The sequence below is a fragment of the Neopsephotus bourkii genome, unplaced genomic scaffold (genome assembly GCF_033783945.1).
Source record: "Neopsephotus bourkii isolate Nb327-2 ecotype Australia unplaced genomic scaffold, CSIRO-AGI_Nbou_v1 NB_53, whole genome shotgun sequence".
Taxonomy (NCBI): Eukaryota; Metazoa; Chordata; class Aves; order Psittaciformes; family Psittacidae; genus Neopsephotus; species Neopsephotus bourkii.
The window spans coordinates 10,418,375-10,490,463 of record NW_026900570.1 but is presented as its reverse complement, the minus strand read 5'-3'; the positions used below and the strand labels follow the sequence as shown (position 1 = coordinate 10,490,463).

Here is a 72,089-nt window from a genome sequence, read left to right as displayed (position 1 = left end):
GGTAGCTGTAGACTTAGGAAGGTGCATGACAAAGAATAGAGGAAAATTGTTTTAGTTTGGGTAAGACAGGATTGGCAGACTCAAGGTGAGGCAGAGAAGAAAGAGGATGCAGAAACAGGTTGCATTAAACTGGATCACTGGTAACATGCCATAGGAAATTATTCGAGCTGTGCATTTCTTTATATCTTTTTTACAGTTCTATGCCAAACATGCCATATAAGTATCTTAACCTTGCTAGGGGTGAGAGCTTATTTTCCTGGTTATCTCTATTGGCTCTGCATCATTATAGTTAAAGGGTTCTGCTCTTTCCACAGCATGAGCTCAATACCAAGTGCAAATTGTTAAAGATGAACCAATGTGCAAGCACATGCCAGGGGGACCTGACAACTCATGGTGCAGCTCAGCCACTGGCACCACACCAGCAGTCAGCTGAGCAGTGAGCATGCAAGCCTTTTCTCTGATTATATTAGCTCTTTGAAATAAAAATGTCTCTAGAAGAAAAGCATTAATGTGATGCTGACGGGACATATTTACCCCTGATCTCAAAGCACACCCTACAGGTGATGACATCTAGTCACACTTAGAACCGGAGGCTGAGAAATTCAACAGTGTCTGTGCATCCAGACCTGGATCACTGCAAACTTCTCAGGATTGTTAGCTGGGAAGAGGAGGAGATCACTAATGCTCATAGCATCTGCCGACCAATGTGCTTCTTGCATCAGCCTCCCATCTGAGAAACCACATTATTGCCTGAATTCTGCCTCATTGCATTGTGCAAAGCATTTCTAAGATTTAATTTCACACATTATCCAGATTCATATCACTAACCCGCAATTGTGCTGGTGAAGAAGTTCTTTGGTTCTGATGTTAACGTTCCAATATCCCACTAATTGACTCTCAAGAGAATCAGTGCTCACTTTAGTGGAGCACTGCAGAACTGCAGCTACTTCAGTCTTTTAAAATCAAGATCACTTTTAAAAATAAAATGTTTTTAAGGAGGTGAGATAAAGTACAGGATTAAAAGAACAGACAAACAATATTATTATAGGCAGCATCTCTGTTTTCATTCTGAACCGTACTTTGCAATCAAACACACCACCTTGCCTGTTAGGACTAACATTTGTTTTAAAGCTGCACTGGGCAGGTAAGAACTACACTGAATTAAAAGGTACCTTTTTGTTTCCTATAAAATTTAAAATGAATAACCTAGGGAAAATAACTGCCTGACTGCTGAGAAATGATACATAAAGCACAGCCATAAACACGTGGTATAATCTGTGTACGTATTTAAACGTTCCCTAGTTGCCCCGATTACAGCTTGCCACATCAACGAAACATCTGGTCTGGTATTTTTCTTACATTGGAACCTCTTGGCCAAGCAGGAATTTTTATCTTGAAAGCAGCTGAAGCCTTTGTTCACCATCTCACAGGACATGCTGTTAGGCTGTTGTGCTGAAGATCTTTTTTAATGACGTGCTTGATAGGACTGAACGGTGGATGTTCACCAGCTTTCACCTTCACTGTTAATAACAGTACAGTTCCTATCTGAAATGTCTTCTGTAACTGTGTAATTACACACCTCATTTATCCAATTGTTAAGCCAAGAGTCTGATTAAATATTAACAACTCCTTCGTTCTCCTAGTGTCATTAGTTGGAAAGCAACCCTGTAATCTCACGTAACACATGATGGTAATTATCCTTCACAGTCCCCCTTAGCTGAAAACCCAGCGTAATCAGAGCAGATAAGGTTGCCCAGCAGAAAATACATTACCTCTCTGTTCCTTAATGCTGCCCAAGCCACGCTCTGTGTGTGTGGACTGTCCACGACAAGAAAAGCAAGCAGGTAGAGAGTACTGCAGAGGAGGGCACTGGCTGGGTTTGCTCCTCTAATCCCATGCTGCATGTTAAGAAACTGCAGCCTGGCTTCTGAAGTTGCAGGTCAGTTTTTACTTCAAGTAGAAGGTCAGTTTGGTTTTGCCCAACCATTTGTTCCCATAGAAAGCAAGGGACAGAGCAGAGCAGCTTGGCTTGTGACCGGCAACATGAGAGCTGGAAACAATGCTTTTGTGCCTGGCCTTGCATCAGAGGGGAGCATGCTCTGTGAACTTCACAAGTTATTAGGCAACCTCAGCTGAAATGCATAAACCAGGAGCAAGCTGCACTTCTGTTGCACTCTGCATGGGAGTATCACCAGGCTGCTTAAAATAAAATGTTGCAGAAGAGAGCATCAAAATGCCGTAAGTGACCCAAAGTGATGGCAAACAGATGTTTTGTTCCGCCTTCTGAGGAGTGCTGTGTGCTGCTGCCCACAGCCCTCACTGAAGACCTTGGGGATCCTGAGCTGTCCCTGTCCCAGGGACCAGGACCATGCCAGGGGGATGCGTGAACTGGAGACTCTGAGCCACAGACCGGGGGAGACACATGGGGGTGGGCATTGTGGAAACTGATCCAGCAGATGCCCCTTTCCCAGCTGCTGAGGCAGCATTAATAGAAGACTGCCTGGAGCAGCGGGGCTTTTCCCCCATTAACATCTTATTACGATGAAAGGAGCAGTTTATACCTCCCAGAGTTATTGCTTCCAGGCTGTCTGTAAACTCAGGTGAAACCGTGCATCTGGTTCAGGTTTTCAGGATTTCCGTTGCAGTGGAGGGGACGGGACCGTAATTCGTGTGTGAAGAAAGAAAGGCTGGAGGTGGGCTGGGACAGGGGCTTGCCACCCACTGAGCTGGGGCCACCAACCCCGATGTTGGCTGCGCACAGCTCCTGTCTCCCCTCTTCCACATTGCAGTGCAGCGCGGCGCGGCCAGTGCTGGCACTCCACAGTGTTGGGCACAGCCATGCATGGGGGCTGTGGGAGGGGAAGGGGTCAAGGTTTGATCCGAGACCTCGCAGAGCATCAGGGTGGGCTGCTCCAGAGCAGGGGCTTTGCAGCTGGTGGCACTAGAAAGCCCATAGGAGAGCTCCCCCCATCCGTAACAAGCTGCAGTGAAGCTCAAGCTCCCAGAACGGCCCTGGCAGGTGATGAATTTGAAATAAGATTTGCAAGATCAGAGGGAGAAATCAATAAAGTCCATCAGCCAGGATCTAGCAGCTGTCTGAAACAAGAGGCTACAGCAGCTGATGAATACTCTAAGGTGGGGGAAATGAATTAAAAATAAGACCAAAATATGATCAGAAAGGATGCTCTCCAGCTGCTACCCATATAGGAGAGCAAAACTCAAGAGAAATAACTACATTCAGGTATAACCCTTAAAACACAGGTAGAGCAGCCTCTTTGAGGATGGGTAATACCTTTGTATGGTGGGCAGGTTATGTGACAAGTTACCGAATAGCCCATTGTTCAAGTTGTAGCTGCCTGGTTTGCAGTTCATAAAGCTGAATTATGAATTCCTGTATTCTTTCTGAAATCCACTTTAAACAACCCTCATCCACGCCTCTGCATAAGCTTGCCATGATACTCACACCAGTTGTGTAAATAACAGCTTCAGTGAAATACTATTGATACTCATGACTCTCAGCTCCAGCAGGGATTCTTTGAAAGCTGAGTAAATGCTTGAGCTTACCTCAGCAGCATACATCTTGCAGGTGGGACAGGCAAGAGGACACGCTCTAGCCTGGGAAGCATTGGGGAACCCCTATGCTGTCTCTCGCATGTGGCAGAAGCCTCCCTCTGCATCGTTTTCCTTTCCAGCCAAAGCCATAAGAAATGGGATTTAAGCCAAAAGATGTTAAATAAGGGTAAGAAAGTCAGCAGGACACCAACGTGTCTGGGAGGCAGGGTGGCCACTGGGGCAAGCCTGGGGAAATGGGAGGAGTTTCCCAACTTCACCACCACAGCTGGGACACAGCACTGGGACCTGCTGCTGCCAAGCCAGGCTGTGTGGGGAAACCACAGACCCTGCTGTCACTGGAAGCATTGGCTCAAAGCCTGCCATGGGGTAGACCTGTCTGTCCTGAACTTGTGCCACCAGCCAGGTACCCGTGTGGCTGCATCTCTCCCCACATTGCCCAGGCCACCCATGGGAGAAGAACCCTTCAGTCACCAGTGGACAGCAAGCCTGGAGCTGCAAACTCGTGTGCCTACCAGGCACAGAGTGAATCAGGGTGTATGAAGCTTTTGTGTCAATGGATGAAAGGCGTATGAAGTATTAGCTTGGACACCTGTTTCCAGCTGTGTTCAACAGCTTTAGTGGGCTCCTAATGAACTAGAAACATAATCTCAGGGAAGGAGGCACTGTCATGACCACTGCTCCTGGAGATGTTTCTGGCTCATTACAGTCTTTGTGCATTGCACTAAATAAACCACCCAAAATGACGTTGTTGCTATTTAAAAGGATTATAACAATTGACCATGAGAAAGCATCTAATAGACCTCTGGTGAAAAGTCAAAGGGAATATACTTAAACCTAGATTTCTGCAGCACATCACACTATCTTCTGTATTGTTGCAAGGCATCTTATTAAAAAATAAAACCACCTGGAGGAATAACTTTGTTCAGTTAAGGATGACCTGAATACAAGGCTTTTTTCCCTCTGAACAGACAATTTAAAAACAATTTTTGTTTTAATTTTGTTTTAAAAAACAGTATCTTGATCCTCAGTGATTACTGATACTGGTGCTACATGTCAGGAGCCTGCCCATCCTCCTGGTGATGCAGAGGATCCAAGAACACAATCACTGCTCTGCAGCAAAACTGCCCATTTCCCCAGAAAGAGCTGTTCAGAAAGCCAAAGCAGCACCAGTTCCAGCAACACGGCGGTCCCAGCAAACAGAGACGTATGATCTCAGGGAGCCACCTGCAAAAGCCCACACAAAAGTGCTCCCCAGAAAGCTTCCGGCCTCATAAACCTCTCACAGGCCCCCGAAGGCCATAAATTCTGCACAGCCTCTCACAACTGTTTCAAAACACTTAATGTTTTCCTTCTGCTCTGCGGTTCCCTGCCCACAGTGGAGATCTCTGCACCCACCTGAAACTGAGCCCGGCCAAGTACTGGTCCATATGCCAAAACTGCTATGGAATTGAGCTGAATTGTCTTTGCTGTTGTCTGTCGAGGTAAAACATTTGATGCTCTTCCTTACGACTTGATTTATTTTAAATAAAAAAAGGGGGGAAATACCCAACTGATGTAAGTATTTGAGTCAGATTTTCAATATCTAATGTCAAGCTCTAAGAAACCAGTGAAACAGGTTAGTGACATCAGCTGAACTGAAGAATTTGAGTGTGGGACAAGCATGACATTTCTCTCCATAAACATAAAATGTTATTAAAAAAACAGCATCCCAAACAAGGAGAAAAACCTTGTAAAGAAGATGCCTTATCCTGTCACTGCAGAAAGGGTAGCAGGAGCAATCACTGAATGAGTTACTTAAAACTGATCAGCAAAGAAAAGTTAACTCTTAAAGATATAGGAAGGTATAGGGATGTGGACAAACACAGTTAGACCCTGGAAAGGAAATTAAATGAGAATGTGAATGTGAAACTGGAAGTGCCCATATCCCACCTGAGAAAGACTGCTGCACAGAAACTAGGAATGGTGAGCCTGTCTCGCTGCAAAACATCCACCAAACAAAGAGCATCACTAGGTGAGCCTAAAATATATCATGAAGAGGAAAAAAAAAAGCTACCTCAATAATTGTAGCCATTTTGGTCCATCCTTCACATTGAACTATAACTTTGAAACATTTATGAAGCCAATAGATAATGAAAGACATGAAGGTCTGCATAGACTCCCTGAATTGTCTACCGCCAACCTTATATCCTACCATTCTTCAGTAAGATGAGCAACCTTTTGCACTGTGGAATGCAGTGGGTGTAAGCTACCAGCACTTCAGCAAAGAAGTGCCATATAGAAACCAGTTATTTAGCCAAGTATTTTTGTCATGGTCAGAAGCTGGCCAAGAGGAAGATGACTGTGGGCTGTGCCGAGATGGGAGCCATCCGGTAAAGATGGGCACCACCATTTTTGAAGGCTCAGCATTTCAAGTTATTTTATTTGTTTTTATTAACCAGGTAAGAGAATCCGAATGAAACCTGTAGATCTGTCAGCAGTTGGTATTGTGAAGGTCATGGCAATACCAAAATATTATGTATGAGACTTAGATGACTTTGTAGGTTGGAATATTAGAAATGGATTAAATTTGATTGTGCCAACTCCACATCATGCACCTGGAGGCACCAAAGTGTAGCTGTAGGTTTCACACGGGGACTTATTTGGCTTCCACAGCTGAAGAGGAGGACTATTAGCTCACAAGATGATTACGAGCTACCAGAGCAATGAGGCAGTAAGGAAGGAGATCAAACTTTACGACCTGAGGAGCTCATTCCTATTGCTCTCACACAGCCTCACCCACGGTCACTCTGGCTTTTTTCCCCAACGCACTGAAACAGCCCCGTTTTTCCCTGCTGCCTGCAGCACCCATGGGAGCTGCTGTACCCACACACACCCCAGCAGCAGAACAGTTCTCAGTGCTGTTTGCAGGGGCCTAATGCAGAGAGACCACAAAACAAAGCCATAAGAGCCTCTGTAGTGTCTTTGGAGCTCGGCTGAGTCTGGAAGCCATCCTTGCGGCTGGACAGTGAAAGCGATGTTGCTCTTCCCACCTGCCACCATCTCTGATATCCTGTCCCCATGAAGGGACAAAGGAGAGGGCCGCATGCTCCCCACTCTCACTCATTGACCAAAGCACTGAGTGTTGAAGTATCAAAGCCCATCAAACCAAACTTTACACTGGTTATTTTAACATGCAGCCTGTACCAGATTTCACCAGCAAAGCATTTCATAAGGGATAAAAAGTATTCTGTTCCCAGCAACAAGTCATATTTTTCTTACTCAGACAGTGATGGAGCTTGTAAACAGCTCCCATGGTGGTAACAACGTGCCTGAAAAGGGAAAGGCTGAAATAATAGTGATAGGCTCAGTGTGCTTGAACCTGTCCTCTTCCCTGGACACACATCTCCCCAGAGGAAAAGGGATTCTACACACATTGAATGACTAAAAGGGATTTTGCTGGAAAGGCCTGATGCATACACACAGCTAGGGCAACAGAACATACTGTTTGCCACGGCACACCTGAAAACCAAACTGCTATTTTACATTTTCATGGCTGCTATTTTACATTTTCAATGAAACTTCGATCAATAACCAAGGCTACAGGCAGGACAACTCTGGCAGCTATATAAAAAAAACCCACACACCTTTTCAGCTACCTTTATTTGCCTTCATTCCTACCAAATCTCCAGCTCTGAAAGTACTTCTGCATTTCTTCAGCTCCTCCCCATCTTTTATTGTTCTGGACCGGTACTTTCTGCAAACTGCAGTTTGGGGGGTGACTTTAAGCCAGTTTAATCCAACTTGCATTGTAACTAATAGAGCAATTAACCTCTTTGTAACTAGCTAAGTAAAAATACTCCTTGGTTTTATCCTGTTTCGGTTTAGTCTTCTTCACTCCTCATCCATACGAACACTCACAGGCTAATAACCTATCAGTGAGTACATTCACTGAGGTCCAAGTAAGGTCCTTGTGCTGAGATTTCTTCTCTTGTTCAGATCACTGTAATCAGCACAAGGAACCGGATTTTTCTTGTTACACACTCAATTTTCTCATTAATTAATTAGAAGAGATAAGATATGCTGCTTTGTAATTCAAATTAATCCTGCCTTTTTATCATATGCTCGTGAATACTTGCCCAGTGCCACGCTCTTGGATAATGAGCAACTACCACATGCCAGAAGAGGCTGGTTGTCACAGATGTCACATCACGGACATCAGTCCTGCAAAGGTTTGCAATGAGTACTACAAACTGCCACAGAAATACCCAAAGCATCCAAAAATGAAGTCTCTGCAGGATCAGCTCTAGTTGCCTGATAGGCACCAGCGGCAGTGTGTCCCTCCATAGGCAGCTCTTCCTGGAGGGTCTCCTGGCTGGATGCAGCAACCACAGCTTCTGCCGGTCCTGCAACCCAGCACCGTCTGGACAGCAGAGTAAACTGAGTCCTGAGCAGCTACAGCACTCTGTTATCGGGGACACACAGAGCCTGGCACAGGGGACACAAAGCACAGGACTCAACACGCCTGGCTCTGCGCTTGGCTTACCTGGGAACAGGTGAGCCCAGATGCATGGCAAAACCTTGGCCCCTTCTGACCGAACCTCGCTCCTGAGACACATTAGCCTTTTGCGGTCTATGAGAATGTTTCCAATATACAACATTGATATTCCACCAGTTGAAATATGGAGCAGCTCAAAGTTCTCCCATCCGATTACAATTCTGGCCATTAGCACAGCAAGCTATTAAAACCAAGTTAAAGAAGGAAGGTGGCTGCATTTACCATGCTGCTTTATTTCTCAGAAGCGTGGCATTTAGAAATAAACTAATCACTTCCGTTTGAGAGCTTGCAAAGCACTATTTGCTGTGATGTCTGAAAGCCTTGGGAAGGACTTTGATACATTTAAAGGTTTTATTAGAATAGCTATGGGGTTTGCCTGTACAGAGCAAGAATTCTGAATGGCTGCGCTGAATTGATACTGACGCACATCAAATCTAACAGTGATATAATGAGGGGCAGGAAAATTGAAAGGTGAAAAGGTGAATGGCAAGAGAGTTAAGACTTCATTATAATGGCTCTTTTTATTATTATTATTATTTTAAACTGGAGCCTTCTGTCACTGTAAACTGAAGATTCGACTGCTTTGCAGACTTAGCAATGATTGAAGTTCCAGCATCTATTCTCCATAGCAAAGCCACTATTATGGCATTACAGCAAAGAAAAGAGTATTGCAAAGAAATGCTGCACAGAGAACTGAGCAAGGACTCCAAGTGGCTGACTTTGTACCTGCACCTCTTCCCAACGTCAGGGAGAACTTCTCAGTCCTCCAAAGCTGAATGTTCTACTGTTATCTTCTGGTTCAGAAGTTCTTCTTCATTATATTGCAGTTTCACCAGAGCAGTTGCACACAGAGTTATTCTACCATGAGTTTTGTCTCAAAGAAGCTAGTTGCACGCAGATAGCCTGCACATGTTGCAGACGTATTGTTGGTTTTGTTTCAGGCTTCATTACGCTGTGTTTACAGTTCACTCTCTTTTTGCCTTTTCACCTTACTCAGCTTGGTGTATTCCAAAACCACCACCACATTTTAGGTACTCTGAAGAGACCTTGGCTAACAAACTCCTGAATTTTCTTCTAAGAATGAATCCTAACTAATCCAGAAAGCTTTATAACAAAGAATGCTTTCCCATGCCTCACAGCAGCCGTATCTTCTAAAACAAAACCCCATTCAATGCTGAGTAAACATTAATGCACTTCCCCCCCTCTTCAATCTAACTTGTGGATTTATCATCTTACTTTCCTTGGACACAACAGCAAAAGGGGAATTATTTTTCACAGCTGACAGTGGGAATGTGGAGCCCAGGAGGCAGAGAGCCCGGGAGACCTGACAGTCTGCTTGAACTGTGCCTGAAAATGCGATTCATCTGAACACTGCAGAGAGAAGGGGTGGGGGGGAAGGATGAGCTTAATTGGTTCTGACTATAAAAGTCAGATCTCGGTTTTCTCTGGAGATGCGCACTGCAGAAAACACTGTTAGGGAGCCTGGATCCCTTCTAAAAGGGCTAATTTAATCAAGCGTTACAATAATTTAGGAATGTGACATTTAGGAATGTGTGAGGAAATTCACATATAATCCTCAACAGTCAAACTTATGTTTGTCATTAAGCAACACTGAATGAATGACTTGGAATAAAGAGGATATGCACCAGTGGTAGCCAAAGGGAGTGGTCTCGCATACAATGAAGCTTCAGCATGGACAATTTGTTGAGCATTAATTCAAAGCCAGATCCTGTCTCTTATGCACAAAATGAAAACATGAGACAAAAGCTTGAAGAACTAAGGATGCCTACCATGAAGATACAGGAACAATTTATTATTAAGTGACAGATAAAATGAGTTTGGTGTCAAAATAGCTTCTTGGGCTGCACAGGATGCTAAATGTGAACTCTTGGCAGCAATGAGGAGCTTTTGTGGAGCTGTGCTCCCAGGATGGCTGGCCGTGGTGCTCCCACCATGCTTGAGGCACACAGATACAGGAACAGCATAAGATTTACCCCACGTTCCTCTGCCCGCGTGTGGAGCTTTCAGATGTGTCCTCCTAGGTCTTTGGGCTTCTCATTTTTTTCAGTCTCTCACCTTACATAAGCACTTCATTTATCAGAAAGCAAGGAGAAAAAATCCATTCTGTGCTGAAATAGACTGCCACCTGCATCGCTTCCTAATGTAAGCAAATCCCAGTGGAAAGGTTCAGCATCAGAGTTTTCTGCTGGACCAATAAATCATTCTCAGAAATATCGTTTAAACCCTGCCTGTGCTGTTAACCAGTAAGAGTAGCACATTTTTTGATATAAATTCCAACAATTCAACAATTAATCCAATCTCCTGGAAGAACTCAGGCTGGCCACTGAGCATTTCACGGTTCCTATCAGCCACATATATATTAGCAATGTAATAATGAAGCTGTTACTGCATTTTAACAGAAGAAAAATAACTGGAATACACTGTACAGTGTGACACTAACACTCAAGAATGTTCCAGAGACTTAATCCTTTTACAACTGTGTGTGTGATCATGCGTGCATGCATGTATAAAGACACTAGAAAAGCTGCTCTTGAAAGACACGAGGCTATTAACCTGTGCAGACATCGCAGTTGTCTCCTGGAGTGCCAGGATCCCATCCATTTATCAGCCCAGCTGTCTCACAAGGTTAAAATAAAGCAGTGCTTTAACAGGCTGCAATCGACTTAGGAAGCATGGCTGGGCTCTGCTGTGCTGTACTCGGGAGAGCCTGAAAAGTGGATTAGGAATGCAGCACACAAACCAGCACAACACTCCAAATCCTTCCCTGGAAAAGCTCCTCTCCAATTGTTCATAAAAGAGAATAAAAGTAAGTGAGCTTTCAACCAGTCTGTACCACTTCTCTATTTTTATAGCTCGCTGCAATTTCCTTTAATTAACTTGCACAACTTAAATGGCCTGAATTGTAGAGCTAGTTCCCTTTAAAAAACGTCGTCTTGTAAACTTTGATTAGCTCCAGAGAAGAGATGGCAGATGACTTCAAATGGCACAAAGGTGGATTTATTGGCAAGAGTGTCAGGTTTGCACTTAGCAAGGAATTGGCAGATAGCAGAAAATGGCTGCACGGGATTTAAACTCCAAGGACTCAGAGCTGAGAAAGGATTTATTTGAACAGCAAAGTACAGCAGTGTATTTACTCCAGTTAAAATTAATAAAAGCTTTTAACTAAAAACATGAAGAAATTAAACTTCCAGTGGAAAGTGACTGCATTGCTTCAAAGCTACAGTCACAGGGGTATTTATTGCTTTCCTCCTTCACCGTGTCATTTATTGCTTCCAGCAATAGGAAAGTTTATTGATCGGGTGTATGTTCAGAAGTCACATTAAACTTTAAGCTGTGCAAAATTAGCTAGCATGCAGGAAATAAAATGCTTTATTTTTGTCCTAAATCAAATGTAGAAAAAAATATATTCACTGCATGTGAAAGGCACAGAGCCTGAAGTCCCGGAAAAAGCAGAGTACTCAAAGGAGCGTAAGTTGCTTCCTATAAGAAGACAAGAGGCTTAGTCATGGTCTACAACAACAGAAACAACAGGGCTTTAAGCCAGAAGTTCTCAGTACTGAAGAATCACCGCTTGAAGCCATAACTTGATTTGGGTTTAAGGGGACTTTTCTGTCCCAGGTTTTGTGCTTTCTTTACAAGTATCATAAAATTGCTTATGATGGTGCTTGAATATCAGCTACCACACTGAAGCCTTGTTTACACTCGTGACTCCACCACTGGCGATGGACCAATGGGAACAGCAGCAGCAGCAGTTTCCACAAAGCCAAACAGTGCTCTGCTCCAGGCTGGGTGTTCAGTCCTTAAGTCCTGCTTCGGGCAGGAGGCTGGCCCAACTGACACCAGGGGTCCCCAACAGTTTAGTGAAACATTCTGCAAAATGGCATTCACAGTTACTTGATCCCAGGATTTTACCTTGTGGTGAAGATGCCGGACATGATGCTAACTGTTGAATCACATTTATAAATTGCATTCAGCCACAACAGTTCATAGAGGGTGCTGAAAAGGTAGGGTGGCCATTTTCTTTTCTAAGTACAGACACAGCATTGATTTCACTTTTATGGACTAAAGCTAAAAGATGCTTTTCTCACAAAACCGAAAACCACATACTTTTCAAGTTTGACAGCAGGTTCTTTCAGCAGACACCATGTGGCTCACCTAGCTACCACGTGTGTAACTGAGACACCAAAGAGGAGGACATTCACAGAGTCAGCTCTGCCATCTGGAAAAGCTCATGCACAAGGAAGCTGAAGGAGCTTCAGACTGACATGCCTCAGGTGGGAGCAGACTGGAACCCTGTAACCACAGGGAGTGGGAAAAGTTCAGCTTAAGCCTACAGGACACTTCCACATACACATCAAAAGCTAGTCATAGTGACCTTATACTTGATGCATTGTGCCAACCTTCATCATCACTACTTCCTTCACGTATTTCTTTCCCTTTCCTTCCCTCAATTATGTTGTAAGTCCTCTAGAAAGTGTCTGAGTATCTACATACCTTGGATCATGATCTAGACTGGCACAACAGCAGAAATATTTAACAAAATTCAAGTAAAAAAAGAAGGCATGATCAGTTTTTAACTCTTACTTCCCTTGGTCACTCTAAGTAACTGTGAATAAGAACAAACTGTTTGTACCTACTAGTAGAAGACCTACGATTTATAACTTTCACCTACATCAGTGTAACTGTGCACAGAAATCCCCACATGGGACAGTTTGCTTATGTATCTCTTTCCAGTAGAATTTCCTTTTCACTGATTTCATCTGCTATACTAGATTAAAATTGGAAATTTCTGCAAAATAACTTCACAAGAATGTTTCTGGATTTGTCAGCAGCAGAAACCATAATCCACCCCATCACTGCTAATGCTTACATGGAAAAGTCAATAAAACACAAAAAAAGGGAGAAAGCTTCCTTTGTACTTGACAGCACCAGAGCTATCATATTTTAGAATGGTACTACTACATCAGAAAAAACAGTCACAAAAAGCACGAGTAGTGAAGTATGCTATTGTCATCTTAGGATTTCTTGAAGGTCTGCCAGTAAGGTATTAAGAGATTCACTGAAGTCTGAAAAGCAAGTTACTTTTACATTTAAATCTGCAGTTTCTACTTTGGAACTGCAGAACCATCAGCCTCATAAAGTCATACACTGAAGTCCAAATCTTGCATGTTGCCTCACACTGTGCATGTATATGTATGGCCACCAAGACTATTTTGATTCCATGGACATGTCTGTCTGTACAGAGAAAGGCAGTAAACACATTTTTTCCTCAAACTGCTTGCAGGCTCAGGTCTTCTTCAGTATTCCTAACCAGGAAAAATTATGGCAATTTAATAAAACATGAAGAAAATCCTACAATGTGACAGATCAGCTATGAAAGAACTCACCGAAATGAGGACAACAGTTAAGCTATCAGAATTTTCTTCATGAGACCAGATTTCTTCTGTGTCATACTTAGCACGCAGAGATTTTCATTTTTCAGAGCTATAAGGAATTTGACAAGTAAACCTACTACAGCTAATAGCATTTTAATCTTTATGCATAATAATCACAAACTCGCATTGTGCAGGTTTGATAATAACTGACAGCTGAATTTGAAGTATATATTTCATCCCAAAACAGATGCGCATGTAGGTGGATGTGTTGTAGAAATATAATAAACTACATGGCTGAGCCTAGATAAGCTGCTGATTCTCAAACGTCAGCTTCATCTGCACAAAGTTAGGGTTGAAATCTGCTCTCTTAAATACCTGTTCATCCTTCTTATGACACCATCTCTAAAGAGCTCAGCGAACAGTAGATAAAAGAAGTATCTAATGAGCTATGACAGAAACTCTGATGGAGCTAAACACCAGAGATCTAAATTCTAATAAATAAATGAAGTAAAACATTTACTGCCAGCAACTATGTCAAGTTAGTCATAGGAAACTGTAGCTCTGCAGCTGGAGAAGGGCAGTACTCTGCAAGCCAGAGAAGCAGTGGAATTCCTCCAGCTTTGATTATTTATGGTGTGATGATGAAGGAACAACTTTCCGTGTGAGGAACAGCTTTAAAGTTGAACAGTGAAGCTGGAACGCAGATTTAATGAAAAATCAGAGGTGTACCAAACTACAGCTAGAAAAACAATAACATTCATTTCAACAATTTAAAAATATAATTTATGTGCAAAACCAGATGTTAACTTGTCCAGCTTCAAGGTAAACAGCAAGCTGTATTCATAACAACCCTTCTGCTGAACAGCAAACACGCAGTATTTAATGCTGCTGTAAATAAGGTTCACTTTGTACCTCCAAATGTTATACAGATCAACACAAATGCAAAACAAATACATTTTAAACAAAGAACACATTTGCATTTAATGCAAAGCTATTTTCAAAAATCCCAACCTTTCATAATCCACCATAATCATAATAGCCTGAAACATAAGAATGCTTTCAGGCTCAGAAAAAAGGCTTCTAGTTTTAAACATTTATGAGGACACTGAGAAGTGGCTTAGAACTGTGCTTTAAAACATGTTTTCAGGCTTTAAACTGCTGAAAGCTGAGATCCCTTTACCCATTTGGCCTGGACTACAAAAAGGGAGAGAAGTACAAAAATATGATGAAAAGGCTGTACGTGAAAATTTCCATTAAAGAAGGAAATGCAACCCACTCCATTGTGCCAAACCTCCTTCCTCCCCTCATCACCTCACCTTCCCCTCCTTTTACACCAAGTGGGAGTGCCTCTTCTTGCCTGAGAACCACCACCAAACAACTCACCTACACCACTGGCTCTGATGCACCACCACCTTTAACAAATACTTCTACAAAGTAATTTTGAAGAACAACTCTGCCATCACTGGTGCTGCTCCTGAACAGGAGGGACTCTGCCTTGGAGCTGCATTCATTGCAGCTCATTTTAAACTATACCAGGGGATGGGGGATTTTGCAAGAGAGGCGATGTGGTGTTGGTTATAAATAATGACCATAACATCAACGAACATTTTTAATGTTTTGTGCCAAACTCTTAAACTGAATGCTTTATGCAGGGAATAAACTTCCCTTTGATGTATTATAACTATGTGAGGAAGGGACTGATCTCACATTCCTGTTTCAGGGAAAACACCAAGCTGTTTGATTTTGAAAGTTAAAGGATTAACTTGGAGGGAAAAACCACTTCTACATGCAAACACACTTTACTAAGTTAAATATAGCCTCAGTTTGATATGAAACACTGACTTTAAAATTAGCTATTCCTTTCCAAATATGCCACGTGTTCTCCTCCATCTCCCCAGTGAAAGAAATATGAATATACTATAGGCATTAAAAGATGGGTGTGTCAAGAATAAGAACAAGTAGTAATTTTAAAGTAGTTCAGCATAAAAAAGTAGTATATGAAAGCAAAGAAACAACCACAAATACGTACTTATAGCAACAGACAGTAGGAAGGAAGTTCTGAATTTCCACAGGGATTCTTCCACCTGTGCAGTTCTATAAGCATTTTCCTTTTTGCTTCCATTTTTCTTGGCTCCAGTCTTAAAGTTCATACCCAGGGCAAAACACCATACAACAAGAAATTACATTCAACACTATTAGCTCATCAAAATTGCCTTTACTGTTTAGAAACAAAACACATACACAAAATACTGCAACAGCTTATGGAACCGCACTCAGAAATCCCAACATTCTAAGATCTCTTCTCATGTTCTCATTGCCATGATTTGCGCAAAACAGTGAGAAGTGAACCAGGACATTTTAGGAATGGCTCTTTTATCATTGCAATCCCTCAATTACAGTTTGACCACAAGGATAAATGACTACAGCAGTACTGCAGAGACAGTATTGCTGTATTTTTCATTTTGCCCTCTGATGTCCTCTGACTTATGTTGAACAGTGGCATAGTGATCTCTTATGCTGTTTCCACCATTGCTCCCAAAATAATTCAGAGGTACATAAGGCTTTAAATAACAGCAGTTTAAATACCAGTTTAAAACTAGACTCAAGGCTTCACTAACCATCTCATCAAAGCTCTAGAACTCCATCTCCTCACAGCCTGAACTGCCTTGCCTCCTGGGTATATGTTGAAATAGTCATTTACCATGCCTGCTCAGTAGCAGGGGGACACAGAATGCACTATTCCTGCACTATGGGGCTGCTACAGCTTTGCATCCTGGTAAGGTAACTGCTACTGGCTCCTGATACTGGAAGGTTAAGGTGCTGCATGCAGTTCCTCTAGTTGCAAATCTGGCAACACAAGTGAAAACCAACTCCTTACCTGTACTATAGACTCAGAAGTGAAAGAACAATTTCCCTTTAAAGCACAGACTGGGTCAACTGCACAGGTACAAAAGCTGTGTAACAAGAGTGCTAAGGCAGTGTTAACAGTGTTGGCAACAGTAGTGCTGCTGTCACAGAAGGTATAAGGAATATACTGAAAGTTCACTGTGAAACATGCTGTCTATTGCAGAATGTGAAACTTCCCAGGAGTAACCAACTCAGCTGACTATTTTTAAAACTTTTATTTTTTTTCATAAAGCAGTCAAGCTTTGAGGGTTTCCTCTTCAGAGGTGGCAACAAACTTATCTTCAACCCAAACAGCTACTGGCAAAGAAATACATGTAGATTTTTCACTTTAAAGTGAAATCCAAGAGATCTTTGCTATTACCAGGACCGAATATAACACCTAAAAGACCTGTCAATAACAAAACTGAAAGCAATGAACATGGCTGACGATACTAAAATCAAAAAACATGAATAAAAAGCTTTTAAATTATAGATTATAAATCTCTTGAATGCCAGCTGCACGTAGGCACATTCAAATGATCCAGAGAATTGCATGGAAATAGTCACATATTTACCATAAAATCTGGAAGCACAGAAATTGCACTTCCAGTCTGATTTGTCGTTTCATTCAAGACTGAGATTATTTTATATAAACTGATTTATTTCTGTGTGTATAGTATAATTTAACTGGAAAATATTTTTCCTTGATGTTAACCATTAGTACTGAGTATGTGCTGTTGCTACGTTCCTTAACCAAGAATTTTAAGTACAGCGCCTACAAAAGGCCTGCAGTTACTCATCGGGAATGATCCTGGATAAATACATTTTTGATCTAACAAAATAAAGTTAGCATAACTTAAAAAATCCCAACAAACCCACCAAACAAACCTCTGAAGTGATACATCTCTTGAATTAGTTTAGCAACACATCAAGAAACAGCCAACAGTTCGGTAAGGCAGTTGATGTTTCTCATAGCATTGTAGAATTGAGCTTCAGTATCCACCACTGTTAGAAAGTTCAATAATTCCTTGTTTTGATAACAAACTGAAAATTGCCCATAAAGTGGAAGGGTCTTCACAGTTATGATGATTCTGCCAATGATTACAAAGATCCTCTTTTCTTCCAAATAACTGTTTGCATAAAATGCAGTTATACCTCACTCTAGAGCAAATTTCTGTTTTTCTGCTAGGTGTACCAAAACCTACATTTTGCATCTCCTTGGCTGCTTCACCACTTCCTGACTGAGTCAGTTCACTTTTAGATGATACATCAACATTATTTTGATGGTGCAAGGAGATCTGTCTTTTCAGTTTTGGAAAAGTATAAACATCCTCCTCATGGGCACTGCATTTTGCTAAATGTCTTTTCTCATTGTGCTGTTTCCAGCAGTGGGTTGCATGTTTAATCAGTTCCCCCTTCACTCCTCTATTTCCTTGCAAACCACCCCCTTCCTTTACTCTTCCCTGGATCTCTGGTCCATGAGAGCACAATAAGTGGAACTTCATTTCACCGAAAGACTGCGCAATAAACTGGCATCGACCACATCTGACCTGTAATTTCACTTCTCCTGGGTTATGGAATAGGTCCTCAAAATTGCATTTATTTCCCCTGTTAAAAAAAAAGGAAATATGAGCTATTTCAGTATTAGCTATGCACAGAACAGGGATGGCAATTTCTGTCTTTGTAAGTTCCAAGAAGAGATGACATTCATGAAACATTCATTTAATTAAAAACAGACACTGTGCTATAGCAATTAAATTATTTTGAGAAGAAAAAAAGGAGAAATAATGTAATAATAAGGGTGATTAGGAAAACACTGAAACCAAATGTTATTCAACACTGCTGAGTTTAAGAATTGCCTCCAAAATTAGCCTTGGTATAAATAATCTTTTAACAACACCAAGTTTTAATAAATGGTTAAAAATGCTTTTTAAAGTTCCTGATTTAGCGAGGTCAATGCAAATACTTCTAATTCTGAGCTAGAAAAATGAAAATGATTACCTGTAGCGTACTGCTAAGAGATCTAACGTGTTTACACTGAGGGATCTAAGGTAGGTAAGGCAAAACCACATGCTCCACCTCCTACTTCAAGATGGAAATAATGAAACCTCAAAGCTGCTTTTTCTTTTTTCTTCCTAAAAGTCTGTAACACTTTAGTTTAAAAAGTCTGTTTTCAAACCTTTAAATACGTAACTTACAACTGGACAGCCCCTCTCGCTGATTTAGGACAACTATGCAGTATGAAGGAAGCAGCTACACACAGAGCTAGTAAACCCCTGGTTTAAGCTAAGCTAATAAAATTAAGATCTCCACAGAAACCAACTCACAATGTCTATGAAAAGGACCACATTATACTGTGTGTTTCTACATATTAGACACATTATCCAACAAGATAAGTAAACTGAATGATTCATTGTACAGTGCTAGTAAGGCTGTAAGAAAAGCACTGGTATTTCATAGGTTCAATACCTGAAAAATTGCCAACTGATGCCCCAGAAAGTGGAGCTATGAAAAGCAAAATGTCTAAAACTGAACTGTAGTGTCATAGTGAGGTATCAGGTTGAAGCCCTGAGCTTAACAAGGCATACCTCCATGAAAGTAAATGCACAAAGGAACAAACAAAGAAGCCAACATTTATATTGTGTGAAGAAATTTCACCTCAAAATCATAAGGAAGAGATAAATGTTCTGTCCATCTTAATATGGTAAATGTTAACTTTTCTACTTGGCTAAGTGATTGATAAAGCAGCAGTAATAAGCACATAGCACAGGTTAGTTGACAGCACTCCAGAGAAGGAAATGGGATAGTGTATTTAATATTATAAACAAACTACAAGATAATACTGAAATATGAATTGCCTTTCACTTGTTGCACTTGGTTCTCTCACCTTCTGGGGAAAACCCCAAAACTGGTAGGACACAGAAGAGAGCACACATAAATAGAAAAAGTGTTAGCTGTGAGAAATCAACTGATCAAAATAGCTCAGCTGGCAGTATACTGCACAGTACTAGAATATATGCAAAATTACTTTGGTTATTCAAGAGTCAGTAATACTTTATAGTCAATAAATCAGCTAAAATATACCAGATGGTCTAATGGATTGAATAGATTCCACAACAAAATATTTAAACCTTTAGGAATCTCACTGATGGGAGGGAAAAAGCAACAGTTTTCGTAACGGTGACATTTATGAATTTCGACTGGCAACTTGAAATCCTGTTTTCATTAGCATTTAATTAGTGAAAACACTCACCTCTCTGTTGCTCCTTCTGTCTCTTTTATATTTGTGCCTCTCTTCTTCAAAGCATCCTGCAGCTGTTGGTCACTAGTAGAGGGCTCTGTGCTGATAACAACCCTGTGGACTTCTCTGAGGTGTCCAAAATACACTTTTGCATGGCCAAAAACTTTAGCACAGAATTCACAGCACACAAGCTTTTGGGGTTTGCCTTCATTGTGATGAAGTTTCATATGTGTGCTCAGGCTTCCAGAATGAATATACGCTTTGCGGCAAATTCGACAGCTGTAGGGCCGTTTGTTTGTGTGGGTGTTCATATGGTCCTGAAGATGGTGTTTAAACTGGAAGATGTGGTTACAAACATGACATTTATGCAACTGCTTAGGTACGTCTGAACATGCATTTCTACTTAAATCACATGATTTAGCTGATGTAGCATCACTATGTTTGTAACTTACATGTTTTTTGGGAAGTGATCTATTTAAAAAAGTTGCTTGGTCTAAGCGGTCAGGAGATGGTGCTTCTACTGTTGCTGCAGAAGTCAGAGGTGCAAAAGTCTGCACAACTAACACTGGTTTTGGTCTAATACTACGGTATTTTTTCACTGCCTCTGCTTTTTTGCCATCGGGTGGCTGAAGATCAACTTTCGCCCTCTCTCTTCCTTCTTTAAACTTATTAATGATGCATTTCCTTCTCTTGGTCTGAAAAGCCAACAAATCATCTGGGGCTCTTCTTTTCCTGCCTCTTCTTTTAGAGGCTGCACTGTTCTTTTTTTTAAGACTGTCAACATCCACTTTACTGGCTGGAGATAAGGTATTTTCTCGAATGGTTTGTTTGGGGACTTGTGTAAATGACACAGCTAACCGCTTATCAGATGCTTTAGTAGGAACATGAAAGGTTTTTGCCAAAACTGGTGTCTTTTCACATTCAGATCTTGGTGAAGGTCCAGATGCATCTGTAACATTAGTATTCTCCTTAGAGTTATAGAACACTGAATTTTTTACCCTTGAGTAAGGCAAAATAGGAAGTTTTCCTTTTGGTGCTGATGGAGTCATCTGTATTGTACTGCCAAAAAATGCTGGTGACATGACAGCAACAGAATTTGCAGAATTTGTGGGTTTTTCCTTTAGTTTCTCAGATGTTATGAATGACTCTCTTGTGGTTTCAGATGCTCTCTTCACAGAGCGTAGACCTGTTTTCTTGGGATTAGTTGTCCTTGCCAGCTTGGATAAAGAGTCTTTAACTACAGATGGTCCAGAAGCATTACTATTAGCAGTTTCAGGTTTGTTCTCTAAAAGAGATCCAGATTCCACACAATTGCTTTTATTTACTAATGTGGCAATGGTAATTTCAGCTGAGTCACGGTCTGTTAGCATTGCTTGTTCAGTTGAATTTGAACTAGAATGAGTTTCAGGACAGTCTTCACTTAAAGTAGTCACGAGGGAAGCCTGTGATGAGATCGATGCTTTGGTAGGAACCTTGTTATGTGCACCCAAACCAGAGATCTGTGCCATTTTTTTGTCACTCAGCATTTTATTTCTTACAGATTGGTACCTAGGGATAGGCAGCTTTAGGTTTTTAGAAGGGCCCCCATTTGACTGCTGGACTTGCTGTGTTAGGCCAGGGGCAACATATGGCAAGGCCAATAGGGAGAAAGCTCCCTCATGACCAGCCACCTGCATAAGAGCATAGTTTTGAGTTTGTACCACCAGTGGTTTAGAACCTGCAACTGAAATTGTTGGTTTTTGATCAGGTGCAGATGACTGAAGACAAGAAACCGCTGAAGATGTTAAAATCTTTGGTACCATTTTTGGAGCAATGGTCCTAAACTGATTTTTCTTCTGAAAACTTCGTATTATATCCGAAGAGGACTTCTGTTTATCTGTAATAACAACATAAGAAAGATGCAATATAATACAGTATTTCTTAAAAAAAAAAATACAGTATCGAAATTAAAACTACTTACAAAAAATACTATTATACACAAACTTACTAAAAATAATTAGGTATTTAAATAACCACTAAATTAAGTTTAGAATTACAAATGTTTCATGGACAAAACAGGAATATTTCCTGAAGCAATGTGCTGAATACAGATACGCAAAAAAACCGCTCTTAATCTCATCTTAAATGAATGTTTCATTCTAGTTTAGAAACTACATGGCATTTCAGAACAAATACACTTATAAGCCTCTTCTGCCCTGGAAAAGCTGACTAGCATGTTGGCAATATTCAGCTGGAAGGACAGGATTGAAATCCTATGATGCAGAACTTTTCTGAACACCCGTTCTGATTGTATCTCTCAACCAACGTCATGCTATCTTTTAGAGTTTCTGTAGAATTTAGAATTTGTGGGTTTCATCAGCTACAGACCAAAGCTTACCTGATAGAAGTCTTTACAAAAATTACTGCTATAAAACTTGCAAATCATGTAATGAGAGAAGATGCACCACTGTTAAATACTCAATCACACACATTGCCTATGTGCCTTTAATACAGCAGAACTACTGTAGTAAGTTATTCAAATATTTTCCTGAAAGATGCAATTTATCGAGGTTTTATCACAGTTCCTTCTTGTTTCTGCTTGTATTGGTTAATGTTGCAAACATTTTTAGTAAAGAAGAATGTGTGGATAATTAAATAAAACAATTATAAGGAAAAAGGTCAAATGTGGAAGATAATCTGCACTGAGCAGCAGAGATGCATGCTGACCTTTTCAGACACTCCATACAATAGGATTTGATGTATAGTTCATTGTATCACTACCATTTCATTTAACAGCCCCATTCAACTACTGGTGCTTCCAGTACTTAAAAAATGGGATAGGTTTCCTGTGGGGAGCAAAAAAAAATAATAAATTTCCCAGCAATCTCAACCACTGAAAATTCAACTACAAAGATCCTAAGCAGGAAGGCTATTTGGGAAGGCAACAATGTAAGAAAAGTTCATCTAGAGAGAGGAATCACGTTTGAATAGAACATGTAATTGTAAATGCTGGGACCTTCAAATACTGCAGTCAGATAATCCCATAGGGATTTTTCCATTCCTTACCATTTTAAAGCCTGGTATTACAAATGCCATACATGGTTATGGACTTATAGAGGTAGCTGTGAATTATTACCAATGCTGGAAACTCCAGTGAATTTATCTTAATCCTGGATGTTCTTCTTACACGTAACACACTTTGAAAAGTACACTCTAAGTTACAGAGCCATCAGATTTCATGACCACAACTTCCGGACTGATACATGCACATACTCATGGTATGCACATGTGCAGTAAATCCACTGCCTTTGGGACATGCCAGTTTCACTGAGCAATCACACATAAATTGTTCGGTTCATAGTCGGTCTGATGCTTCTCAAAACCCTTTGACCTACACAAGGTTATAGAGTAATAACTATGTAGGGAATAAACCTTTGATCCATTTACTGCCATCTGTAACATCAAACATGAAGTCTATTATGCACCTTCTTGATCCTCCACTTAAGTGAAACTACTGGGCACAACCATAACTTTCTTTCTGCTCAATGTCTGTAGAGATGTCCAGAATTTATAGATACTCTGTGTGAACTGGACTACTAGATAAGGAAATTTTGTGTAGACTGGACTACTATATATGGAAATCCTGCACAAACAGAGGGTTCCCTGAGGTAAGTCCAGACCTACAGAGTTTGTGCAACCTGGAGAAAGCAGAAACATCCTAAGTTAAAGTTCTGTTTCCCTACAGTCCTTTTTATTCTCCAAAAGCAAAAAGCATATACTATTTCTCACTTAAGAATTTAATTTTTGACAATCTACAACCACCAAATACATAAAAACCTTTATGATTTCAACTACAAAAATTGCTAGTAATACTCAGATTATTTTTTGTTTCCTGCCGGATATCCTCTTGCTGCTGCTTTTAATTTGCATAAACTTTTTAGGAAAACCAGCCCTTCAGCAGACTGCTACCTGTGCTACTTTACACTTCAAGTTATAAGGCACCTGCTCTCTACTAATGGCAACAAATGATTTGAGTTCAGGAAAAGACGGAAGTTTTGCTCCAGACACACTACCCTTGCAAAAATGTAGACATGGCAGCTCAAGCACCACAAAAGAAAGGTCAGTTTGAGGGTAGAAGGCAGTATTTGTAGAAATTATACTTGACACTACCTTTAAAAGTAAGCATATGCTTCCCAAATATGCTGGCTTGCCTATTGCAAAATTAAGCAATAAAATCACTTTTCTTTAAAGACCGAATCTCCACATATTTTCTCAGCATTCCACAAGAAAGTATCCTTCTAGAAGCCAAGGCCTTCATAAATATCAACCACAAAATGCTCTTTGAAACAAGGTCCATTTAGACCAATATTCTTCTTATGCAGTTAACACAATACTACGCATGGATAGAACTGCTTGAGAAGGGATTTTTACACAAACGCTCTTATTCCAGCAAGCGTAATTTTATCATAAATACATCTTCCAGGCAAGCTATGTTTGGAATCTGCCTTCAGCGCAGCTTTTTTTTTTTTTCTTGCCCCACCCCAACTTTATATTAGAATCTAGTGCAGAAATATTCATTGCATTGCCTCTGGTAAGCCACGGATACTCAACTCTGTTTCCCTCTCATCCAACACAGCTGCTGTAGTTAAGCAGCTTAGCCAGTGTCTAAATATAGAGAGAGGCTAGATGCAAACTAGCTGTCTGATGCTCCTCCACAGTCAGTTAAAATTTTGCTTATGGACTGGGAAAGCTAATGGGAAGAACTGGTGAAAGATTATTTAGCATCTTGCATGAAGAAAAAGCAGTCAGTCAATTCACAGACTGGAGGTCCTGCTGACCCCACCCAGAACGTGCAAGTATCATCAATGACCCAAACTGTTTTTTCCATTTATACTTGGCAAAAAGCTCCAACAATTTCCTTTGCACACAGACATAGTTCCAGTAATTTCTGTTCACCACCCTGGCACTGAATGACTTGACTATGCTCTGGCTCTCTGGCTACAATTAGGCCACTTGGAAACTTAATATGCGCTTTTAGGGACATTCCACTTCTATTCCACACTTTCTGCCAAACTATTTCTGTCTCTGATTCAAAGGACTCACTTTGACTTGTCAGCTGTGACCTGAGGAAAAGCCTTCAACGCTTTTGGAATTAAGTCTTCCATCTAAGAAAGGGAATTTTCAGTTAAGGCAGGTTCTGCAATGGCATTTTTGAGGATGGCCCTTGATTTTAGACAACATCTTTCTAAACACCGGTCTATAGGTTCTTCACTGGAAGGCAAAAATTGGCAAAAATTTTTACACTTCCTCTAAAATTTTTGTTAAGAATAATGAAATAAACAAAACCTTAGATTTAATATCTAAATGACGTGAAGCCCATTTTAACTTTCATGTTTGAAGTCTTTCAAACAGGCATAGAACTGGGGCAACAGGTAGACACTTTAAAATAATTAAGCACAATGTTAAATCAAATGCAATTCAATTCATATGCTTTAACTCTCTGTTAAAAGATTAAGGGTTACCATGCTAGCACCTACAATATCAAACCACTGAGAAACTTGCAGGATGTCATAAGCTTTCATCTCACCACTTCTAAATAACCTTAAAGGTTAGGACTGGACGGTGATACACAAATTAAGAAAAAATAAACAATGATGCATCAAAGTCTTTGATATAGCCATGCTGCGAAGAGTCCTCTGGAGGAAAGAAAGTCTTCCACAGGGCTCCTCTTAGAATCACAGAATCATAGAATAGTTAGGGTTGGAAAGGACCTTAAGATCATCAAGTTCGAACCCCCCGGCCATGGGCAGGGACACCTCGCTCTAAATCATATTACCCAAGGCCTCGTCCAACCTAGCCTTGAACACTGCCAGGGATGAAGCATTCACAACCTCCCTGGACAACCTATTCCAGTGCCTCACTACCCTAACAGGAAAGAATTTCCTCCTTATATCCAATCTAAACTTCCCCTGTTTAAGTTTTAACCCATTACCCCTTGTCCTAATGAAGTGTCCATCCCCAGCATCCCTAGAAGACCCTTCATGCGTGGTTCCCCCTCCTTCCTAAGTTATTCATGTCTGGTCTATTCCAATCTGTCCTAACTTCTCTTTGTACCTCCTTCAGTTCGTTCTCTATGTAAAGCATGTAACATTGCTGAACTTGAACGCTGCAGAAAACTTGCCAAGAAATTTAATTTTCCCCACTAATCTGGTCTATTTTGAACATGAAAATAAACCACTAATATACCAGAAACTACTGTGTAATAATGTTAATTTTTTTTTAATAACCCTTTTAGGACCACTTCAGTTGAACAGGTATATATTTAACTTGTTATGACTGGAGAAGTGACAGAAAATAACACAAACACAAAAAAAGGATTATCTTGTTTTGAAGGAAAATGCAGAACACATATGAAAAAGAATAATGAAATATTTTATTAAATGCGTGTCTGTTGTCTTTTGCTGAATTTGAAAGGAATGATATCTATTCTATGGGAAAGAAGAAAATGCACAACTTTCTACCAGATTTTTTTCTATTAATGATAGTTATTTATTCGTTTTGCCAAATCTCCATACACACTAAATACCTGTGGACACTGTCTTTCCAGCACAAGTTTCTTGGTTTTGCTGACCCAGCATACTTTGTTGGACACAATGTTTCACTGCAGGATTAGCATGCAAAAAAACACCACCTGCAAAAGTGCTTCAGTCAGTTATAAATAGATCCCAGGACAAAAAAAAAAACCCAAACCACCCCCAAACACAATGAAAAACAGAAAAAGACTGTATAAAATTACAACATAAAACATTAACTTCCAGTTAATGCATTAAGAAAGCTACTGCGACTTGCTTTTTGCCATTTTTCTTGCCTCAAAAAATGTTTTAAAATCTAACCTATTACATGCCAAATGCAAGGTGATAGCTTAAGAATTGAGCAAAGCTGGTTAATGTGGTAAACAGATGGGGTGCTTTAGCTTCAATGTCATGGAAGACAGTCAACAGCACCAAAAAGAGCTCAGAAAAATGAAGATTCAGTAGCTTTAGTAAGGATTTTAACCAAGGGAGCTAGATTATATACTGCATTTCACTTCCTGTAATTCCACATAAAACACTGGAACCACAGATATTCTTGAAAATAGAGTATCTTCCTTCTCTATTAAAAATTGGGATTGCCACATGCCTATGCAAAGTATGGCTGGTAGTAAAGCTTACAAATCGGGAGTGCCAAACTCTGTATATTACAACAGTTAATTTCCAAATGTTTCTGTTTGTGCCTAATAAGAACTGTTTGCGTGGAATGTCCTGGTCTGGCTGTTTGCCCTAAGGTAATCTTCTAAAATCAATTTCAACAGAAAATGCCAGCCATACCCAGGTATATAAAAAAAAAAGAAAAAACAAGAAAAGAATCCAGTATGTGTGCCTTAGACAAAGACCTTGATACTCAACACAGCAATGTCTCTTTCGGCTGTGAAAAGCTGCCCAAATTTGGCAAAGTTGTAAGCTATTGGCATGTGTTCAATAGATACTTTAAGCAGCTAATTCTTCCATGGCTTGCGCTCTATTGAATGTGCTCTTGCTTCAGGCTGGGCTGGATTTTTCCTAAAAGTACAGCTTTAGACCCAAACACCCACACTGGAACAAGGAAATGGCCTCTCCTCTCCTAACTGCTAGGCTGACAGCATGGAAGAGGATATTAGGATTTACACAGGGCAAACAGGAAAAGGACAAGAGAACCAGAAATGAGACTTGGAAAGAGTTCAGGCCAGAGTCAGGGTGGGACATGGGAATGAAACACAGACTTAAGATGGGTAACAAACATTACTATTAAATGTAAAAGAAGAAGCATTTAAACCACACGCATAACCTTGTGTCTTGCATTTCAGCACATGCATAACCTTGTATCTTGCATTTCTTACTTTTTAGTACTTTTTTTTTTAAGAATAATATAAGTATGTTTACATGAGTCCTCCTGTGCAATTTAAAATTGTTTAGAAAAAATATAGAACCATATAATACTTAGGGTTGGAAAGGACCTTAAGATCATCAAGTTCCAACCCCCCTGCCATGGGCAGGGACACCTCGCTCTAAACCGTATCACCCAAGGCCTCGTCCAACCTGGCCTTGAACACTGCCAGGGATGGAGCATTCACAACCTCCCTGGTCAACCTATTCCAGTGCCTCACCACCCTTACAGTAAAGAACTTCCTCCTTATATCCAACCTAAACTTCCCCTGTTTAAGTTTTAACCCATTACCCCTTGTCCTATCACTACAGTCCCTAATGAAGAGGCCCTCCTCAACATCCCTGTAGGCCCCCTTCAGATACTGGAAGGCTGCTATGAGGTCTCCACGCGGCCTTCTCTTCTCCAGGCTGAACAGCCCCAACTTTCTCAGCCTATCTTCATACAGGAGGTGCCGCAGTTCCCCGATCATCCACGTGGCCCTCCTCTGGACTTGTTCCAACAGATCCATGTCCTTTTTATGTTGAGGACACCAGAACTGCACACAATACTCCAAGTGAGGTCTCACAAGAGCAGAGTAGAGGGGCAGGATCACCTCCCTCGACCTGCTGGTCACACTCCTTTTGATGCAACCCAGAATATGGTTGGCTTTCTGGGCTGCGAGCGCACACTGAAGCTGGCTCATGTTAAGTTTCTCTTTGACCAACACCACCAAGTCATTCTTATATTCTTCTTATATTGCAACAAACAATATAAGTACTCTAATGTAAGACTGGAAAATCATAGGGCATCATTCACACAAACACAGTGTACAAATACACTTTGAAAACATGCTCTGGTATAACACAGGAGGACAAAATTAAAATAGTTTATTAAAACTGCAAAGGGGAATATTAGACTTCTTTAAAGCTACATATAATTAAGTCTGAGTTAAGCATCAATGTGATTTGCTAGTTGTGCAATAAGCATTTTATCATTTAGAAAAGTCTTCTTTGCTTTGAAGTCCATGCACGTTTATTTTATGAGATTAAGATTATAGTGCATTTCAAGAAATTCTGTGAGCAGTGGGAGGCTTCCTGAATTCCTTGAATAGTCTCCAAAAGACTTTTCTTAGCAGAATAAAGCATTAAAACAGCAAAGTTATACAATTAAAATGGTGGGGGGTTATATTAACTGGACTCCATTAAAGCAGATGTTCAAACTTCAAATTTCTAGCAACATTTTTCAGTGTGGGAATAAGTTAAAACTATTTTTGGCATGAACAGTCATTTTGGAGATATAACTCATACAGTAATCCCAAGATCATGGGCACACAGTTCATATTTAGGGAAGTTCTTCAGTTTCTGGTCTAATTCAGTCTTTTTTTCTCCCCTGAAACATCTTTATTGCACTATGAACCATATACTGACATATGCCAAAGTTTATAGAGACCTACTTTTCAGAAAATTCATATCTAACATAACTTATATTAAAAAATGCATATAAAAAAGAACAATCTCTATTGTTAAATAATTCCAATTTCTCAATTTCCAGAATTGCTTTCCTCTGTTGTTTGAGAGTACACATATGAGCTGCTTCATTATCATGCTGCCATTGATCTGGATTTCTGTAAGGCCTTTGATATTGTCCCACACAACATCCTTCTCTCTAAACTGGACACAGATTTGATAGATGGGCTGTTCAGTGGATAAGGAATTGACTGACTTACTGCATCCAGACAGTAGTGGTAAACAGCTTAATATCCCAACGGAAGTCAGTGGCAAGTAGTGTCCCTCAGGGGTCCATACTGGTACCACGACTGTTTAGTATCTTCATCAATGACACAGACAGTGGGACTGAGTGCACCCTTAGCTGATTTGCAAATGACACCAAGCTGAGTGGCGCAGTAGACACACCTGAGGGACAGGATGCCATCCAGAGGGACCTGAACAAGATTAAGACGTGGGCCTGTATGAACCTCAACAAGGCCAAGTGCAAGGTCCTACATGTGGCTGGGGCAGCCCTTGATATCAAACAGGCTAGGGGGACAAAGGGATTGACAGCAGCCCTGAAGAGAAGGACTTGGGGGTACTGGTAGATGAACACCTCGACATGAGCCAGCAATGTGCATCCAACAGTCCAGAAAGCCAACTGTATTCTGAACTGCATCAAAAGAAGGGAGGGAGGTGATTCTGCTGGTCAAGGAAGGTGATTCTGCCCCTCTACTCTGCTCTGCTGAGACCTCATCTGGAGCACTGCACGCAGCTCTGGAGTCCTCAGTACAAAAAAGACATGGACCTGTTGGAGTGAGTCCAGCCGAGGGCCACAGAAATAATCAGAGGGCTGGAGCACCTCTTCTATGAAGACAAGCTGAGGGAGTTGGGCTTGTTCAGCCTGCAGAGAAGGCTCCAGGGAGACCTTAATACTTTCAATACTTAAGGGCCTTTCAGTACTTAAAGGGGGCCTGTAAGAAAAATGTGGGCAGAATTCTTAGCAAGGCCTGTAGCAATAGGTCAAGGCATAATGGTTTTAAACTAAAATGAGGGTAGATTTGGACTAGATTTAAGGAAGAATTTTTTTATGATGAGGGTTGTGAAACACTGCAACAGGTTGCCCAGAGAGGTGGAAGATGCCCCTATCCCTGGAAACATTCAAAGCCAGGCTGGATGTGGCTCTGAGCAATTTGATCTAGTTAGATATTCCTGCTCATTGCAGAAGGGGTTGAACTAGATGACCTTTGAAGGTCCCTTCCAAAACAAACCATTCTATGATTCTAATTAAGGTTTGTTTCTGCAATTAAGGCTTCTTTTTGCCAATACAATCTCACCAGCATCTTCGCTCTAGTGTCTCTGTTCTCAGAGAAAAGTGTAACAGAAAACAATACCTATGCAAAAGCTGATCAAAAGTTAACAAATCGAGAAATCAACGCATTTTGATACTATATTATCAGCATTAAAGAACAATAATAATCTACGACATAATTTTGGATTTCTCATAGATTCAGATTTCACATATCACTATATTTTCCCAACACAAGTAATTTTTAAAATATGTATGAAATCCTGTTTCTATAGATAATAAATGTACAACAGCTTTGAGGTAACCTGAGTTTTTATATCAAAGCTATTAGCCGCATGTGGGTAAATCAATATTCAAAAGCAACATCTTACATAAAATATGGGCAATCAAGGCTTAATACAACCTCCTATAAAGAAAAGCCATTTTTGTGCTACTGCGTAGAGGAATAAAGTCTTGGAAGTCTTTCCTAAAATTCAGCACATGTATCTATATGAGAGATAAGAAGAACATATATATGGAAGAGATTTTTAAATACTCTTCTGCAATGAATTTAAAATATATTTATTAGCAGATCCACCTGTTCTCTTAACACCCCTCATGCAGTGTTCTGAACTTTAAAAGCTTCCCATTTTTTGAAGGCACAGCCTTTCAAGTTATGAGCTTCTCATTTATATTAATGGTAACATAATAAATTTTAAGCAGATCAAAATATTTTCACATCAAGCAATGAAAAGTGACATAAAGAGAGCGACACATAAAGCATCTGTAATTTTTAATAACTTTTCTCACCTTTACAGTTGAAGAAATCACACAGAAATTTATGGGAAGAAGAGAACTTAGGAATAAGGTTTATGCAGCTAAATCTTTGGGCTCAAAGTGGTGCTTGGCCTCTGCAACCACACAAATCACTACTGAAGATGAAAACATTGATTCCTGTGTAAGCATGGAACTTCTGTCTGAGAATGACTGTTAGATACATCATCAAGGCCTGTGTTTCAGCTTCTATATGCCTCTACTAGTTTCAGCAATCAGCCAAATCAATCAAATTTCATGTGAGCATTATCTAGAAACGCTGCTGCTACAACAGGACTCAACTAAGTAGAATGAAAATTATTTTGGTATCACTACAAATCCAGTGGTTTATCTTTGCTGGTTTTGCCCAGTCATTCTGTTCCGTAGAGGGTACCACCCCTGGAGATCAGTGAAGTGAGGCTTCAGTGCCACAGCCACTTGGCGGAACAAATTGTTTAGAAAATAGCTGATGGGAGGTGATGGAAGCACTGGTCACAAACTCGTAAGTCATAAACCTTCAATGGCGTTACAGATACAAATTAGGTACTTTGGAAGGTGGGGATAAACAAAGGATTCAAAGAAAAGGTTGCAATCAGAATTTTAAAAATTATTTTCTGGGAGAACTGCCAGTTGAAATTTCTTCTAGCAAGCTTCAAGTAAGATATGGACCTAAACAGTAATTCATTCACTGAAAAGTCAGTATCAATGTAAAGTCCTTTTTAAAAGGTCCATCAAGATCAAGTCAACCTGGACAAAATCATGATATGCCTAATATATGTGGTAATTAGTATACATTTTTTTCCTTAAGTGCAGGAAACAATAATTATCAAGCCTGCTACAAAAACGAAGGTAGAATTCCTCAGAAACTATGCAGCACAAAAAGGTCAAGTAGAAAAATTTTATGAAAAAATAATGAAGTATTGTCTGACTAGACTCTTGCTCCCCCTTCAAACAAGCTAAGAATAGAATCTATCTTCATCTTACTCAAGGTTTAAACCTCCTTCCTTCCCTCTATGGGACAGCAATCATTCATGTCTGATTGCAGTAAGGGAATTATGCCTCTTACAAAATTTATTTTTTCAAATACTGATGTGCAAACAGAGCACAACAGAAGGTCAAACTTGATATTCCTTTTATAAAGTATCACATTTTGTGAAAATCAAAGCGCTTCCTTAGAAGAGAGCCTGTGTGCAAGAGAAAACAGTTAATTCACCCCTTTGGCTCAATAGAGCAGATACATTTCACTTAAGGCATTAAAAGCATCTGTATGGTAACTTCTGTGGTACAAACCTCAGAGAGTGCTCCCTCATTAAAGATGAACAGAGGATCAGAAGATTGTCAGTCTTGGCCTTGCCTGTTCTGAATCTTCCAGTATGAACTATACACAGGGTTTATCATTCCCCAAAGAAAGGGCCAGAACACAGAACAGATTGTTAACTTGGATGACAGTTGGAAAGTATTTTCCAGGGGACTTTGTAAATAGTTCATTTTCTTTAAAAATTACCTAAGTGATCTAACTTTTGAACAGGGAAACCCTATCCAAGCATTTTATCTGCTCTAGGCCTCCCCCCTTTTTGTTCTTCATGACCCAAATTTCTTCAGAAAAAGACTTTACAGTTCTGGTTGAGATATCCCAAACATTGCCACCTGTAACCAATTCCACTGCAGAGTAAAACAAAAATAAAGATTAGACGATCTCCTCAGTACTTCAACTAGATACATGTATTTTTTCAAAGACAGACATAGCTCTGTATAGCATAGGAAAACTAAAACATCTCCAGAAAGGCTACGGTCCTCACTAGGAAGACGTTAGTTTTCAGAACATACAAAACATACAAAATTACCTGCTGCTGAACCTGAATACAGCTAGATCTTTCTGGCACCAGGATGCAGCAGAAAACAATTTAAATTACAGTATCTGAATGTTTTTCCTCCCCCTGTGCATAATTACGGTTATTTGCAATGCCTATTGGCATTGCTAAGCACACCCATACTAGCCAAAGTCTTGTTTAAAGGCAGCACCAGTTCTCAAAAGAAGGTACTGGGTGTGCTGTAAAGGAATTGTTTGAATACATCGCTGCTAAGTGATAATATATCACTAAACACTTGTAAAGGGTGCCAGCGTGCGAGGGAATGAAAACAGGAATGCAGTCAACAGGAATGTAGGCCAAAGATGATATCCTTAACTTGCCATGTGCTGAACTATCAGTACATTTCTAATTAAACTCACGTGTATCTGGCTGTGCGGGCAGACAAAAGAGCCCCTTAGTGCAGAGTCCAGCAGGGGGAGTCGGGCGGCCGTCACCGTTGCCTCTGGCCACCACCGGAGCCAGGCAAGCCTTGCTGGGGCCGGGAAGGCTGCACAGGGCACTTTCTGTTCCTTCACGTTAAGTGCCAGCTCAGTTTAGATCTGCCACTCACGTCAATTACCCTACAGTAATTTTCAAACAACAGAAAAGCTAAACTATTTGTCTAATAATTTTGGAATGCTAAATACAGCTTCTATTGAAAAATCCCCAAAGTAATTAAATCTTCTACAGCACAAGGCACAGCCTTTCAAGTTATGCTATTATTCCAAAATATTCTAATTTTGTCAACTTTTCAGTCAATTCAATGTTTTGTATGAACTTGAGAACATCTTGAAGCAAAGCAGTTGAGCCTTCCTGTTAAAAGTAATCACTTTTTTTATTAAATTAGTTAGCATCTTCTGTAACTGCAGTGCATTTTTTGTGTGAGAGAGTTAAAAATAAAAAAAAAAATCAGAGATCTTGTGTTAATCTAGCTATGTCAAAAACCCCACATCCATGTTACTAAAAACGTCAGTATTTATAACAGATGTTCTTCTTTTGGTAGACATCTGAAAATGAAGCACTGTTACCAACATATTTTCCTATCCCAAGAAACACCCTGAAATCTTTGTCAAACTTTCTCACTTTCATCATTGCTCAGCTCATCACACAAACCATCTGCATAAATAAAGATGTAAGCATCTGCTGTATGGCAAATGGTCTCAAGGGCAGATGTTGTTATCCTTGCATTCATGTCACTGGCTTGGATACATTATTTGAACAGATGTACACAATCTGAAAGTGTCGTGTCCCACAGCGAAATGTCTCCAACTGCTTTCTATCAAAGTACATAAATGCTATTTGCACCTGCATTTATGTTAATGATATAAGGGCAGCAGGGGTTCCAGCAAAGTGAGAGCTGATTCTAAGAAACACATTTACACGGCTAATGAAGTTTGAGATCTCCCAGCACCAAATGACCCTACTAACATGGATACAAAATGTACTAAACTATACAATGACTTTCTAAAAACTACATGATTTTGTAAAAAAAATAAAATAAACACACTCAAGGAGCAAAACCATGATTTCAGACTGTGATCTACTTTTCCAACGTATATTTTAAAGACAAAAAGGTATTAAATGAATTCCTGGGTAAACCAGGACAGCCTTGTATTTTGCATAATAACTCTATAAGATACACGATTCTTTCATGTTAGAGTGACTTAACAAAAACGTTTTATAAATCTGACAATGCCAAAGCGTTTGAGTTCTTTAAGGCATGCTGATATTTCACGTCATCATGGAGCACTGTAAAAACACCCGTGCACTTGCTCAATAACAAATATTAACATGAATGTGAATAACAGGATATAATGCTTCAATGATAACTTTGTAATTCCTAAAAAAAAGTTGAAATCTTGGAAGTTAAATATTTATCATTATTCAGAAAAGTACATCTGTTTGAACATGGAGTTACATTGTTCAATTACTTGTTGTGCAAATTATCAGCTTTCTTATAAAATATTTTGAATTGAGAAAAATACAGATGCCCTGAAGCAGTACACATCACATTACAGAACTCCTGCTATTACGTGACAAATGGTAGAAGTGATGGGTTTATGCTGTCACTCAAAGAACCTGCACTAACCTTAATCTCCATACTTAACTGAAAAATAACAAGCATTTTTGAAGTACAGAAAGACAGGCAAAAATGGTATACTGAATGTAACTGATGGATAGGGTCTACTTCCAATACCATTTATTTTCAAACCTTTTATTTGTAAGAAATGTACCAATGTTACAGTTGTACATAAATCTTTATAAACTGCTAACAGCCTCAACATTTTTGTGCCATAACACATTTATGTAAGAAAAGTGGTGCTTGATGTAAGGATACAAAAGAGTGATAGTAAAAGAATACAAAACCAAACTGAGACTAGTATGACTGAGACTAGATCATGACTTCACACTGATACAGCTCCTGGCCAGTATCTGGTTATGATTTCTAACATGAACCCTCACTTTCAAAGCCTACAACACGGCTCCTATAATTCACTCTGGTGCAAGTTGATAACAGGATACTGACTGGAATAGACTTTTGTTTAGGAAAACAAAGGAAGTTTAAAAAAAAATCTCAAAAGTGAATGATTAATCAGTTTCAAGTTTGGAAACAGCTTCACAGTTTATATTCTCCTCTTGTTATTCAGAATTACTTCAACATAAAGATAACTTGTTCCATTCAACTATAACAGTGGCCAAATTCGTGTTGTTTAAAGGAAGAATTAAATTAAGGCTGTTATTCAGAATTACTTCAACATAAAGATAACTTGTTCCATTCAACTATAACAGTGGCCAAATTCCTGTTATTTAAAGGAAGAATTAAATTAAGGCTTTTAAGTATTCAAATTAAGTATTTCACTCTTAAGTATATGGATGAAGAACACACTGCACCGTAGATAGCTTTACACAACAGGAAGTACTGTCTCTCTTGAAAGAATAGTCCCATTAGACGCAGAACTCGTCAACTAAGATCAATTTGTATGACATCCTTCTGGAATAGCTTCCTCAGAATTATTACAGTATCATAAAAATTCTCAGTCTTCACAAAACAGGTAAAGTATAAACTTAAATGACAGTAAAAGCTCAAGGCTTCAAGTTAAGTAATATATAGTACTTGTCTTAATTAACATAAGTACTAACAATGGAAACTGAACTGACAACCTGCAATGGTTCTGAAAGGTCCATTAGTGCTTATGTCATATCCATCAAACATTCACTCACATTTAAGAAGTATCATTAAAAATGACATTCAAGTTCAAAATCATACTTAAACATTAGCATTGTGACACAGATCAAAAGGGAAAGGAAATTAAAGTTATGGCTACACATTTAGAGGATTGGGAATACACAGCTGAAGCACAGGTATCCTTATTATCAACAAAGGGGAAAATCCAAGACACCAACCCTACTGAAAAAATAAATTATCAAAAGATGATGTTTGAAGAAACAAAACATAGAAGAACTACAGTTAAGAACAAATAATGTTAGTAAGGGTAGGAATGATGGAGAAATGGCACTTAAAATCTAAAAATCTAAGTTTTTATTCAGAACACATTTTCTTGTTTGTGCTAGTCCTGTAGCACAACTTGCAAATAGATATGACCCCAAATTATATAGGGGTCAAATATGACAATGATTTTCAAATGTATGAGGATGAAAAAAACTGCAATAAACCCTGAACACCTAATTCTACTGCATCAAGCAAGAAGTAGATGAATATCTTTCAAGCTTCAACTACAGGTGGTAAGAGTAATTAGCAATGTCCTACAGAAGAAAATAATTTTAGCTATTGTAATCATTTAAAGTGATAAATTCTGCAGTATAATGGCTTTTTTACAAACACATATTAGGGTAGACTAGCAGACACGAATTATACAGTGACTTATTAATGATGATGACACTTTGAATCACAAGCATCTAATTTCTAAAAAAAAAAAATAAATATATATATATATATATAGGAAATATATACTATACCTGCAGAAAAAGTTAAAGGATTCTGCATTATGCCCTTTAAAAGTTACGACAAAGTTCCTGGAAAGAAGAAATACAGATACTTAGAAGCTGATAATTTTTCAGAAACAAACAAAAAGAATAGGAAAATGGCAATAGTTTTCAAAAACTGTATTCCAGAAAGGATCCCAGTATGCCCATACCTCATGCGAAAACACCACCAGAGTTTTAAACCAAGTGTTTCTCTGGATCACTCATACCCTTATATGCACTCTCTGTATTTCAACAGTGGGTACAACTAACTTAGGCTTCTTATAACTGAAAACCCCTTTTAAAGAAAGAAAAGGGGACACATCATGAATTCCAGTGTGACAATGCATTCTGAAGAATCACAGCCAATGTAGGCTTCAACAATCATTTTTCTTCAAACATCTGACTGCATGGATCCCATATAACTGACTGACAAGCAGAATCTTCCAGGGATGCTACAATTAAGATATTAGCTTGCATTTGCGAAGCAAACATTACACTGCCACCTCTCCCGAATTTAACCACAAAATTTGATACACAATGTTTGATATAAAATAGCATTACATCAAATAACCACCAAGTAACTTAAGAGCTATTTCTTCCCAGTGTGGTCAGTGTCGCACAGGCTTCCATCAAGTGCCATTCAAAAGTCAAGCAAAAAAAAAACTAGTATTATACAAACACAGTATAATATTGTGTTGTTATCTGTTTAGAGATTTTCTTCATTGTAAAATGGTCAAGCTTTTGGAATGGCTGCGGAATAGTCTGGTTCATGTTAGAAGTCAGACAGGGTATAAAACTCTCACTCTCATGATGCAGCTGGAGGCTTTGGGAAGGTAACCAGCAAATATATTGACCAACACATATTGAACTTTAACTGCTTCGGGGTTTACTTAGATCTAGGCTTTCATACCAGTGCATATCTATAACATTTCCCATAAGCAGAGGAGCTGTGTGGATGTGGAGTTTGTTTACTTTCCTAGCTAATTTAACAGCAAGTAGAATCTTACATAAAGAACATTCCAGACATGAAGAACATTCCTTCTGAGCACATGAAGTACCAACAAATTGGTTTTGGATATATACAAAAATAGTTAGGACAAATTCTGATGCAACTACTAAACACAAAAGTAAGTCTTGAATATGTTTCTTTATTGTCATGCAATTGACTTTCAAAAAGCAGTGGTGGGGTTCCAGGAAGGAGATAGTTCTGTGGGCAGCAGTAAAGTATAAAAGAGGCAAAACCAATTCCATTTTCAGGAAGTTCAATACTAAAGCATAAAGGAAAATTAACTGCATCTGCATCTGAGGAGACCTCATACACAGCAAACAGGTGAGGCTCTCTGGTACACGTATCTCTTGTGCTGAGCCATATGTAATAAGAAGCTCTTGTACCTAAACTATCATCTCCTGGTAGAGGTTTGCCAATGCGTAACAGCAGATCCCAGGCTGTCTCAAAGAGCCTCTGTCCGTGGTACTTAAGCAGTCAACATCTCATCTGTCAGACTCAGTACACAAACATATGCCAGCTCATCTAGGGGTAGTTTTACATCGTGGTAACATACAGACAACTCTCTCCTAAACTGCAAGAATGAGCAGACCACACTGATGTAAGTTGAGACTGTACAGCTGCCTATACCTGCTCTCAGTGGGTTTTTTTTTTCATTTGACTATAAATCTGGCTTGGCATAACTACTTCCCATAAAAACCATGACATTAAAAAAAGAGCCAAATTAAAATTATTAAATAAAATTAATTAAAATTATTAAACAAATTTTGTACATGTTTTAAATTCTTACGTATAGAACAAATTTTAGGTTGGACACCATTAATTATCCAGGACGTCCCTTTTTTTATTTTTATTGAACACTGAGGAGGCAAACAGTCTTACAGTCTTTCTTCATTATATTTGAGTCCAGTACTGGTTCTTTGCAAATACAGAAGATATGTGGCATCATTATCAATTTTTCTCTGGGAGCCTATCCCAATGATGAAATTTTAAAAATTCTGCATAATGTGTCAATCTGTTTTCCTCAGTTTGTAACTCTATCATAGGACAAAAAATAAAATCATTCAAGACGCAGTACTTCAGAACTCAAAATAGTTCTCTCTAAATCTGCTGCTGACTGCTCAGAAATGAAATTTATTAGAAAAAATTCAAGTGAAGTGGAGTTAGAATTAAAAAGTAAAAATTATCTTAATGCCACAAAATAAGGCCTGTCATGCCTGTACTACTCCTTATGTTACTGCAGAATGAAAAGATAAATGAATTTTCAACCAGAAGAAGCAAAAATATCAATAAATGGGAAAAAAGCCTACACTGTAAATTGGTCTTTAACAATCAAAGGAAGCAGAGCATATACATGTAATAATTTAAAAGCAATTTTCACAGAAAGATACCCACAGGTCTTTTACATGAAATTGGTGTCCTGAGAGACAGACTGAGTACCAGGTGAACCCAATTAACCTAATTTGATGCTTATGCATACCAAGACATTTATTTTAGACGTTACACAAAATCCTTTAGGAGACTACACAGAAAACGATAAATAGGCTGTAAAGGTTATGACATTAATTTTACTGTCATTCTCATGCTTTAAGCAGACATCAAAACTAAAAATCTCATCCTCTGGGAAGGAAGAACTATCTGAAAGTAATTACAGTACTTATTATCATAACAGTATTAAACTAAACCACTATGACCCTAACTGAATTTATTTTTGGTATCTTTTGTTAAAAGAACAAAGCTTCTCAATGATGACTACACCTTCTAATGCAGTGAACATTAGTTCTGGTACTGGAAGAAAGCATTAAATCAAATCTTGTAATTTTATATTAAGTTTAATTAAGAATTTTAATTTAAAACTAGGAATGTAAAGAAGTGTTAGTCAAATATTATTACATAATTTCATTTAAGAAGGAAAACATTCATATTAGAGAAAAATTAAATACTTAGTACAGTTTATAAAAGACATTCTAGCAGAGGCTCACAAAATGTCCATTTATATTTCAAAAGCAATTTTATTCACTTCCTTTTTCACACCTGTTCTTTCACATACTGTGCCACCTTGTAAGTGACAGTGCCATGCAAACATTATTTCCCAAAAATTTAGAAACTTCTCAATGGAAACCAAGCTCCCCAGAAAGCATGAATGAATCATATCAGCATAACTTCCAGGAAAGTTAGCAAAATCTGTTGGTATTTAAAGTCTGAGTTAGACTTGAAATGAAAGATTAAAACACTGGAGCTACACAGAAATCCTGAGGAAAGTAAAACTGACAGACATAAAGATTGAGTAATGTAACACACAAAAGCATTTGCTCAAGCAAGTACATTTGCCAAAAGCCTGCAGTGCTTGGCTACTTTATAAAATCAAGCACAAGGCATTAAGGCAATTTCTTTTAAAAATAAAGAACTCTCCAAAACCCTTAACCCCAATCACCAAGCAATAGCTGATACACATTTCTGAAAACCTGTATATCCCTACCCAAATCTTCAGTCACAGAAATCTGATTTACTCTCATACAAAGTTTTCTATTTTAAATCATATTTTAACACTAGGACTTCATCTTACATCAACAGATCCTCACAGATCTATATCCAAAGAGAGACGTATGTAGCCACAAACAACAGCTTTCTCACAAGAGAAATTACATACCGCTTCTGTTTCCATACTTAGGTAATTAATCAGGGAGAAATACGTGCCAGTGGCAGAATTCTTTTGGCTGTGCCCATTAGGTGACTTTAACAGACAGCCAAAAAGAAACAGAAGCCCCACTGCAACTGGTCCCTTTTCCCAGTACAAACGCAGCAGAACCTAAAACCAAGGCTATTTTTAAATTTTTGGTCATCCTATGAGATGGACCAGTCTGAGAGCATTTCCTGAACTCAAAGCCTTACACTGCACTGAATGCCACAGTGGTAATCCTGGACAAAAATTCTTCCCTTCATACTTTGTTAGGTGAAGATAGAATGGTTGGCTGGCATGCCTACACCATGCCCATCTGTCAGAGTGGAACTGTGCCTACATGACAGGTTCTATGCTGCTTTCAGTAACATGTTGCTGATAATAACAGCTTATGTATGAAACAACACAGAGCAACTTCAACATTTTGCTTAAAATAAAAAGCAAATGAAAAGTATTTCTTTTTCTTGAGAAGATAAATCCTTTGAAATAAACTTTTGAGGCTCTTCAATTGTCTGAATAAATACAGTGTAGACACTGCAAGAAATGAAGATGTTCCACACATTTTTTACTATTGCTGACAGCCAAGCATACGGTCTCAGTAATTCTTATTTTAGAACTGTAACTATCTCCAAGACAGCAAACTGAAGGACCTACCTGCAAAAGAATTTATAAAAGCTGTTTCTCAAAAGGACACCTGGCAGAAGAGAAAGCTAAAGAAAAAGCAACATTGATTTTTTATTTCATGAAATCTATGTGTATTAAATCAATTGTAGTTGAACAGATTTTACAACTGTAAATAACTCCAACTGTTTTCCATTTCAGAAAACAACTCCACTCTGAAAAAATGAAAAAGAAGAGCAAGTAGCAGCACAGTTGCTGTTAAGCCTAATATTGACGATTCACAGAATGTCAAAAAATAACTTTTTTTTTTCCAACTTTCCAATTTAAAATGATAGATTGTCATTTTATGCTTTCCTCAGTAAATACGTTCATAGTAGTACTGCTTTGAATGCTGTGGAGTCCTTTATAAGTTCCACATCTGTATACACATCTTTGCTATTATTCTGTATTAAAAGGTCAAAGCTTCTGACTTTAAAACACAGTCTTGGATCTTACTGTTGTGAAAGTAACTGTGAAATGATGAATGAATACAGACCGCTACATTTTGTTCTTCATTCTCAGGGCCACTGGAAACAATACTTCTGGAAAATGCACACTACTACTTTTATTTTTGTAAGCTATTACATGAAATCTCTGCTGTCAATAGTTCTTCTATTTTGAATTCAAATTAATTCATTTAAAAAACCTCAATCAAACCAACCAAAACAAACCAAAAAACAAACCAAGGCACAGAAACATCTAGTATGCTTATTTGGCAATGGCTAGTCTAGAATTTACTTTAAAATTCAAACTCCACAACTCCTTCTACTCCTGTTCTGCACTCTCCATCATGTTATCATGGTCCTAAACTAAACATTCATTTGTTGCTTGTGTAAAAACTGCTAAGAAGTTTTGCCAGGATTCTCAACAATGGAGTTTCATAAAACAGAATATCTACTTATCTTACAATTCTGCCAGCAATATGCAATGTCATTCACAGTACACCATTATGGCTTTCAATTTGCAATACCTGATTAAACTGAGACTTTCTGACTTTGCTGTAGTTCATAATTAGTGACTGTTTCAGTCTAATAAAGACAGAATACATAATTTATCCTTCACTATGTATCTGCTGCAGTACATTAGCTTTCTTCTCAGATAAACAATATCACAAATACTAATCAGTGATTTCATTGCACTTACAGTCAAACTTCATAGCATTAGACAAACATCTGCAATTGTGTACATGGCTACTCATATCATCATTCAGGTTGGCAGGGATTGCTCTAGGACACCCCATCCAACTTCTCTACCTAACGTAGGGTCAACACTGGGCTTAGGGCTTTGCTCAGATGGATCCAGAAAACCTCCAACTTCAACAACTGCCTTTCAGAAATCAAATCTTATCTGCCACTTGACAACAGATAGCCTGAAAAATCACAGTAACATTGGGTCAACACAGAGAGGAGAGATTGTTCCAGCAACTCCTGTTGCAACGCTCTTGCCACACTTCAGAATTAGCTAAAAATTCTCAAAAAACCCCTTCATGTATTTCATGCTACACTGAAGGATTAAAGGGAATTTGACTAAGTAACAGAGAACAAAGATATTTTATAAGAAATTTCCACATACACTTTTTATTTACGTGCTCTTACACTACAGATAAACATGTTATTTCAAAGAGTACAATAAGTTAACGTACACCAGAGGTACCAACCAAAATAATTAAAGATGACTAAAGGAAAGACCAAAAAAACCACATTACTTGGACATTACTTGCTTTTTTCCATTTCCCTCAACTTTTACATTTGATGAATAACTTATTATTGATAGTCTAATGACAATTTTCCACTGAAAATTCTGTCAATTATCAGTTTAGGCTACAGAAACAGCCAGTCAGGATTGCAATGCTGAAAGAAGAGCAAGTGTTCTGTTTTCTTAATTTGGTAGCCCTAACATATTTTAGAGATATTTGATACCTTAGAACTTACTCACACATGGTCAAAACATATTTGAATGTCTCAGGTAACAAAGCCCTAAAAATTCCATTAATAATTTAAGGATTAAGACTAGCGCATGATACATTCACCTGCACAATCTGACTGATTTAAGTTTGAAACGTGGCACTAAAGTCTTCACAATGTCATAGCTAGTCCTTAAATTACTGCTGAACAAGAAACAATCGATCCCTAAACACTTATTCTGGCTATTTTAGGTTATTCGCACACTAAATTGAATCCCTCAGATAAAACTTATTGTGTCATTCAGGAATGATTTTGTAGAGGGTTTTTGTTATTTTAATAAAGTTCAGGCGTCTTCTTACTGTTCTACTTAGCAGAAAGTTAACCAACAGCTGACAAATAGCAAAAAAACACTCCAAACTTCCGCACAGTGAATTGCCTTCAGAATTCTGACTCAAATAATGGAATTTCTTTCGATTTTACAGCTGCAAACTTGAGCATAGTACTAAATTTTGCCATTTTACTAAATAAATTAAGCATCGTAGTTTCTGTGAGAATTTTCATTACGGAGTTTCTTAAAAAGTCAACCAGAGAACTTTCAGTCAGAAAGCTACATTCTACCATTTATAATGTCTGTGCAGCAATATCTTCAGTGTAAAAAATTATACCATGTTTTAAAAAGTAATTTCAATTGCATTATTTGCAGACTGAAGTAAAACAAGTATTCGAGAACTGAAAACAAATAAGAAGCTTACTATTACGTGGCATAGAGGACAAAGTGAGAAGGCCAACTTATGACTGTGACTGATCCAGCAGTAAATGCATTAGGCCAACATGGTATTTATTTCCAAGACGTTAAAATTACATATCAACTACTGACTTTTAAGAGAAAGTCCCCCCCCAAAGGGCTCACCTATAACACACATATTTCTGAAAAGTTAAAGAAACAAGAGAAAAAGGGTTTTAGGGCCAAAAAAAGAAAATAATGCACAATGCCTAAAAGCAGTTGAAGCATACTAGATTCTAAGGCCTAATTTCTCTTAGTGAAAAAAGTTCTTAGTACGAATTACACACTGAAATATTTACTTTGTTACACTGAAGGAAAAGGCCTATTTTCTTCAGCTTAATTTGAAACTAACCTGCAAATTCTACAGAAGAAGAAGTATTCACTTGAGAATGTGTTAAGTGTTGTGAGGCACAGCTGGTTCTTGCAGATTGCCCTGTACTGAAAAATACACCAAATAGTCAGCTGTACAAAGAAATGTTCAACTCTTCTGGTGCTACACTGATTCTCCCCTCAAACTTTGCCTCTGTCACTGCTAGCCTACACTGTGTTGCAGGGCTAAGCACCTTTTTTTCTCTAAAGCTGCATGCCCGGTACACTTTAAGAACACACAGACTTTTAAAACCATAGATGTAAACATAGTAGTTGGATTTTCTTAATCATGGTGAGCATTATAAACATTGCCCAACTATGAATTAAATCCTATGTTTCCCAAACATGATCTTACTCACCAGAAAGGAATATGTTCTTAACAGGACACACTAAAAAACCCTATAAAAATCTAACGAGTGGCATAAGCAAATTAAATCCTGTATGGCTTCCACTTTTGCTGCCTTCTAAGCATGTAATGAACTGTTCTACATTGGAAGAATCATCAAATTAGTTTACAAATCAGATCATAATCTCACTGAAACACCCCCATAAAACTCAGGAGTTCTGAGTTTAGTGCAAAAATGAAAAGGTCACATTTTATGTAAGTTCTGTCATAGTGAGTACCTTAAGCATTAGAGAATACTGCGTACATTTTACACTTGCAGATTAAAAGAATTCCCAACACAAAACTAATTAAGTCAAAATTATCTTGCAAAATTAAGGGCAGTTCAACTTCCACAGCCAAAGAAACAGAGACAGCTGTAGAACCCTTCTTAACACTGAACCAAGAGAAGCAAGTGGCCAGCTGTGTGCTGAGGAGCATCCTCCCTCCCTGCAGCTGCTGCAGACCCCAGCAGAGAAATTCAGCTATTTGCCCGCATTCTTTGCTCAGTCACACTCCTCACATTTTCTGGGAAAGGGCTGTCACCACTTCAATGGACTTTCCTGCATGGAATACTGCAGTTCTCTGGGTGGGAGATCCTGGTAGTCTGACCTAACTGACAAAGCAACTGCTGGGCCAAAGCGACTGATACATTGGTCATTTCAAGAAAAGCCAGAATACAAAAGAGTATATTCTCTAGCCAATCTCAAATAAACACATTTCTTAATACCAACTGTAAAATTTAGATAGACAAATATATTCCATAAGCTTATCTTAGATTTGGTGACAACTGCTTAACTGATTAGCATCCAGAAGCAACATAAAATAGTGGCTGTTCAAACTTGTACACCATTCACCAAGGAGTACACAGGACATGTGCAAGACAAAAATGTATATCCATATACTATGATTTACTTAAATTATACCTTTTTTACAGGATTTATTACTTTCTATCAGCACAATGTTACTGATAAATATACCTTCTCATCACAAAAACCTTCACACAGATAAACATACAAAAAAGAATGAAGTCTAACCTGCCCTAGCTCACTGCCTTCACTCACTTATCTTGTGTTGTTTTCATTGGGCAAATAGTCCTTCCCAATGTAACTTTCATTTTTGTATCCACCACCCTGTTTGTTGTTTGTAAAATGTTAAAGGTGCAGAGCTTCAAAGCCTATCAGCCATACTTAATGAAGTGTCCTCAAAACATGTTCATGGAGAAAAAATGTGAAATAAACATGTCAAAATTATTCCTGGCCACTGTCCAGTAACCAGCTGTGGTGTGCAGACTATGCTAACCCTGGGAACATTCTTCTTTCTCTACGGGCCTCCAGCTTTGCCTTCTGTTCCTAAGGATATTTGTATTCCTAATTCATTCAGTTAAATCTCAAACTAAGCAAGACCAAAGTAAATTAGTACTTCAAGAGAAAAACAATTAAGCATGACCAAGCTTTTAACACACTAGGTTTTTGTGGTTTGACACAGAGTACCTTTTCACTTATTTCCCATAAAAACCATGCTGTGGGACACCTGTACTGTCAAGTCTTCAGATTCTGACACTGAAGTTCTGCTCAGTTAGGGTAATTAAATAACCAAACACCTATTTTTTTTAATAGAGGCACTGATTCCTACATTATGGCAAAATTTAAACTTTGGTCATCCTAATCTCAGACCACAGCAAGGTTATTGAGCAAAGCCTCCCTGAAGCTATTTTCAGCCACGTTAGGGATGAGGAGACTGGGAACAGCCAGCACATATTTATCAAGGGTAAATCATACCTAACTAACCTAACTACATTCTGTGATGAGATGGCTAGTCCTGTGTATAAAATGAGGGCAGTGGGTGCTGTTTATTTTGACTTTATGAAGGTCTCTGACATGGTCTCCTATAGTATCCCTGCAAGCAAATTGGCAAGATCTGCATTGGATGATAAGGTGCATGGAAAACCAGCTGGACCATAAGGCTAAAGGGTGGTGGTCATCAGTGGTATAAAGCTCAACTGGCAATCACTTATACCAGAGGCATGCTTCTGGGTTCAATCCTGAGGCCAACACTGTTTAATATCTTTATTAATGACCTGGATAATGCATAAAGTGCACTGCTACTATGTGTGCAGTTGATATGAAACTGGGACCTGGAGGGCAGGGCTGCTAATCAAAAGGACCTAGAGAGGCTGGAAGAAAGAGTTACTAGGAATCTGTGAAACTCAGTAAGGGTGAAGGCAAGTGCAAGCACCTTCCCATGGAATAACCCCATGCAGCAGTATGAGGTTGTGCCCAACTTGCCCAGTCATATCAACTTGAATTATGTAATTCCTCTTATAAATTTTCACTGATGGCATACTACTATGCCTTTCCAAGGTACTCATATACTTTCTAAATTTGAGCACATTAGTTTCCCTTTCCCTCCAGCCTTCTAGAATTTCTCCACTGTTCCATGATTTGTTAAAACTCAAAATTAATACCTCATATAGCTTCTAAGCTTTTCTTTTAGTAGCTATTGGTGCCAGTGTAGCATATTTAAAAACATTTAACATTAATAGTTGCTGGTACAGTGATATGTTCTTCCCATCACTAATGATGGAGGAGGTGAGATGTAAAAACATAATCCAGTCTCTTTCTGAATACAGAACACAATATTTATTGAATATTTATGCCTTTTTCTGCACAGCAGAAATTTACCATCCTTGCCCATTATAGGACTTCTGTTACTAAGCTCTTATACACTTCAACAACCTCTATATTTAAAGAACTCTATTGTACTCTGCTGCCCACAAGTTTTTATTAATATCTTTACCTCCTTAACTAACTGCCTTGAAGCTATGTAGTGCTTGCCATCATCAGCTCCCCATTCTTTAAACTGTATTGCTAATTTCATTCCCCTTCTTACCTTGTTTTAACCAAATAAATTGTGTTTCCTAAGAGAAGAATTGCTTTGGTGTATCTAAATGAGCAAGTAATTGTAAAGTTAGTCAGATTCTTATCCTCAAGTATTTCAGGTTTTTGAAGTTTGCTTCTCTTTTAAAAAATGAAGTGGGAGATATGTGCATGTAGGACTTGTTCTTGGCTCTGAACATGTAAAGTTAGGTCACTGTTCCTAACACATCTACACTATTTATTCTACACACATCAGAAAGAAAACCTGCATAGAATCAACTAGAATAATATGGCTTTTATTTGTTAGAAAACTGATGTATTTTTATGTATGAACATGTATTAAGAGCTTCAGAAATTGATCAGTGGCCACCTGATCTATCAGCACAAACTCCCTGTATGTGCAACAGTTGGCCTGATTTTGCTTTATTCAGTACAGAACAAGTTTTAAGGAACTACTCATGTTTCTAGGATATGAATTACATTTATAAAAAAACTCTAATATATTTTGTCAGTTAAAACACTGGCACAGTACCACTTCACTTGTCTTCTGAATTGTGAGAACTGTTCATGTAGGCAACAATATGTTTAATATACAAGACCACAGAACAATCTGTATGGTTTTGTTGTGACATTTTAGTTTTCATAGAGGTTCTTCAGTAGACACTCATAAAAATGTTTTAACATACAAGTTATTTTGGTCCAGTATCACTTTCATTACAAAGCTATGATTTGGTCTGGGCTTTTTTTAATCAGTGATTTTGCTTAATCTCTAAAAATTAGCATCAAATAGCAGAAATCTACAATCTGACAAAACATGATATCCCAGAAGATTTAGGTAAGAGTTTTAATACAAAAAGAACATTAGCAAATGCATTTCTGTACAAATAAAAATCAATGGTTCCCTCGCAGCAAAGCAGAAAACTCTGCATATTATCTCTATTACATTAATTTTCTCTCTGTAAAGCCCATTTGCCTTTAACTAATAATGAAATAACTGAAGATTAGCTTAAACTTTTTATTTTTTACATGTGCACTGGGTACACGCCAACAACCTGCATCTTCTGCATCAAACATTCATTCCTCCAGCCCAACTTATTTTAGAGCACAGAAGGGGAGAGAAAAAATAATGGTGAAAACTGCTGAAGACATTTCCCACTTTTCTTCCACAGATACTCCTCATCTGTGTGAATTCACTGACTGCATGCAGGCCTCATGATCCATAGCATGTAAATGTCACTGATCATGCTGCAAGTTTGAACTGAATTAATCTTAAAAAAAAACCCCATGCAATGGCAATGACAAAGAGTTCCACTTAAACCCACAGTCCTTTGATTAATCTAATAAAATAGGTATTTCCACTGGTGACAGTTACCTTTAAAAATACATAGGTAACTCATTTTTTCAATATTTCAGGTTACATACAAACATGATCTGTAAGTATTTGCAAAACCGTCCACTGTGATAGCTGTAACACCTACTGTATTTAAAGATGATGAAAATCTACAGATTGGAAACCAAATGAATTTTATATAGATGGAAGAAAAAGCTTTAAGATTCTGAAATGCATATTTTTTTATAGGATTTTTAAAAGAAGCATCCAATATATATATATATTTAGCAGATCACATAGAAAGCATAAAACTACTTCAGGCATCAGACAAGATGGCAAGAATAGGACTTTTTCTACACAGGATAAATATATTTATATTAAAAAAATGTCTTGTATTCCTGTTTCCTAACCTCTTGCAAACTGTAAAGTATCTTTTAAAGTTCTCTATATTCATGACTGTCCATATAAAAACCATACAATTAAAAAAACCTTAAAAATATAGACAGAGCTTAAAAAAAAATAAAAATCACAGGGGTGGGAGTGGGGGTGGTGGTGTGGGGGTACTTCACCTCAAATGTAAAAAATATCATGATGCTTCATCTTCTCTTAGCACAAAAAAAAAAATAAAAATTACACTTCATCCACTTCTATTTGCCTGCTAAACAGTAGTCTCTAAATGTGGTAAACCAGGCAGTAAAACTTAACATTAGCAAAGCCTATCAGGTATCTCTTTTTCCTTTATTTTATCTGCAGGGCACAGAAGATGTTTAAACTAGCCAGTAAGGGTAAGCTATTTCCATCACTGAACTTGAATGCTATTGTAAATGGTCAGAAATAACAGACACCTGGGATCCTGCTTGTTATATTACTGCAAACATCAATAAACTGCAGAGAGAAAGGGTGCTTACAGAGGCTTTTCTCCCCTCAAAAATCATTTTATTTAGTACAAATTCAGTGAACGCATATAAGCTGGATGCATGTTTTGTGAACTCGGAGAAGTGATACTTTCAAAAACACATGAATCAATCAGAAACAAAAATGGGAACTGTTAAATATTAGGTGTAAGTGGGAAAATTATCACACCAGTACCCCAAACTTTCTGTTTCCCATTCCAGAACAAAACAATGCCACCTGAAATTCAATAACAAATATGTTCACATGCCATGGTTTCAATTATTACAGATAAACAACAAATAATTTTTTTCCCAATGGGTATGATACAGAAACCAAGAGTTTCTGTAGATCACTAGGTCCAAGATAACAGTCCACCAACTAACTTATTATAAAGGTAGAGATTCTTATCTAAGCTGAAACTACTGTCTTCAGTGCCAAGTCTTTAATGCGCAGTTGATTTTGTCAGCTGCATGTTATCTAATTTTAAGCTACAGAAATCATGCCCATTTCATTTTTTAAACGAAAGATGGCAGTTTTAGCCAGGATGCCTGCTTTTCCTCCTTAAAAGCAGTGCTCAAACCAAGCAATTCTGAGTGGGCAGTGTAACAGAAGAGAGATTTTCATCTCAAGTAGCAACTATGCAGTCTGACAAACTGCTCTATTCCTCTTTTCTTCCTCATATACATTTTTGACAAATTAAGAAAACTGTTTCCATTAATATTTCAAGAACATTTTCAAGCTTTTATGCCAAACATTTTCATTTCCAAGCAACAACAGGCAGGAGAGTATTTCATTCCTCTAACATTTGGGTTGTAAAAACCTTATTTCCTACCAAGAACAGGAAACTGTAGTTGCATTGCATAACTTTCTAGCATTTGATTCTACTACACGCTGCAAGCATTTTATAATAAGGCTTAAATGTTTTCAGAGGGAAAATACGGTGATGATTTGACATAGTTTTCAAAAGTGACAGGGGAAGCTAAAGAAAGAACTGGTCAGGAATGTGAAAGTCAATGGCAGCCTTAGCTGTAGATGGTGAATCTTAAAATCCTGAGAAAAGCCATCAAGACTAGTATCAAAATTACAGTCCTGGACTTAAGGAAACATTTCTGTTTACTTAAAAGCCTAGCCTGGAACATAAGAGAGTCCTGGAGAACTGGTTGATACTCAAGGTCAGCCTCTTCAAAGTACAAGAATCTATTCTGAAGTCCATGTAGTGGGACTCTCATGTTAGCAGCCCACCAAATCCAGTATCTATTCTATAATAAAGATACTGAAACACAGTTGCACAATTAACATGTGCTGTGAGATTCTCCCATGAATTGCTATACAGCATCTTTTGAACCAGGACAAATCTAAGCACACTCAATCATTCATTTTTGCGCACCAGTGATAAATAACGTAATTCTGTGAAAGTGCTAATCAACATGTTAGTAGCACTTAATACTTTCTTATATGTAGTTCAAGTCACTCAAGAAAGCCAGGGACACAAAAATTGCCCTTAAACATCTAGTCAAGAGGTGCTCTAAATCCAGTCAAGAGGCGCTCTGTGACTAAACTTCAGTTTGTGAATGCTGAAAGTGAGAAACCACTGCATTTAAAAAAAAGTGTCTGTAGTTCTATAAAATGCGCTGTGATACCCAATGTGTGTTAAATTTGTTGACGTTACTTTTTATAGCCTGTTTCAAACTGAGGCACTTAATCTTTCCTTAGATAAGTGAAATGCATTAATTACTATCAAATCCTAGACATATTTATGCATTTTGTCATAACAGTAATTTACATGTCTTCTCAAAGAGAGAACTTGTAGAAATCTGAATATAAAACCACAGTTGACTACATTGTCTGAAAGCATAAAAGCTAACCTAATTCAAGTAATTCCTCAATTCTACAGTAGCTTTTTAAAACCAAACAGCTCCTTTCTTTTTACTAAATATACTTAGATTAAATCCAGTTCTCCCTTGCATCAGAGCTACATGCATCACCTTGCTTCCAATACATTAGAGACATCTAAATCCAGAAGAGTTTTAGGTTAAACCAGCAGAAGATCAACATGTACACGAACACAAGAACAGTATCAGTTTACATTCTGTAATGCCTTCTACACAAAAACCAGAAGGTAATTTGAATAGGACTCTGAAATCACTGTATTTTTCATACAAGAAAATTTTTTTCTTGTATGAAAGGTATGAAGGTAATTTTTTCTTGTATGAAGGGTATTTTCCACTGAATAGGTGAAATTCATAATGGAGAGTCAGTTCAGTTACATTCTAAGCACTTTACAAAGCAAATTCAAAACAGGTGACCTTTAATTACAACATAAAGTGTAATTCTTCACTGTCTTCATCTGAGCAGGAGTAAAATTAAACAGGAAAACAGAAAGGAAAGATGATCTATACATCGAATTAGACAGAAAGCAGGCTTCAATACAGTTGCACTCACTTTCAACAAACTCTAAATTTATCAGAGTTTTCTTAATGTAAAGACAAAAGTAAATTGCTTTGAGAAAAGCTTTAACCAAAACACTATCCTGCTGCACTTCATTGCACTGGAAACCTAGAATGTTTGCTATGTGTTTAGCACATACCCAAGTGAATGTGTTGAGGTCAGCCCTCTTCATATGAAGTTTCCTACAAACTCTCAGGTATCATAGAATCATAGAATAGTTAGGGTTGGAAAGGACCTTAAGATCATCAAGTTCCAACCCCCCTGCCATGGGCAGGGACACCTCACACTAAACCATATCACCCAAGGCCTCGTCCAACCTGGCCTTGAACTCTGCCAGGGATGGAGCATTCACAACCTCCTTGGGCAACCTATTCCAGTGCCTCACCACCCTAACAGTAAAGAATTTCCTCCTTATATCCAATCTAAACTTCCCCTGTTTAAGTTTTAACCCATTACCCCTTGTCCTATCACTATAGTCCCTAATGAAGAGTCGATCCCCAGCATCCCCATATGCCCCCTTCAGATACTGGAAGGCTGCTATGAGGTCTCCACGCAGCCTTCTCTTCTCCAGGCTGAACAGTCCCAACTTTCTCAGCCTAGGTACCTGGAGATCACACACAGGCCATGATAAAATGACAAAGGAACACTGATTGCAGGACATCAGTGGTATCTTCTTCTTTCTGTGCAGTTATACTCACTTGGTGCTTCACATTTTTTTCATAAGACTATTGTATAAATTGCTTATGCAATGACCAGATTTCTGTATGTTGAAAAAATCACAAGAACCTCTGGGTACAACAACAAAAACAGGCATATCTGACAGCCATGTTCCCAGTTATATGACGGAGTACGCAATTAAGAATTGAGCAGAATACTGACTGCACTCCAATTATAATAAAGCCATCAAATTCAAGAAGACTTCCTGATAAAAATTAAAAAGACATTTTCATTAAAATGTATTTTTCCTATCCTTCACTAGCACAGCAGCACACTAACAACATGCACACCAACTGCTCTAACTTCTATTTATATAGTAAAGCACAGGTATTGATATGCGTGAGAATTAAAATAACAATAGAACTCAAACTGCTACAATTTATTACCTACATAACATTTTCTTCCAAGTGTAAACACACTGAGCTCAAACCAGCCACGCATTCACAAGACTTCAGTCAGTCCGTCAGTTACTGGGAAGACTTCTGAGCAGAGGTGCAAGCACAATACCATAGCTAAACAAAATAGAACTATATTGCAGCCTGAGAATTTCACAAAGTGGCCAATTAAATGCACAATGTAATAAAACTAGGATTAGGAGAAAAAAAACCAAACAACTATCTGTAGCAGGACAATAAGCTAATGAGATCGCTTTTGAATGAAGTACCAGAATCTGGGCTTCTTAAACCGATGGTGCACAAAATCTCCAGCTACTCCCTCTTGACACTGACAAAAAAAACCCAGCCAACAAACAAAAAACCCCACTGCTGTCAGTGTATCAGCACATTACAACTCCTCACACCCTAAAAAAAAATCCTGCCATCACCATCTTGCGTCTTTCTTGGCACTGTGAGAAAACAGCATAAAGGTCATGGAAAGCAAACTTCACTCGCATTCTTACAGGTGGCTCCTCCAGATTCAAGCTGAAGAGCTGCTGAGCAGTGGCACATAGGACCTTTCAGTGTCTTCACAGAATACAACACTTCAGTTCCCACATCTCTGAAGCCAACATTTTTTAGCAGTATGCAGTCACTTTTATTTAAAAACAAAATAATACCTTGTGGTTACTGCTTATAGACCACAAACTGAAAATCAGAAGACATACAGGACAACTGAACTACGTGTGTAAGAAGAACTGAGTAATAGCCTCTCCTTTTTAGTAGGAGTCACAGCTACTGCAAAGAATTCGAAAGAAAAAAAAACAACCTAGCAGCTCAACTAAGTAGTTCTACATTCAAGCAAGCTTTAAATGATTTGACAATTATACAGTCAAAAGTAAGAAGCTACAGTCAAAATCTGTCTTTTTTATATCATAACCTATTTTCCAAATGTATTAAGAAAAAATAATCTTTAATATGCACTAGCAGTCATTCAAGCAAGATTCAGCGAATTCTAAGCCCACACACTTGATTTGTCATCTATTTGGCTGCTAAATCTGACTCTGAAAGAGTGATGTGTTACCCTATTATTATTTTTAAAAAGGTTTCTCTTGGGATTGCACAGCAAAGGAATGAGTATGTAGCCTATCTTCCACAGGAAGGAGAGATCTTTATCCTCAAAAACAGGAGGCTCGCCCACATGATCACCTGGGACAAACTTGGCCAGTGTAAGTAGGCTAGAAGGTTATAGGAGCCTGGGAATGTTTAACATCAAGAAAGTAATTACAGCCCAGCAAGATCAGAAGGAATTACACAGGAAATGTGAACAGTAACCCTTTCATGCCAAAAAAATCATGAAAAAGTGAGCTCTCGGCTGCCAAACTGTGAGGCTGTGCAAACCAATTACAAAAAACAGGAATGGAAAAAACACTATATATTACTAGGCTGTAAATTCCCAACAACATGATAAAGCTATACTTCCAAGAAAAGAACAAAGCCTCTGGTCTTTCTTCTGGCCATGTATCTGCAGTATAATTAAAGCCCAGAAGAAACATGAAAACATTTCAAACACAACTTAAGAACGGTGAGTTGTCTCTTCTGACTTTTTTCTTTCAATTTCGTGCTGACCAAACAGCCTCCTCCCTAGAAGGTGGTCAAACATCTTGTTCTTACTTAGTCATGGGAAATTCCCTTCCAAAATAAATAGTGCATTATCTGAGCAAGAATGCTAACTCTCTCAGTTATCTATTCCATAAAAACTATCTCCCAAATTCTGATATGTACCCCATAGCTCAAGAGAATAGGCTTAAGCCACCCTATGTATTTGTTGGTGAAACAATTTGTATTCTCTAGGGACACGGGGGAATTTGAGTAATCTGACTATAGTTCAATCTAGTTACGAAGACTTCAACTGCCATTTTTGGAAAGTGAACAGTGCTCATACATGCATGCTCTTCACACAGATCTGGGAAACATTTTAATGAAGCAAGAGACTTTTTTTAAGCTCCCTACTAAGGATTATTGCATTCCTTTATATCCACAAACAGATAATGCTGCAAAGTATGTGTATATAACCCTGATCAGACAAGAGATGAGCAATAAAGCAATCAAATACTAGTGTTTTTCTTAATTTGTTAATTAAAACAATTATGAATATAGTCTCATTTTAGGAAACAAAACCAGTAAGCTCCCCTAAAATGAGTATTGGTGTACATCTGATCTACCCAAAAAATGAGATAGATACTTTTATTAAAAAAATCAATGAATTATCTTATTTAAACAACATACTTCTTCAGTTGCTCTTAAAATTACAAACCACACACTGCATTTGCAGAGCACCTCTATACCACCATTTCGGCTTCTTTTCTTCCAACCTGTCACTCAGTTATTCCCCTCTATTCATGTGTTCTCTTCAATTCTACTTCGTTTCCTTTTCCTTTCCTTTTCTAAGGCTGACCTTTGCCATCTCTACCACCACATGCACAGGCCACGTCTGCATGACTGCAGTCTACTCAGCTACCCGCCCAATGAAATTACCAAGTAAATAAAATCAAGGGTAAAAAAAACAAAGAAAATAAAGTACAAAAGAAGCACATGAGAATTTTGGGCATGGGCATGCAAACAAGGCAGATACAGTGTAGTAAAGATCTACCAATCAAGAATGCCAAAAAGTCATTTCTAACATTACGGCCTGCACAAGTAACTGTAAATCCTATTCTCCAGGAGACAAAACTGAAATATGAAACAATTACACTTTCTACTATTTTACTGAGATGGAGGCTGAAGAGACAAGTAATGTGACCTCATTCTGAAGACAAACTGAATGTTCCATTTTCTCCTGCACTAAACTTAATCCCACTTCTAAGGGTTAGTGATTAGCAAAAACAAACTGAACTAATTCTCCCAATCAACACACGTTCTGAGATTAAAGTCACTTCTCCTAAATTTGTCTGTCTCCACAGCAGATTAAATATTCAACAGTATGATATCCATAAAAGATGGTGGCCAAAAACTGCAATATATGATGAGACACTAAATTTTCCATGGCTATAAATTCGACACAAATCTATCCACAGCAAACAACAACATTTGCTGGTCGGTCAAAAGAATATCTCCATATCATTGCAAGATACTTGTACATGTAAAGCATAGACTTCCAGTGACACCGCTATTGCTTTTTTAGTGACCAGTGATGGTTCAAATATTCATAAAACCAAAGCCTTTCTTTTAGTAAGGTGAACTGATGGGTCTGAAGTCTGTTAGAAGCCATGAGCCAACTGTAAGGACTCTTACCATGCAAATGAATTGATAACAACAGCACTGGGAAGTATTTCCTGTACCTCTGAAGTGTAGGCAGCATGTCAGAAGGTGAGCATTCCTTTCAAACAAATCAACATTTTCCACTTAACCACATCTGCTCTTTACAAAACCTCTTTAGAATTAATACCTGAAAACTAGTAATGCAGCAGTACTAGTAATGGTTTTTAATGGACAGGTTACCAGCACTCATTTCTCAAAAAAAATACAATTAACTTTTAAAAAATTGAAATAAAGAATTTCATAGTCTGGGCCTCTGAATCCCCTTTATAGTAGGGAGGGGAATAAAAACAAATAAATAAATAAATAAAAAGAATAATGAATTCCGAAGGTACCAGTTTAGAAATTATTAAGCTTATAATTACAATTATTTGTCATATAATTAGATTCCCACAGAAATTTATGAATTCCTCTGTTGAGAGCATCTACAGTTAGTCAGTTCAACACGTTTTAGTATTCCCACTCAGTCTCTTCCTAACCGCAAGTATACATGCTAAATATTTTCTTTCCCAGTATAAAGCAGCTTTCTAAATATAACTGCCAAAGACTGAATTATCAGATAACTACACCATTCGCAGATGTGTATTTGAGAGAGAGGCTGCTAAGGAAAATCTGAAACTCTTCTTCGTAAAATATCCTTCAAGAAAGCATGCATGGTTATTTTGTGCCAACCAGTACTAAAGCAAATTTTGAAGTTTATGTATTAACTTCCAATTATTTAAACATTTTTGAAATAGTCTTTCTAGTATTTCATGTACAAAATCTTAAAAAGTGACAACTCAAGTAAACCATTTTCATTTATTGAACAACACGCTCTCTAAAACACAATTCCACTTAGATAAATAAAGGCTTATACTGCCCAAAATTATTGTTTCTCCCATCACCAAAATCTCCTAGGGTTAAGTAAGACCTGAGATACTTAAGCCTGTCCTAGTTCTCTGACAGGACAGGGCAGCTGGAATAGTATATAGCTACAGTTCACTGTTCAAATGATGATTCTTTTTTTACTTTTTGTTTTCAAGGGGGCAGATGCTTTACAAATTATTAGACATCACTGTATCCTTGGCTTGCATTTTTTATATTCCAACTAAATCCCATTACTCCACAACTTCTTTAATCAACTTTTTATAGATAGGGAATCTTTCGCTTTTTTTTTCCAAAATGAACATCTTCCTGAAAAAGGAGAAAACATACACAGAACAAACCGATTCTATAGTTAGGAGTTTCCATCACCCTTGGTAGCAGCATTCTTAGTGTCAGTTCTCCTGCTTCCCAAAAGTTGATCAGCTAAATCTTCTAAAGATATCTGCATTTCTACAAATGCAGTCTGTTTTTAAAATCAAAAAGTTTGCTCAACTTTTACCTTGAAAATGAAAATAAGCTTTCAGCCTCAAAATTGAAAAAATAACCAAAACAAAACAAAACAACAACAACAAAAAAAAACCCACCACAAAAACCACTGGCCAGTGAGTATCAAGAAGAAATTAAGTATAGGGCAGACATAAATGATGCTAATCAAATGCATGAAACTACTACAGTTTCAGAATCTCACTTTAAGCAGAAGAACATGCCTTCAACCAGTCAGAAACGCAAAATCCTGCACTGGACTGGATTTACTCACTGTCTGAATAACCCTCACAGCAGCTGTTGATCAAACTTGGCTTCCTTTACGTTTAGGAAATCAAAAAGGCTTCACTCAATCCTCTTGGAGCAGTTCTAACCACAATTATTTCCATGCTTGTCACTTTCAAGCTGCTGAAATTAGCTACCAAACCAAGAAACTCAACATGTTACAGCTAACAGACGAGTTGGTTTGCCCTGTTTTCTTTTAGCAGCGTATTTACATTTTTCACCAGCAAAACATACGGGAAGATTTGTTCTCAAATCTAAACAGCATACTACAATCATGACTCTCTAAGTCCTGAGAGGAACAGAGCACGTATATTACGTATCTCACACATATGATTCTTTTGACAACTCACCCCACTATTACTAATTGCTTTTTTTAAAGAAATCAGACAACTTCTAAATTCCAACTAAATACACAATAAGACACATTTCTTCTGTTTCAAAGCCCATCTCTCCAGAAAATGATAAGATCTATGACAACCACCCCTAGAATAGGAAGACTTAAAGCAGGAGGCAACACAGTTTTCTAAACCACTAATACAAGATTAAGGAGCATCATCTCAAGAAAAAGCAGAAGATTTATTACTACCCTCCCCTCTAGATGATTTATTGTATAAGTAACATTTTTTCACTTCAGAGAAAAAAACATCCTCAGGTTCCACAAAGTCTTAAGTACATCATCAAATATATAAGACAACAGAGAATTGGCACAACTTTCGAATACAGAGGCCTGCAATCAAAACTATTACAAATTACAACTCATTTACTTTTTATAATCTATACACTAAACTGTGGCAGTATATATTCCTGAAGTGCAGGTAGATGATGAGTGGAGATACAGATGTGAGAAAGATAAACAAACAAGTAATCATTCTACTAACAAATTACACAAGGTGTTTTCAGGAATGGCCTTTTAATCAAGGCAAAGATAAAATACTTCCAGCCTTAAAAAAAAATTAAAAAAAAAAAGCAGCCACTAACTTTTGAACATTCTGCTCATTGCAAATTGAAAAGAAATAAACCAAAGCATCAAACTTCTCTAGGATCCCACATACATCTGGCACCCACCTGCTTATGCAACGACTGGCAATGCAGTGGTGGCTTTCAAATGCATATTTTCCAAATAGTGACAATCCCAGAACAGCGAAGCTTACTTTTCTGATGTTCCGACCCTAAAAATTGTCTACAAGTTGACCATTATTTTAGGCTTATCATCCCTGACCTCTCAGTTATTTAAGTTTTTCTGCCTTGACAGGGGAATTCCATTTTTAAAATTCATACAGAGAAAATGTTTTGGTAAAATCATGGCTATTCTAAGCCAGGAAAATGTCCTGTAGGTCACTAAGCTACCATCTTTCAGACAAGTTCTCCATAATTAAGGTATCAATTATAATTTCACAGGCATATTTTATTTTATAAATAAACTCTGTTACCATAATCTGAGCTGTGGGAAAGAACGCCCGCATCAGTGCACCAACCCTTGCAGCACAGCAAGTTTTCAATTGAATGCCAACTCTAAATTTTATAATATGGATTCTAGCAGTGAAAAAATAGGAGGAAGATTTCCCCTTCACCCCTCAAATTCCCACAAGCCTTCTGAATTTTTTTATTCCTGTCACGGCACCTCCCCGACATCTGCTCTGTGCAGCTCTAGAGCCAAATACAACAAATCTAAGTCAATCTGTTGCTAAACACACCAAAAGTGAAAACTGCAGCCTCCATTAAATAGAGTGAAAAGGACATTTCAGTGGGAATGAGCAAAAGCTGATTCTGTAGTCTTTTTCTGCTGAACACTGCTTTTGATGCTTTTATCACAGAGTGCAGTATTTGAGTTTGATAGAGACTGAAAGCAAACAGAGTTTCTAAGACTTGAACCATGCCAAGAGAGAAGTCTGGCAGAGAGACAAGCATGCTTATTTAATTAAGATACCCCCACTGACATTTTTTATGAATTTTTACATACTTTCTGGAACTTGGATGGATGACACAGAAGGCCAGCATTAGCTCATCTCACCCTCCCTAAATATTTGATTGCTCTAGGTACAGAATAAACTTATGTACCGATTTGGATAAAATTACTACAGGAATACTTACTTAATGCATAAGCTGAGGCAAGAGAAAAATCAAAGCTGAACAAAACATTGCCACACTAGTGGCAAGTCACAAAACCTGCCCTATATAATTTAAAACAACTACCCTACATGATTTCTCTCCAAGTTGATGAGGACCCTAATGTCACTTCCCAAAACTTCTTCCTCAATGTCCCTACTTACAAGAAAACAATGTAAATCAGTGAACGATACCAACAGAATTAGACCTCATACCTAGTGGGTATTTCACCCAGATATAACCTAACACAGGGAGAGAGAGAAAAAAAAGAAAGTGAGATTCTATAACCTTTTCTCTGGTAAACAAACTAGGGACAAACTTAATTCCTTTACTCCCACCATCAATATATAGTTTTTTTAGATGAGCTTTATTACAAATCATAAAGGAAAAATATAATCTTATATAGGACAAAAAGCTGAGTGATTATATTCTTTCAGGAGTCTGTGTAAATACACACCTGAGTGTGTGTAAATATTCTTGCACTCTAAATTGTCCAATTTCTATTAGAATTTTACTAAATTAAAATTACCCCTAGACTGCAGAGCTCTCTGACTTACCAATTTACTAAAAAATATATCCTTTCTCAAGTTTCCTTTCTCAGTTTGCCAGCCTAATTTCACAGATCATCCCTTCTTCTTACAGCATGAACCAGCAGAAAAGCTCTTGAATTATTTTTCCTCAAACCACTCATCATTCTCTGTACTTGTGTTACACTTCATCATATTCATTGCCTTCCAAAGGCTAAACAGCCTAACTTCTTTTCTTTTTTTCCAATTTATCTTTATACAAGGAAATTTTGATCCCCACGGACCCCTCTTTTAGCCTTTTTTCTGAATCTCCTTCTCCTCTACACCCTCCTTTTTAGGGGAGGCATCCAGCACCACATACACTCTGATGGCATGCTGTATGACAGTAAGATACTGATGTTTACCATAGCATTTTATTCCCTATGCTATTCTCCATCACACTTCATTTACTCTGACTGTAAATACAAACACATATATCAGAAGTTAACAGCACTCTCAGAAACAATTCTTAATACCCAGCCTCGTACTTAGAATATGTGACACTATAAACATGTGAAGACTTCTCATTTTGAGCCAGGTAGCCTTTGATATTTTGTCCTTCAGTGTAATTTCTTCCTCATATCTCACCCATTACAGTCTACAAATCTTTGTCATATGCCTATCACGGTATCTTCCCAGAGAGAAAATCACTGGTTTACAAGAGAACATAAACACAGACTAAGCAAAGGTAATTGCCCTAAACTGCAGGTATGTGGACTTTCCACTTTTAGGCCTTCAGTGAGGCATAAATGTTCTTGGTGCAAGAACAAGTCTGTAATGTAATACAGCAAACCTGCCCTTTGAAAAATTAGGGCTTAAATAGAAAACATAACACATGAGAAGAAAACAAGAACATTCTACATTCCACCTACCCTACCAGAACTATGGAAAACATGCAACATCCCTGAATTAACTTACTAAAATATCCTAAAATATGACATATACTACATTAACCCTTAAAGGGTACATATCCAGACAAAACTAGATAAGAGTTCCCAAGAAAAAGGTGCAATTCAAAATCTGAAATCACACCTGCCTATTGTTACTCTCTGGAAGCTAAAAAACCCAAGAGAATCAAAAGTCTAAGGTTTTGGCTTTTTTTTTTTTTTTTCCCAATTATGAACAGTATTGTAAAGTTTGTTTAACATTGACATTTAGGAAAAAAAAATAGAGTGACTGACCCAACTCTCTGTTCTTAAACACTCTGATAAAAGAACAAACTATTTGTGAAAATAACAAAAAACAGCTGAAGGCATTTGGGTGGTCTCAGTTTCAGTCCTGTAATACACAACAGTCCCTTCTTTCTAAATCCAACACCAATCTGCTTTTCTTTCAGTAAAGCCTCAAAACATGTTGATAACAAAAGCTGTAAAACACACTGAACATTCATATTATTAATCTAGGACATTTTACTAGTATTCTGATAACTTCAAAGCATTTGATTCATCATACACAAAGTACGCTCACATCCACAACAAAACTATGCAGGTTTTTAGAGACTGATCCTTTTTTTATTCCCTAACAGTATTTTGAGGGTTTGCATAAATCTGAGATCCTAGGCACTCACAGAAAACTGGCAGACTATAACTTCACTCTTGTGAGGCTAACCAGCCAACAACGGACAAAAACCCAACCAAAATTAAACTTTGTATCATTACTATTTAAAATCACTGGCACACAGAAGACTGAAGTATATTCAAAACTACATGCCAGTAACTAGAACATCCCTATTTTCTATAATTCATACAAAAGAACCACAAACACATATATAAGAAAAGTGAAGTGGTAAAGAAGTATGGGTACAACAGAAATTACAGTGGCCTAAGCTGTAATTTGTCATCATGCACCATTTTCAGAACACTGTCCTAGGGAAAAGTTCTTAGAAGAGTAGAGTCCCTTGGAATTGTCCCTTACAACAGATGAATAATGCACCAAAAAGTAAGACAAACCACCTTTAGGGGGTTGTTTGCTTTGATTTTTGCTTTTTTGGGTCAGGTAAAGCCATTGAATACTTCCTACAGTTAGTTCAACCTTCAGTTATTGATAACAAAGGGTTTCAGGTGGTAGACTGAGTACGGAAACTTTGTTCTGACTCATCTGTCAGCCAAACTCAAACAAACAGCAAAAATTCTCCATGAAACTATAACCCAGAAGGCACCTAATACCCCAAACTGATTTCAGTGATAGGTCCTAGTAAGTCTGGCAGGAGTAGTTTCTTTCCCCCACTACTCCCATACCTATCAAATAAATTTTATGTACTGCCTTTCCACTTCTTTTGCACTTGGATCTTCTAGCAAGCCATAAGAATACTCCTACCTTCCTGCTTCTTCAGGGACTTCCTGTGATGGAGATATTTCAGCAGGGCTGGTATAAATCCAGCTTCAAAGCTCATCTCAGCTCTTCTTGGCATTAACCATGATACTTTCTCTAAACCAACAATCCTGGCCTTAGACTTTCTGGGGAAAAAAATAAATAGCCAAAGAAGAACAATAAAGGGCTAAGCTATAGAACTAAATGACTGGACGCATAAACAGAAATTAATATCATATAGCAGCCTCTAAAAGTCCCTCTTTAATAAATATATAAATATGTTAATTACTCAATACTGCATAATTTTACTCTTTATATGATCCCAAGAAAAAAGCCCTCAACATGCTGCAAAAACAAAAAAAGCTTTTTCTTTTTTCTAAAAAACAGCTTAACCACAAATGAATTAACCACAATCCATTACAACTCTGAAAGATGGATAAGCTACCTATTATATTCTTTCTTTTCCATTTAATCAATAGTTGAAAGTACACTGATAGCTCAATACTGAGCCTGTTTGGTATCAGGACACCAGCTATCAGGCTAGCTTCAGGCAAAGCTTTCAGTACTGTATACCCTTCAAAAAGATGCAAGAAAGAATCAATGACAACAAGAATAGTTCACAGTTTAGGTGAGGACTAAAGTGGTACAGTGGTAAAAGACTGAAGTGACAAACCAAAGATAGATTCTCCCTAATTTATGCAGTTTGGCATCCTTGTTTCATACACACAAAGTACAGTTCCACTGCAGTTAGGTTCATGGTGTTTTGATTACATTTTTTATATTAACTAGGAAGAATTATCAGATTAAGATGTATTACTCCACAACTGTGATAACATCTCCTACAACATTTAATTACACTATAAATACCCATTAAATCAGTCCTTTAAATAATAAAGCTCGAATACTACTTAAACTAGGTTTAATCAGCTTATTAAGGACAAACCAGTACCCCAGCTTATCATACGTAATTTCTTTGTGTTCAGATAAAGAATCAAAAATTAAAACATTCTCTTAAGATACAAACCATATTCTTTCAACATACCCAGCTTATGCATCCTGCTGCTGCTATGGCAAAGAAAGTATTCCATCCATCTTAATTCCTATTAAAAGGAGAACAAAAAACAGTTACTTGCAGTATCTCAGGAAACGTATCTAGCAAAAGACTAAAAATCGTATTAAACAAAAAGCACAGGCATACATTCTAGAAAATGGTAAATAAAAAAGAATTCTACTAAAAGATGTTTACCCTCAATACAATGACATGTCCTCTGAGGCTCACCATACATTAACAGTACTTGAGATTACAAACTGCAATAACAAATATTTGAATAAATATTGCTAAAATAAATGATAAAGTTCACACATTCCTGATTTTACCACATACTTTTAAAACTCTGTAAGTTTCTATTATTGCAACAGCAGTAATATTTTCAGCCAGTTCCAAATAAATGTTGTACTTTCAGCATTTCACCAAACAACACCTACCTCATTAGGTAAAAATGAATACATTAAACCTCACCAGCTTCACATAGACATTTAAAATATTAAACTACTTCCACAAATCAAGTATTACCTCTGCACATAAAAATCCCTGAAACACAAGTCACAGATGAAGAACGCTGCTTTCGTCTCATGCAGCACCATTGAACCTGTACATCAAGAACATGATATTCACTACATATATCTGAAGTTTCATGTGAGAAAGTCAGAAATACCTCGCCATATGGTGTCACTGTCATTGCTAGTTCTGATATTCTCCCAAATGAGAAGTTCAGGATACATAGGAAACTGGTGTTTCCTTCATGAATTATTTGAAAAACATTTTAACTACAAAATTTCAGTTACCCTACAATCTATTACTTTAAAAGCCTGCCCAAAGTTAAAAATATATGAACCATACCATAGTGCTAGTTTTTTTCTGATCCTCCAGTTATCATTACCCAAGCACATTTTTTTAAACACTAAGATCATATCAGACCATCACAAAAAAAGTATTTTAAACATACTCAAGTTTTTGACAAACTTTAAGTTTGAAAAAATCCAATTCTAGCTACTGAAGCAGAAAAAAAAAATGTATTTGCATAAAAATAACTTAAAAATTAACTTAAACTAGTACTAAAAATAACTACCTACAATCTTTGTAGTTAGTTGCAAATGTTAGACAAAGAAAAAAAAAAAGGCAGCTCAATATTTGGGTTGTCAAATGGCCCTGTGGGAAAAAAAAAAAAAAACAACAACAAAACCTGCACATAGAAACTACTGTGACGCAAGGGAGCTGCGTATTTACCTTATGCTATCCTCCTGTTTTTAATATGGAATAATAATATGAAAAACACTTTCCAGTGGTGTATTACAGGTTCAAATAAATCCGTACAAGCGAATTCAAGACTATAATTTCTAAACTACATGGCATTTAAGGGCTAAACTGTTGACTGAGACTTCAACACACATAAAAAGATTCAATGAAATATCCTTAACCTGGAGAAAAGAAACGAACTGAGCACAAGACAGTATTAAGTGAAATGCAAGGCTGACAATAAAAGGTAAGATGTATCACACCCATTTTAGTTCAGGCATAGACCTAGATAAGGCTTTTATTAAAGCATGACTTTTGGACAAAATAAACAAGCCAACTGCTCACATTGTATCAAACCCACCACACTGCAGGCACTATCACAATCATTACAAAACTCTCTCAGGCTGCTTTCAAACACCTCCTTCCTTATTTTGCCAATGCCAGCCACATCAGATCACTGAGAACTTGGGATATGTTCTTAACTTCATTATTATCAATATAAAAAGTTCTAATTCACAAGCCAGCAGGTCTCAGCACCAGTTATGCACAATCACTATTCCTATGGCTCCATCTCTGCAGACACAGAACAAATGAAAACCCTCTGGCTCTCAGGTTCCTTCCAAAACCTAAGGAGCTTTAGAAGTGCACATCGTATTTGTACTTTTACGGAAGCATCGGCGAGGTTTCAGGTCCGATTGAGAAGAGCTCTGTGCACAGCTCTGACTCATGCTGGCAGGAGGGGGTTTACACAGGTCACATACTTCCACATTTTGGCATCACAAAACAGGAGGGCATCTGCTGCATCCCTGATACACACATTTCATGGCCACGTGTACTGTAAGAAGTGGAAGTGAACTGTAAAAGAAGTAATTTTGGTGACTTGTAAAAACCAGTAATCAATAGCGTTTCTGTAGACCTTTATTGTCACATTTGACAGACGCAGCCACACTCCCTCGCTTCTGTGTCGGCAGAAGCAGGCACCACCTGAACAGGAGGAGCGCCGGGTGTCTGCGTTAGCACCGTAACGTACAGCGTCGGCAGCCGCCTCCACTGAGCCCTGCGGCCGCCCGGCAGGCCGCGCTCCTTCGCTCTCGGACTTCGGCTGTGGCTGTCGGGATAAGCGGGCCCCGCACGCACCTCGTCCCGCACCGTTGCAGGGGGCAACCCACGCTCCACAGGCCGGGGACACGGGCCTGACCTGCGGGCTCGGGAACCGCTTTCCCGTGACTGGGCGAGCCAACGGCCTCGGAGCCCTAGCTCAGCCAGGCCCCGGGGGGGACCCCCTCGGGCTCGCCGGGGGCCGGGCCGAGGGAGGCGCCCACCTCAGCACGGCGCTTTGGCCGATGGCCGCTGCCCAGCCACCGCCTCTTACGCCCACTCCACGGGCGCCAGCGGGGCGACCTTCCCGACCCCGCGCCGCCGCCCGAAGGGAGAAAGTGAGCAGAGCGGGTGCACCCGCACCCCGAACCACTGCCTTCACCCACCCGGGCCGCGGCCCCTACCACCGCCGGGGAAGGGAACTTACGAATGCGGCCCTCTGCGTGCCTGCGTCACGCCTCCAAACGTCACAGCGACCACGCGTCCGGCGTCACAGCCCAAGGGAAAGCCGTGTGCGCTGGGAAGTCTGAACCCCTTCCGGCCTGGGCGCAAGCGCAGTTCCGCCGCTGGGGGTTGGCGGGAAGGCAGCAACCAGTGCAGCAGTGGTTGCACCTATGGGTACGTCCGGGCCTCAGCTCCTGCCGTCCCTGGGACACAGTGCTACATGGGTGACTCTCCGGGCACCACTGTGTTGGGAGTGAGGCCTTCCCTTCCCAGCTAGCCATCAGCTCCCAGTCGGCCCCAGAAGAGACTGTAACCATGCTGCGGGTTAGGGGCAGTGCGACTGGGGATTGCAGGCACGCAGGCAGATAGGTTAGAAAAAGGAGTCTTTGGAAAGTGCAGGAGTTCTGGGGCATGGATATGAGTGACCTGCAAGCACTGGGCCAGAGGTGAGCACAGCTGTCTGAACGTGAGCTGGCAGTGTGCCCAGGTGTGTCTGTCTCCTTTCCCAAGTTACAAGTGATAGGACAAGAGGAAATGGCTTCAAATTGCATGCAGGAGGCTTAAGTTGGATATCGGGAACAATTTTTTCCCCAAAAGTGTTGTCAAGTGTTGGAACCAGCTGCCCAGGGAAGTGATGGAGTCGCCATCCCTGGAGGCATTTAAAAGATACGTTGATGTGCTTAGGGACATGGTTTAGTGGTGGACTTGGCACTGCTAGGTTATTGGGTGGACTCGATACTAAGGATCTTTTCCAACCTCAGTGATTCTATGAAAGAGGAAAAATTAAGGTGTGATGTAGGATAATACAGGATTTAAGGGAAGGCTGAAGGGAGAAACGAGTTAGGCAGGAGGGAGTTGAGAAAGTGCAGAAGAATGAAAGCAAGTGTAAAATACGTGAGTAAAAAGAAGGGAAACAGAAGATTCAGAAAATAAAAAAGCAACCTCTGTTTTTCTTCTAACCATCAGAGAAGAAATTTTCTTGTGGAGAAGAAAATTACTTTGCCTGCATGGCTTCAAGGATTATTGGGCATTGGGGCTGCCTCCTTTTTCGGTGTCACCGTGTGATACAGGGCTGTCTCCATCTTCAAAACCTTTTTGTGTGTGTGCTCAGCCAGGACACTCATCTCCTGTAAGGCTGCACTTAGCACAGCTGTCATGTTGTGCCGTAGCCTTTTGTGGGATAAAGGGGACATCAAGGACCCCCCCAGCCACTGCTGGAACAAAGAATCTCTGAGGCAGCATTGGCACAGTGCCTGGAAAGTGGGAGCAAGGGAAAGGGGGGAAATGGGGTTAGGCTAAACGTTTAATCCTGATGCTTTTTGCTATCGTGCTTACATTCATGAGCCTGCGGTGCTATAATGTCGGCAGGCACCAAAAATGGAAAAAAGGAAAGGGATAATGTTGGAGAATATGCAAGGAATATGTAATTCCTTCCAAATATCCACATTTCTCTATATGTACCTTATGCTGAAATTTGAACTGTGTAGGCTTACACAGTATGCTGACAATTAGAAATATATTTAAAATATATGTGCCATTTTCTGAAAATCTGTTTCTGCAGCTCCCTGCAGAGTTACAGCTAAAGAAGTGGATATTCTGAGTCTTTGGCCCTGAAAACTGTTTTTCCAGCGTGAGCAAACAATAAAAAGAAATTAAAAGGCTTTCTTGAACTCTGATTTCATTAAAATCTGACTTACATTAATTAGAATTAGTTGTTTTGAACAGAAACACAATTTTACGAGTTCAGAAATTTCATCTTGGCAAATGGAATGTGTGTTGATAAAGTAGGCAGACTGGCTCAGAGCCATTTCAGAACCAAGGTACATTTATGATATGATACTGTTCTTCAGTCGTGGGTTCCACTTGGAGGTTCTGTATCTGAAATAACTGTTCCTGTGCTTTAGAAAATTTCGTTTAAAAGTAATCTACAGTTTCAGCAGGAACTGTTTAAAATAAATATTCTTCACCTTTCTGTGCTTACTAAAGCTGAAGTGTTTTGTGGTTCAGAACCTATAAAATACAATGAATTTGAGGATGAACCCTCCAAATGGTCTTAAATAATTATATTCCCTTTTGAAGTCATACAAGTCTTGACTCTTGCTTGAACAAAACTGTTCCTATATTCAGTAGTTATACTGCCTTTCTGAGCCACAAATGAGGCATAATTACCATACAATGGTTCTTGATGTATTACATGCCTCTTCAAGAGACACAAAATATTCATTCTGATGTGCAAATGTGTTTGTGCCTTTACCAGCTATTAGTTTTCATTTAAAAATACAATAAAATACTATGATGAATTTATCTGTTGCTTGTGAAAAAGAGATCTGATGACAATGTAACCTTCCATTATAGACTGTTTTCCTTATTCACAGAAAAGATCAGTTGTTTCTAGTAGAGTATATAAATTTTCCTCAAACCTCATTTCATGATAAACATGTAACAACTTTGTAGCAGAGTTAACGTAAGGCTGGGATATCAAGAAATAATGCATTGTGACTTGCTGAAGATAGTATTTTGCATGGAGTATTGCCTCAGCATCCTTGCTTATGATATTCTAAAAAACTTTTTCCTGAATTTGTATGGAGAAGTGTGCCAGTGATCTCAGTTCTATTTATGGGCTCTTATGAATGAGTTATTCTTAAAAGCAAAGTAATAGAATGTGTTTATAATTAGAATTGAAAGTAAACAGAACTTAGTAACCAGTGAAAAATACATTAAAAAAAAAGAAAGCTATGATACCTGATGAAGATACTCCTTTCTCTTTTTACATCCCACAGTAGACGAAGATACTGTTTCAAAGATTGTGTTGGTAACAATTTAGACTAAATATTATGTAGAGAACATTCTTTCTCCATCCTCTGTAAAAGAGCCATAGTGGATTGTAACATAGAGTATACTGAAGAGTATACCTACACAATTAGGAATTTTATTATGTGCAGTATTAGTGTGCACTACTTATAACTAGTATGAATAGTTTAGGATAATAAACTGGCTAAGAAAATTTTATAATATTAAAGGCCACATTAATTTTTTCATATTTAGCAGTTTAGCACATTTTCAGAATTAAATCAATAAAGATGTTTGCACAGTAATGCTTCTGCCATGCACAAATAGAAATGCCAATACGTTGGAGTAAAGGGTTGAACCATAGTCTTCTGCAGTGCTTTGAACTGAGGTCTTTATGGGGCACCTTGAACAAACAACTGTAAAACTTCCCTCCTTTGCATTATCTATAAAGTTTTAGAACATTTAGGAATTTTACATCACTTTCAGAGAAAATCCACCCACATGCAGCAAGGTGGTAACTGCATAGTACTAATTTGATTTAGACTAGGTAGAAAATTCAGGTAGTTCACTTTTAAGTGCTACAGCAGACTTTGAGAATACTATGTTTTTTAGAAGATGATTAATGTATTTAAATTCACTCTACTAGAGACACAGAGATTTTGGGGGAACCTGGACAACACCAAACACAAGCTTTGAAAAAACCTCTAAATACCAGAATTCTGCTTCCTAGAGATTAGGCTTCTAGCTGGGTATTTGTACCTGTTAAATATATAAGATGGTTAGGCTTTCATGTGTGCTCTTCAGTTCCCCTAGCTTTGTAACAGTGATAATTCTGACTTAAATATTATGAAACTGCATTAATAAATATGAGTAAAATTCTTTGAAGTTGAAAAATATTAGCTTTAATACATCCCTTTTTGTCATCATTAACCTGTCAAACCATTAAATTCTGAAACACTGCTTTTGGGAAAAAAAGAAAAAGGAGAAATGCCAGTTAATATAATAAAGAAGCCAAGATCTAGATAACTAAGCAGAACAAGCAAGTAAAATAAATATGGGAAAAAATCAAGAATTAGAGCAGATTTAAAAAGATACAGCTCAAAAAAAAAAAAAAGAGAAGAAAATCTGAAACAAATGCTGCCAGCAATTAGAAAGGCAGTTAGTATGTTACTAAGAAATATTTTTGCATAAAATTCAGAGTGAATGAGTGTTAAGAAAATGTGTCAGAGAAGTCTGGGCAGCAGTTCGTATCCTGAGGTCTCAAATGGATAAGTGCTGCCCTGTAAGTTCTTGTTTCTTCTCTGACTGTGAGAGGAGCCTACAGCAACTACCTCAAACAGATGAATCCCAGCTCTTCAGAACTCAGGTCCCTCCAATGTCAGAGGGTGGCTGAATGGAACTTTTCAAACTACACAAGAAGCCTGAGACTGGGCAGAGGTCCGTAAATTAAGTAGGTGGTAGACTTCAGTCTGTTGAGCTGGGGGGAGACATACTTGCGGGAGTAGGTAGAAGGAGGAGGGATCAGATTTAGAGGCAACAAACAGAATAGTCTTGTACACAGGAAGACATCCCATTCCAAATCCTGGAATGGATACAAGATGCTAAATTTTCTTACTTCTCCTTATAGTAACATATATTTGCAGATTAAAGGTCAAATTTGCACAGAAGGTGAGACTCCATCACTGCTAGTGGTCAGCGCAGCAGCCAAAACAACAGAGGTCTGTATGGTGGGTCACCTACCCAGCTATGAAGAGGAAGCAGAGATACAGTAATTACTGACTTAGCTTTTTGTTCTGTCAAAAATTAAAAAGAAAGAGCTGGACACACATAACGAGGAATTGTATCATCATGCATAAGTGCATGAAAGCTAAAATAATGTTGGTTGGCGTTCCCTAACTTCGCGGGATGTGATTTCTCAACCTCCTGATATTCTTTCAACATAGCTTTTGTTTTGTGATATGTCCAAAGACGGAATTTGTATCTATTATTATTGCTTCATAGAAGAGAGTAGAAACCTATTTAAGTACTTATTATCTTTCTTTTGAGGTGACACTTTCAAAAGCTTCTGAGAAATCATAAAGTAAGAAAAATCTCTGTTGGAGCTGATTTTGTACCAGCTTAGGGTGA

General features: G+C 38.4%; 1 protein-coding gene and 1 long non-coding RNA gene across 10 annotated transcripts in view; both read right to left on the bottom strand.

Moving 5' to 3' along the window:
* LOC133210818 (uncharacterized) overlaps positions 1–3,599 on the bottom strand; it is an 8,361-nt gene extending 4,762 nt beyond the window's left edge. For 2 of the 4 annotated variants that reach the window (XR_009725033.1, XR_009725035.1), the window contains exon 1: positions 1,773–2,354. This is a non-coding gene — a long non-coding RNA (uncharacterized LOC133210818). The other 2 variants (XR_009725036.1, XR_009725040.1) reach the window with 2 other exon arrangements.
* A 12,103-nt stretch (positions 3,600–15,702) lies between these two features.
* Positions 15,703–67,176, bottom strand: ZNF438 (zinc finger protein 438). 6 transcript variants are annotated; one of them, XM_061350499.1, is made up of 9 exons: positions 67,156–67,176; positions 66,392–66,485; positions 64,377–64,434; positions 63,341–63,476; positions 56,697–56,781; positions 36,967–37,023; positions 26,196–26,300; positions 19,643–21,506; positions 15,703–17,997 (listed from the first exon to the last, which is right to left on the bottom strand). In XM_061350499.1, the coding sequence occupies exons 6-9, from the start codon at positions 36,992–36,994 to the stop codon at positions 17,382–17,384; spliced, it is 2,613 nt and encodes an 870-aa protein (XP_061206483.1). In that variant the 5' UTR covers positions 36,995–37,023; positions 56,697–56,781; positions 63,341–63,476; positions 64,377–64,434; positions 66,392–66,485; positions 67,156–67,176; the 3' UTR covers positions 15,703–17,381. The 6 variants fall into 6 exon arrangements, with proteins under 6 accessions (XP_061206483.1, XP_061206506.1, XP_061206514.1 ...); XM_061350522.1 differs by lacking the exons at positions 26,196–26,300; positions 67,156–67,176 and having other exon boundaries at positions 66,392–66,876; XM_061350530.1 differs by lacking the exons at positions 26,196–26,300; positions 56,697–56,781; positions 67,156–67,176 and having other exon boundaries at positions 66,392–66,876.
* Between the last annotated feature and the right edge of the window lie 4,913 nt (positions 67,177–72,089).

Excerpts from the sequence above, each read along its gene's own strand:
- ZNF438 (XM_061350499.1), bottom strand. The coding sequence starts at position 36,994 with ATGCAGAATCCTTTAACTTTTTCTGCAG. Across the intron at positions 21,507-26,195 it reads TGGAAAGACAGTGTCCACAG|ATAAACAGAAGTCCTCTTCG; the intron begins GTATTTAGTGTG and ends TTGTTATTACAG. Across the intron at positions 17,998-19,642 it reads ACAGAAGGAGCAACAGAGAG|GGGAAATAAATGCAATTTTG; the intron begins GTGAGTGTTTTC and ends TTTTTTTAACAG.